General features: G+C 37.5%; 1 protein-coding gene and 1 long non-coding RNA gene across 2 annotated transcripts; both read right to left on the bottom strand.

Moving 5' to 3' along the window:
• Positions 1-25,885: 25,885 nt before the first annotated feature.
• LOC138708296 (uncharacterized) lies at positions 25,886-51,346 on the bottom strand. The gene is made up of 2 exons (XR_011334705.1): positions 51,250-51,346; positions 25,886-27,429 (listed from the first exon to the last, which is right to left on the bottom strand). It is a non-coding gene; the product is annotated as an uncharacterized lncRNA (long non-coding RNA).
• On the bottom strand, positions 32,266-49,654 carry LOC138708265 (uncharacterized). Its single transcript, XM_069838617.1, has 4 exons — positions 48,648-49,654; positions 48,461-48,565; positions 48,035-48,380; positions 32,266-47,959 (listed from the first exon to the last, which is right to left on the bottom strand). Exons 3-4 carry the CDS (start codon positions 48,062-48,064, stop codon positions 46,958-46,960), a joined length of 1,032 nt encoding a protein of 343 aa, XP_069694718.1. The 5' UTR covers positions 48,065-48,380; positions 48,461-48,565; positions 48,648-49,654; the 3' UTR covers positions 32,266-46,957.
• Positions 51,347-72,089: the final 20,743 nt, after the last annotated feature.

Below are 72,089 nucleotides of genomic sequence, written 5' to 3' on the forward strand. Positions count from 1 at the left end.
AGATTATGGCGCTGGAATGTTCTAGCAATGCACTTGGGTATGAGAATATTTGTCAAAATTTTAACTCAATTGATTTCATTTGTACATTTTTTGTAACATTGGTACATGTTACATCAACAGCATTAAGGGGACACAATGGTTAAAAAATGACATTTTAAGGCAATTTTTTTAAGCATAAATGTAATCTTTAATATGTTTTGTTCAAATTCTTATTATACAAGATGGCGCACATAAAGAGTTACAAGCTAATATCTAATATTTTACGTGCCTTCTTGTTTAAAAATATTGTATTATATAGCTCATTGTATTCATTCTAAATAATATTGTTTTTAAGAAAGATTCAACATGTAATATTACAACAAATGTAATGGGACATACTGTCAAATAAATGAATTAAATACAAAAGCTAATATCTCTTAAATGGATCAATATAACTAAATGCTGACTTTTCCTACAGTTTATGATAGTTTCATGGACAACATTTCTTAAACCTACTACTTCCACCTGCAGTTTTTCAAAATTACAGCAGCATGCTCAACAGGGCTATAAAAGAAATTAGTACAGCATCGATGATGAATGCTGCTAAAGAAACTGTGGAAATTCATGGTTCCACAGACATTGCTGTTGCTGTTGATGGTACCCGGCAACGAAGAGGACGTACATCACTTAGTGGTGTAGTGACAGCCACATCAGTAGCCACAGGTATAGTAATAGATGTCGAATGCCTCACCAAATATTGCTCCAAGTGTAAATTGAAAGTAGGTGCCCATAAATGCCATGCTAACTATGCTGGCCCTAGTGGAGGGATGGAAGCTAAGGGAGCAGTAGAGATATTAAGCAGATCTGAGCATGCACGTAGTCCACGATATGTTGAATTCCTAAGGGATGGTGACTCCAAGGTTCACCTTGTTATGAATGAAGCCAAGCCCTATGGTGATATAAAAATAGAGAAGGCAGAATGTATACGGCATATGCAAAAGAGAATGGGAGCAAGACTACGGAGGCTTGTGAACGAATCGAAAGGAAAGAAGCTCTCAGATGGCAAGGTGCTGTCAGGGAAAGGTCGACTGACAGGCACTGAAATTGATAACATCCAGCGACATTATGGACTGGCAATCCATAATAATTGTCATGAATAGGGACCGAATTTTTATGTAATTACATATTATATTCCTTTCAACCTAACCGTATATAAATAACAAATCTTTGCGAATCTTGTAATTACCATTAATATATTAAAATTTGATACTATATATTTTTACATATTTACCCCACAATACATATTATGGCTTGATATTACATAAATCTACATATTTAGGGTTTTATTCATTTTTACTTCTCTAAAAGGAAAAAAAAAAAAAAACTTCCGTTAGGGAAGTTTACAATTTGAAATACACTACTTTAAAAAGCCTTTTTACCTACCCAAGAAAAAATATATTTCGGCACGAAACATAACGTCTTTAGTTCCAGGCAAACAACAGTTTGTAAATGCCTATAGTTTGAGGTTTTGGTAGATACTTTGTTTCTTACAGGGAGCAGCTAAAATGCATGTGTCCCACATCTCCTCTTATTTTCTCCTAATCCAGTAAAGCGAAAGTGTTTGCAGTACTGTTGTGTCATTCATTTCACTCAGTTCTCTAGTTTTAGTACTTACAGTATAAAGTGCAAGTGAGTTTATCTACTGCTTTAACTAACTAAAAAGGCCCCTGTATCTTCAATCCTAACAACAAAAATAAAATCATGGATTGGGATGGACGAAGGTTTCACTACAGATGGAAAAATTGCAATGTGTCAGGTATGCGGTAAAAAAGTCGGATGCTCTATGAAATCACAACTGGAGAGTCTTACCTATCCTATACCTGCCAGATATTGATATTAAATATTTTCAAGATTTTACATATTTTGGTACATATTCAGCTTATTTTTCTTACATAAATATGTACATATTTCAAACTTTGATATTACATAAAAATCCGGTCCCTAGTCATGACCTTAGTTCCATGAGGAAAGCAGTGTGGGCCACCTACTTTCACAAGCTCTCCTCAGATGAAACACCACAACATGGTCTGTGTCCAGCGGGTGCTGATTCATGGTGCAGATATCGAAGAGCCGAAGTGTCTGGGAGATTTATGAACATAAGCACTCTCTACCACAAACTGTAATAAATCTGATGAAACCCATTTTTAGAGACTTGAGTAATAAAAACTTTCCCAAGAAGTGTTTGCATGGGCGCATGCGGAATGCAAATGAGAGTTTTAATAATTTAATTTGGACCCGTGTGCCTAAAACAGCTTTTTTTGTGAGATTAGATACCTTGAAGATTGCAGTAAGAGATGCTGTGCTGTCATACAATAAGGGGCAATAAGCAGAGTGAATGAGTTATGTATCCCGACCCCAGTGGTCGAGCTACGAGCCCCAGAGGCCCAAAACCTAGGGTTCTAATAATTTAATATTAATATCATTATAATACACGAGTAAGAATCATTCTGGCCAGACATATAGTCTGGGATTTATCACTAAGAAAATAACTCATGACTTTTAAGTCATGCATCTTATCGCCTCACGAGGGTACGAGTCACAGTTCACCCTAGCTGGACTCATATAGGATGATACCACATCACGGGGCCATGACTGTCAATATGCAACGTCATTCTGTCAGACCACGTAAGTATGACACCAGAATTGACACGTGACCCAAGCCTGGAAGAATTCAATAAAACTGAGGTTTTCAGCCACTCACTCTCTTTCGTTTAGCTGTCGTCGAAGTTATAATAACTGACCAGCAGGCTTCACGTCTCAAGTCTTGGGTTCAAACCCTGACTAAGCACTTAGCTGACAGTCTAAGGGAATTGTACATTTTAGAACCGGCTATTCAGGATTGAAAATAAACCAAGTATCATAAAAACTGGCTTCTCATTTCGGATGAATAAGATATCACACAGCGCGAAGTGAACGAACGGAACCGTGACTTCAAGTTCGCGATATACAAATATTTGTTAAGCTGCAAAACTTGATGTACTAGAAAATATCGACGTTGGATCTGGGAGGAACATGAGGACAGCATTGTTGAAGATCGACATCAGCGTGTCCAGAAAGCGGAGGTCGAAGCAAGTAACATCACAAAAGAAGCCAGACTGAAGAAGAGGTGTCGTGGTATTAGCGTACTTGGGCCACTTCTTCCTCTAAAGTGACTTATGTCCGTTATGTATTGAAGCCTGTTACTCACCAAAGTATGACACCTACACACTCCTTTTCTCTAAACCTTTCCTTATAGCTTCCTTCTGAGATAGATAGATAGTGAAATTTGAAGGGCGCGTCAGCATCAATGGCTATTTGCACCCATGCCTATTGTTTTTCTTTTTGTGTGGTGAAATTACATTATTGTATAACTAAAATTCACACTGACTAAAAACTTTGACACATTAAAACACACTAATATTGGACGGACAAGGTGACTCCTGATATAAAATAACATTAAGACAAACTCGTAGTAGTCCCAAGATAATGTGAGACAATCATAAAATATAAAACAAACACTGCTACAAGAAATATGTGGCAATCTTTTATAACAACAATCGTTAAAAATCGGATGTATAAGGTCCGAGTAATAAGGTGTATTAAAAGAAATGTAACTAAAATAATCTCCAGATGTAAAGGGTCTGCAGAAGAGATAACAATGGGCTAAAAGGACATTAAAAATTTAGATCACCTTGTCGAGTTCCGTGTTACGTAAATATCTCAACACTGCGTTGACACAATTAAAATCATTGCCAAGAGCGTCACGTAACATTGGACGTATTGCATACTGGCGTCGAGGCAAATCATATTTGCGACAGTGGAGTAAAAAATGTTCCACCGTAATTCCTTCTGAGAAAATATACAGAGCAAAATGGTACAGATTACGTAATCCACTAAGTGACCCATCACCCAGTGTATCAATCGACACGTAACCTCTGATGACACATGATCATTGTTAATGGACCTCGTATGACTTTTCATTGGCTATTCATGATGTAGCTAGGCGGAGCCTGTGCTCCATATTTCCAATATATACCGATGTATTAATGTGTTTTGTGTTCGTTTCTATTTGTTTCACCGACAAGTCCACATCACTGTGGTATTGTATTCTCATCTACTATATTAATAAAGTATTACAATTCGAACTTCGACTACTCTTCATTTCTGGACTTAGTCTCAGGACGGTCAAGAAGCCCACGACTTCATTGGTTAACATACTAATAACCTGGTGGCAGCCTACCATCCACAACCGCTCCGGCCATTACACTACAGAGGAACGAAAAAAGGAAGTGAGAAGAAGAAACAGAGGAGGGGCAGAATCACTATGCTACTATGCTTCAGGAATGTTTTAAGGTACACAAAATGCTGCAAACTAGGTTTTCTTGTAATAATTGTTTTTAAATTAATTTTTCTGAAAACTACTTCTTTTTTTTCACATTTATGAACGAATTTCTCAGAAACTACTCAACCAAAATTATTGAAACTATGCACACACATTTATCTTCATATATTACAGAAATTGACGAAGCATTACATATGCGGGACTGTTGACTGCATAACAGTGCACTGAAAAAAAGTATGAAATTTGGAGTATTAAATTCTTCTAAGCTGCAAAAATTTTTTTTTATTGGTATGAGAGTTCTATAATTCTTGTCTGTTTGTTAATTTCCTTGTCATAAATCATTTTAGGAGTGTGCAAAGTTTGAATCAATGTTCTATGATATTTCCTGAGAAAATGGTGCGTAAAAATTACTATATTTTTAGGATAAATTATTTTTAATTACAAAATGAAAATTTCAACATCATCGAAACTATCCAATCTGCATCATATTTACACAGTGTATGTACACATATGTCTAGAATATCTCTGCAAAATTTGGTTACAGTGGCTCAAGTCTGTTCTAAATTATTGAAGTTTCAATGTAAATGTGAAAATTATACCCCTTAAGTCTTTAATCTCCCCTTAATAGAAAACTTAACTGAACACAGTCTCATTGCTCAAAGAATTGAAAATGCAATAAGGTTCTACGAAAACATCGAAAAGATTCCTATCACCCATACAATGCTAACACATGTAAAAGCTTGCATAATAGTGACAGATGACCATTTCCAATATGACTCTGAAGGGTTTCTCAGGTTATTGTAGCTAGGAAGAACCAAGTAGCTTTTAATATCCTTCAAAATATGCTAGAAGGAAAACATATAAACATGCATACGTGAAGTGGGGTGACTCTAAATGCCGAGGTGACACCGAACAATAATTTACTGCCTTTCTAAATTAAATGCTGCACCCTATTGCGTAAAAAATGAACTAGTTCCACAAACATTAGAAGTCGCAAAATATCAATACTTTCAATAATAAAATTCATACATGAAAATCGAAATAATTTTGAATTGTGTTCTCATAGTTATGAAACAAGAGGTATGAATTCTTTAAGATTGCTTGAACCAAAATGCAACACTGTTACAGTATTTAATCATAGTAGTAGTAGTAGTAGTAGTAGTAGTAGTAGTAGTAATAGTAGGGTTTAAGAAGGGTGCGTCAGCTACTATGGCTATTTGCGCCCTTATCTAAAATTCTTAATATAACAAAGACATACATAATATAATAATCAGAGTGCTAAAAAACTAAAAAGCGTTGTCACGGTAAAACGAGGCACACAAATGCAGTATACATAAGGTGATTTCTACAGAATCATAAAAGTGAGCAATTCTACCACACTAGGTGGTATTCAAGACGAACAAATAAAACAATAAAACTAAGGCCACCAGAGATAACTTGTGAATCATATTTTAAAACCATAAAATTTTATAAAATATTCGGATGTATAAAGTCCGAAATGTCAACAATGTAATCATAGTAGTAATTTAGGCCCAAGAATATAAAAGAAATTTAAATTTAAATATCCTAATCTTGTCAATTCTAATAGTTCTAGTATTAAATTTAAAAAGTTATGTATGGATTTTATAAAAATTGAAAAATTGTGAATTTAAATTAATATACTATAATTGCTTAGTAGACATGAAATGTTAATTTTTCTTAACCTCAAAAACATTTGCACTATATAAGAAGCAGTTTAGGTAAAAAAAATTGCGCTATACTGGAGAATTAGCACGGTCACTTTGAACCGTGCCGTTACGTTTAGCACCAAATTTAAGTAAATACACAATGTCACCAACATAAGAACATGACGTTGGTGTGTGGCGTAGTTGGCGGGAGAAATTTTTTCTCTCTCTGTCTACCTCCTTCGTTCTGAACATTATTGAGAGATAGCACCACTGTTAGCGACAATGTGTATTTGCGTAAATATTGCGAGTAAATTATGACGAGTGCCTTAGATGAGAGGCTCGGGACAGAAACAGTTTTGCTGTAGCGCATGCGCGGACCTCTCATGCAGTGGGAGCGTGATCCTTACTTGAATTTATTTTTGCGTGTACTTGCAGATTAAATGATTGAGATCCCTTCTTGCTCCGGTTACAGGCCTTGCATTTACGAAGGTTATGTTATGTTATGTTATGTTATGTTAGCTTAGCTTAGATTAGGTTAGGTTAGCTTAGGTTAGGTTAAATTAGCTTTGGTTAGGTTAGATTAGTTTTGGTTAGGTTAGCTTAGCTTTGGTTAGGTTAGGTTAGCTTTGGTTAGGTTAGCTTAGGTTAGGTTAAATTAGCTTTGGTTAGGTTAGATTAGTTTTGGTTAGGTTAGCTTAGCTTTGGTTAGGTTAGGTTAGGTTAGCTTTGGTTAGGTTAGGTTAGGTTAGCTTGATTTGGTTCGTCCATGTAGTAGTTAAAATTATATAATATGACAGTTTTTGATTCGTAATATTGTTAAAAAATAATAGGCCTATAATGAAAGCGGTGAATAATTTCATGGTCCTTAAATTTTTTTTTCGTAAAAGGCTAGGTATTTTTCTATAGGCCAGAAATAAAACAGCAACGCCGTCATAATTACGTACCTTACGCTTTGGCGAACATTAACCGGAAATTTACTTTCCGTCATTTTAATTGTATTCCGTGAAACACATCTTTTTTCCTGTTAATTTCCTTGTGATAACCTAGTTTATTATCTTATTACATCTTCATTTTCATTCAATGCATTCAAAAAACCGCCGTTGTACTACATAAAACCTTGAACTTGACTAATGGAGTGAATTATTTAAGAATATAGTCGCGAATTTGACTACCACCATTTCGATTATATTTTGTTTGATACGGCTCGGTACGGCCCGGTGACTAGTGGCCAGCGAGTAGAGTCGACTATCGATATTGGTCTGCCGTGCGTATTATCCAGTTGTTCCAAAAATTGTAATTGAGTGTTGCTAAATTTATTCATCAAGACATAATTAAATAAAATGTGAGGGCTTGTTATTCAAGAGCCAGCTTTGAACACTGGGTGTGGCTGCCATGATAGATCAGCTGATCAGTGATGGTGAATTATTGCGTGTTTTGAGAAACTGAAGTGCATTTATTTGATTTGTAAACTTACTAGGTATGTATATTTAATACCAATTCAATGTATTTACTAATATTTTATTATAAAATGGCATTATTTAATACATTAGGTCCAAATTAACATTGCTTTGTTTTCATTTATCGGTCTACTAAGTACAAAGCAGAACCTGATTTTTGGAACTACAGGAACTACTCAGAAAATACTGTTGAGGAATCTTATAACTGCCAATTATGAAGCCTACATTATTTATCCTGGGCAAGAACAAACTGCAGCCATTACATCCAAATGGAAATGGGGTGGACATGTGGCCAGGCTACCAGGCGACAGATGGACATACCAAGCTACCATGTGGGACCCCCGTATAGGAAGGAGACTTCAAGGCAGATCTCGGCACAGATAGGCAGACTTCTTCAAAGAACAGGCAGGTCAACAATGGTCCAGAGAGGCAAGAGACAGAAGAAAGTGGAAACTACTCGAGAGACATTTGTGCATAGACAGGAAGTTGTGAAAGGCAGTGAGAGAATCATTGTTAAAGAAATTCAAGTTCCTAGACTTAAATATCACGTCTAACGTGAACTAGCTCACCACGTTAGGCAAGTAGAGCTTTCCCTTATTTAAGGAGGCCTTTGCTCTTCATGGGACACAATAGTCTTTATCTAAGAACAAACTTGTTTTTCTTGTGGTAGTTCTAGTCATCTTCGGCATACATGTCCCAATAGAAGTGTGAAAACACTGGTAAACTATGTACCTCATACGCGATTGACTTACTCCAGCCACATATAAATGCAAATACTGACGTGACTGCAGATGTCATCTCATCCAAAACATATGGGCCATCTGACATAGCTATAAGTGAATGCTGATACTGAAAATAAACCAGTGAAGTCAACTATCGACAATGAATTGCATACAGTCATAGCAAAACCTGTAGGTAAAGGTGTTAAAAAACATAGTCCTCACAATAACAGACATGGATGAATCGCAGACAGTTCCTAGAAAGGTACCACACTCCATACCTGATTCAGACACTGACTGCATGGAAAGCAGAAGACAGATAATGACACAAGAGGACCAGGAATGCAAATGGAAACCCAGTTGAATAACTCGGACACAGAGAATATGGCTACAAAGATACAAGACATCAGTGCTTCTGCATCTAATAACATGGAAGAGTCTGGCGACCTAACCAATTCCCCTGTTAATGTCCAAAACATCTGAAGAAAAAAAAAAGTTTATTTTTTATTTGCTTAAAAAAATAGTATAAACTTTTCTGATTATTTTGATATATAATTTATAAGACTTATCCCATAAATACCCTAAAATATTGAACAAGAAAGTGTAGCCTGCAACATCCTGTGGGAAAGGTTGGAAATATGTTTGATATGTAATCTAAAAATATGTTTGCTTTTGAATTTGCCGCTTGAAGAAGAAGCTCATACAGTGTAGGAACATTTTGTTTGTTAGCTACCCTGTTTTAAGGTGTGTGGTAGTCCTGTAAAAACAGAATTACCAAACTTATTTTGGCTTACATGTAAGTTGCTGTTACTTTCTGTTATGTCTTATGTTTACACGTGTATTGTACACTAAAAATGGGCAGAAATCCTGGAAAAGTATTAAAAAAAATCGAAAAAATTTTGTAAGAGGAAGGTTCTTATTATCCCTGAGAGTGAAATTCCTCATTCTTCAAGTGATAATGTGCAGTTAGAGCAGATTGAAAATGTGGAGGACGAAGAAGTCTGTTCTTCAGCAAAGAAACTCTGTAACATTGATGATGTCTACAAGAGTGAATTAGAACAGTGTGATACATTAAATGTCAATGAAATTATTAATGTAAAAATGTTAGCAAACTTTTTAGGAAATAATGTTTTATGCAAATAGTGTTCTAGGTTAGGTTTGTGAATGCACATTTTGAAACATTTTGGCCTAGCTACAGAGTTCGAACTTGATGTAAACATTGCAAATTCAGTGCAAAATTCATTAATAGTGAAAAACAACATCTCAATAATGATAGTGACACAACTGTGCATAGTGTTTATCATATAAATGTCAGATTAGTATATGGTCTGAGATCCCTTGGCAAAGGTGTAACAGCTGGTCAGATGTTTTGTGGAGTCATGAATCTGCCTAAACCTCCAAACAAATTTTTAAAATATGTGTGTCTAGGTTCTAGTGTGGAAAATGTAGCACTAGATTCAATGAAGGAGGCAGTAGGTGAAGTTGTGGCAGAAACTGGTAGCCATGTTATCACTATTCCACTGGATGGGTTGTGGCAGAAACACGAGCATACATCTCTGAACGGGGTAGTTACAGCAACCAGTGGAGACATTGCTAAAGTTATTGATTGATGTTGCCATTCTCTCCAAGCATTGTAGATGTAAAGACAAAGCAGGACATAGACCTGACTGTGAGGCAAATTATTCTGGTAGCAGTGGTGGAATGGAGGTAGGAGCTAAACATTTTTTTCAGCGCTCTCTAAATTGTTATGATGTTCGATACCTAAATTATCTTGATGACAATGACTCAATAGCCTCCAAGTCAGTCAACGAGTTTCAACCGTATGGACCTGACGTTTCAATAAATAAACTGGAATGCGTGGGTCATGTCCAGAAGAGGATGGGCTCCAGGTTATGACACCTGAAATCTTCATGTGGTCGCCAACTGTTGTCAGACAAGAAACCAATTGGTGACAGAGGATGTCTGACAGATGAAGCAATAGATAGGCTTCAAAAATATTATGGTATGGCCATCAGACAAAATAGCAACAGCATAGATGCTATGAGAAGAGCCTCTGCCCATCCATTCCTAACACAGGGTGTAAGTTCAATCGTTACAAAGGGACAGACCAGATTTATCACCATGTTCATTCATTATCAGCTGCTGTAATGGAAGAAGTAAAACCCATCTTTAGAGACCTGTCAGATGTTGCCGTCCTACAGAAATGTATGCATGGTAGGAGTCAAACCCCAACAAGAGTGTGAACAATGTCATTTGACCTGTATTCTCAACAAAAAGGTCTATAAGAAATCTAAAAAAATCATATCATCATCAAGAGCATATACGGTTTACAGAATTTACCTGTTCCGAGATCAAATATTTTATGGCTCTTCACACCATCTCTTCATTGGTTGTCTGCTTCTTTCCCCTCGGGGTTGATAACAAATTATGCATTCTTATTGCTATACAGTATTAGTCGATTTTTAATAAATCTTCATGCCATTCATATCTATACTGTTGTGATTTATCAAGTCTTGCTGTAACTAAAAAAAAAAAATGCTACGTGAATTTGAATGAGAATAAATGCGCACAAATGTGCATAAGGTGACTTAATTAGTCTGAGCAAAACTTATTAAGCAATGAACGTCTTTCAGTGCACTTTTCGACATGGTATCGTTCACATAGGTTTTTGCACAATTCGCACACGCAATCTTGGTTCGGCTCATGGAAACTCTTTGTGCTGAAAACCATGGATTGCGTATTGTGTTAGGATGTGCCTCATCTCGTAGTTGGGTTGTGTCCACTCTCTCGTACACATGGCCTATGTTGTGTAGAATTCGCTGCGGATGTCTTTCCTCTTCTCCTGTAGTCTTTGGAGCGTAGTCTCATATGCGCTGGTGCTCGGTAGCAGTAGCTGTCTTCTAATGTCTTCGATGAAGGTCTCTCTCATTAGGGCATATGTCATTCTCGATGGTGCCGTTTTTCCAACTCCTAGCACTCTTTTCATGAAGCGTGCTTTCACTGTTTCTATTTGTTCCATGTCTCTGCTTGTAAGTTTTTCCCAAATTATGTTCATTCCATATGTTGCTATGGGGGTTATGACTGTGTTGAAAAGCGTCATTGCTGTTTCTGTTGATAGTTGCTAGAGGTGGTTGATGCTGTATATTGCTCTAATTGCTGCTGATACTTTTTGTTGTACGTATATTCTGAAGGATTTTATGGTTGTTTGCAGGGTGATGCCTAGGTAGGAGAATTGCGATACGACTTCTAGTGGCTCGCTGAGAAGCGTTAATCTGTCATTTGCGTTGGGAGAGAATTTAAAGAGAAATATCCGCAAAAACCTTGCAGATGAGAGTTTAGAGAATTATAAGACTGGGAGAGGAAAGAAAAACAATAAAAACACAATCAAGGACTCTAAACTTTTAGAAATTATGGGCCATTCTATAAGACCATTGCAAAATTCCTTCGACTATGATAGTGGTTGTCAGGGTGACACTTTTTGTTGTATGTGTATTCTGAAGGATTTTATGGTTGTTTGCAGGATGATGCCTAGGTAGGAGAATAGCGATACGACTTCTAGTGGCTCGCTGAGAAGTGTTAATCTGTCATTTGCATTGGGAGAGAATTTAAAGAGAAGTATCCGCAAAAACCTTGCATATGAGAGTTTAGAGAATTATAAGACTGGGAGAGGAAAGAAAAACAATAAAAACGCAATCAAGGACTCTATAAACTTTTAGAAATTATGGGCCAATCTATAAGACCATTGCAAAATTCCTTCGACTGTGATAGTTGTTATCAGGGTGACTTTTTTAAGGTAGTTTGTCAGTTGTAACTCCAGAGTGTGATGTATCATCGACATCAAATGCGCCTGAAATGGAACCAGTTCACCAGACATCAAGAGCATCACACATAATAAATTTAGACATCAGTCCATGATGTGGTATGACCTATATCTCCAAAGAAAAAGAAGCAGCACAATCCAAGATTCCTGCCAGCTGCAAGCATTAAAAATTGGAATCATCGCCGGATGCATCAGAAACCAAGACCTTCATGTGATGTAACTGAAACATGTACGCCTATAAAAATACCGGAAAATCAGTTTTGAATGATGAGGGAAGAACATCTGTAAGAAATTAGGATATAAAAAAAAAAAAAAAAAAATTCTGCTAATGCATACCACTGTCTCCTCCAGTTTTCAAGTGCCTTGTTAAAAATATGTGTATTACAAATTTCCTAATATGAAGATAAATTAATGTTCATAATTCAAGGAGATGGACTGGTGAATTTTGCCAATTTCCGGTGAAAAAATGTTTTTTTTTTCTATTCATGAAAAATTACTTAACACCCTAATTAGTATGTCCACGAAGTTTTATGACTGTGTGCACTCCTCTGTTTGGCATGTAATAGCTGCACCCATTCTTACATTACTGGTAGCTCAAAATTTCTCTCAATGTTTAGTTTATTACGAGATATCGACTGAACATTCGTGGCTGTTTTGAAATGTAGTACGTATTTTATTCTGTACATGTCATTGTAAGCCAATCTGCAATCTTGTTTACAAAGTAACCAATTGAGAACACTATTTTTTATGTTTCTTAGTTAGCTGCTTCTGCTTTCTTGTTTTGTACACATTGCCATGTGTTTGTGAATGTTTTATTTGTGTGTTTTAGTCAGTTTTATGTAGGAGTTTTCAGTGTTGTGTTTAGTGTGACCGAATTAGATGTTATTTTAGCTGTAAGTAGATAGGTGAACTATAAATATAGATATGTTTAGTCATGGCTAGATCAAAAAGCCACACCCTGGAAGACCAAACCTCCAAGAAAAAGAGTAGGGAAAGTTGTAAAAAAAAGCTCTGCAGGCATGATGGGTAAAAAATGTTACCTCTGAACCTCCTGCACAGGATGTAAATTACCTAATATTAAACACAAACAATATACACATACCAAGTCCATCTAATGGAAACAGAAATTGATGTAAGATTACAAGAGTTAGAGGAAGCTCTGTTTAGTGAGAACATAAATTGTGACCCTAGTAATGAACCTAAGTATGTATTGGTTGATTTAAAATGCTTGGATGGACTAGTAAAAAACTTTGAGTATAATATATGACAGTGAAGTCTAAGTCTTCGATGCCACTGATTTTCAGGGCTATGCTGCTAAATTAGTGTTGAAATGTTGAGTGTGTGGGGTAGAGATGGGTTCAGCAATGAGTTCCCCTAGACACATGACAGAGGGTAATTCTCCACTCTAAAAACGCAATGTGTCCACTTCTATAACCATAGTGGACTGCATCCACATCCTGAACTGCGTCTTAATGGAGTGGAGTTGCAATATACAGACACTGCAAGATTTTTGGGCCTTATCTTTGATTATAAATTAACGTGGGAGGCGCATATACATGATCTGAGAAGGCGTTGCGAAAAAACCTTAAATATTTTACACCTTTTGTCAGGGGTTCACTGGGGTGCAGACCGCATAGTGCTTTTACAACTTTATTGTGCTCTTATCCGGTCAAAGCTGGATTATGGCTGTTTTATTTATGGCTCAGCAAATAAATCTAAGCTACGTCTCTTGGACACTATTCATCTCATGGGATACGACTCGCTACAGGGGCCTTCCGAACTAGTCGGATAGCGATCCTGTATTGTGAAGTGGGAGAACCATCACTGTATCGGCGACGTAATGTCTTGTTGTGTTCATATGCGGTTAAGCTCCGCTCGCAGCCTGAGCACTATTCCTACAACTCCTTTTACCATTCTACTCTTTACGGCCGATACAGTGAAAATCCACGGAGACTTCGCCCAGCAGGTGTGCGGTTTTGGGAAGTGCTGTCTGAGCTCGACGTCCATTTACCATCAGTGTCTAGATCAAGACAATTGTATATCAGAAGCTAAACGACTAATACAACTTCAAAAAGAAAAAACGTAAGATAAAAAGTGGTTTCTTAGTGAAGTGAAAAAAATATACTTGGACTCAAAAAACAAGAACTTTCAAGATTGGGACTACACTCCCGAAGAATTCAACTGTAAGTATGAAAGTAAAAGAATTATGGAAAGATCAAAATCCGAACAAAGAGAATTATCCCCAGATAGAAACTTATGCAGGTTGGACAATACAAATGTATCTGATCAAAACAGACTCGATACGTCAATTCACAAATAACAAAGGGCACCTGAAAAGGTTTCAAAATTTAACCCAAGTATTCTCAGAAGGAATAGAAAACGAACCGCTGAAACAACTCAGAGTCCATCTCTATTGGCTAAAAAAACAACGAAGATCATTATTTCCTATTAACGAACATGAGCAGGAGACAGGGGCGAATCAATCTCCTAGGACTACTACTGGGCATAACACAACAACTATATCTGACAAACATCTGGTTTTGTCAAGGGATGAGCCATTACGATTGGGATCACATGCAAGTAAACTCTCATCAAAAATTTCTCCAAGCAATGTTAGGAAGGAGGGAAGAAAGGGAGGAATTAGCAGCAGAAAATCAAATATATCTCAAAGACCTAGACTTCGAAATACTTTCACAAATAGAAAGAAAACATGTCTCAAATATGATGTTCCCGACGGAATATCAATCAATGAGAGAAGTAGAGAAACAGATCCAAAAGACGAAATCAAAAAACAACAATCAATTGACACTGACACAGACATTTTCGAAACAACCACAGAAGAGGAAATCAATAGAAATGGAGAACCAGATAATAGACATATAATGGTGGTGTCAGAAATCCTGATTAAGTCTGAGTGGGAGTCGAAAGCAGTAGTCATCCGTTCAACAAGTTGTATCACACTGAATCACAATGGACAGAAACAACATCCCAGACTCTGCCAATAAATGAAGATACAAGGACAAAGATCAGTAGGATGGCACTGGTACATTTCTCAAGAAAGTAATACATTTATTCATACTTACTTTTTGCACAGTGCATTATTTCTCCGTGTAATATGAAGTTCTCTCCCAACAAATTATCACTTTTTTGAAGAGGAACAAGTGCTGCAGCTACACTTTCTTCTGCTTTTTTGTTACTTCTTTGTATTTCTTCTAGCAACTCTTCCTACACACTTCATTTTTTCTTCTCTTTCTATTGTTTGTCTGCAGAGAAGGAGATGCGCCAGATGTGGAAGCATCATAGGATTGGGACCCTACTTACTTTAATAAAATAGGTTCTGTGACTGCTGACGAGACAGAATCAGAATGATTAAAGAAATAAATTAATATATTTCATCTCGGGAAGACCCCTCAACTGGACTGAAAAAGGGACTATATAATGTGCTCATGGGGATATCAGTCCTATAAATCTAGGGAATAAACAGCAGAAGTTTCAGAAAAAACCTTCTGCAGAAAATGGCCCCAAGAAAACAAGACTTTGAAGATAATTTACTCCTTATGCTGCAGGAGAACAAAGAAAAGGAAGAACATGAGGATCGTACTTTTCTGATATCAATTTTACCAGCTCTAAAAACCTTTAATCAGGACCAGAAGCTACATTTTCGTGTGGAAGTATTAAACACAACTTTACGCATAAGAAGAATGAACCAATCATCTTTCATGCAAATTGCGTCCTTCTCAGCTACATCATTCACTCAGGCTGTACCTTTGTCATATTCTAGCACTAAAACTTTCAATTTCAACAATATTCAGAAATATTACCACAGCAAAGAATGCAAATATCACTTCACACAGCCAGACTAGAAACATTTCACAAACTGAACAACAGTCTTCCTTGTCACTTCTACTGATATAGACTAACCTGTGGGTATTTAGACTTTTTTTTTTAAACTATTTCCAGTTTTGTGTAACATGCTGTTGAATCACACATCTGTTGCAAGTACCCCCACTATATGGTAACAACAATATCAATAAAACTGCCACTGCTAATATTAATGCAATAATGACAGGCTTAGGTAACTAACAAAACATCAATATTATAATATTATATCAGTGTCAGGGGGACAGTACCATCCATATTAGGCAGAATTAAATCAACATTTTCTAAGGAAGAAGAGCAAGCCCTGGTGATGCACATTAAGATTTTAGACAGTAAATTCTATGGGATAACAAGAAAACAACTTATGACTGTTGTTTTTCAGTATACTACATAAAATATCATTGTTTATCCATTTAATAAAGATAAGAAAATGCCAGTGAGAAATGGATTAGAAAATTCTGTATTACAATAATTGCAGAAGTGCTCATTGGAAAAGCCAATGGGTTCAGTTGACTTCAGTTTGATAGATTGCACGAAAACCTGAACAGGTGTTTGATAGAAACCCAGACTCTCCGAGAGTGATATCTTCAATATGGATGAGTCAAGTCTGCTGTTCCCAATAAGCTTTCAAAAATAATTTCTTCTAGAGCAGAGATACAGTGTTATCAAAAAGGAGTGTGCTATATGGCAGTAAACATTTTTACTAGCCTCCCTATGGATATAAAAATTGAAACTTAAAACATAAGATTATTTAGGGCCAAATTAAAGAAGTAAAAATTTCTCATGCTTTCTATTCTGTAGATGAATTTATGACATTCAACAACACTGCATGAATGTTTCCATCTTATATCAAGTATCTATACTAACCCCTTGTATTGTACTAGTATGTTGTAAAACCCTTCGTTATATATTTCGACTGGACTGACTACGAAGTAACACTTTGCAGTACTATTAATCAGCCCGATCTAGCGCCCTTCATTGCTGATACGCATGAATGTATTCAATTTATATTCGACGAAGGACTGCTTAGAACAAGGATGATGTGCTAGGAGTGTGATGCCCTTCAGCCCATTACTTTCTTGCAGAAGAGACCATGAGCAATTCAGTGAGTCAGTAATAATAACAGGGATGCCGTCACCTTATTTAATTTGATATCTCGGCAAGTAGAACTCGCCAGCACGATACAAACCGATGCCTGGAGAGGGTACAATGGTTTGCTAAATGGCGGGTTGCTGCCCATTTAGTGTGAACCATTCAATAATTTTCGTTGACCCAATGACCCAGACAAACACAAAGTATATACAGTCGCCCTGGTGGGGTCTTCGGCTCAGGTTATGTAAGGGCAGAACCAGACATGATAAAATAGATGTACACTTTGTAGAATATATGTGGCATCAGAACTGCAAAAATCGGTCAGCCGACCATTACAACAACTGATTGAAGACATAAAAACTACCCTGTTGTGTAGTGTTTTTGTTGTCTAATGGGTCCTTTTGGTGAGTCAGTTATAATAACAGGGATGCCTGGAGAGGGTACAATGGTTTGCGAAATGGCGGGTTGCTGCCCATTTAGTGTGAACCATTCAATAGTTTTCGTTGACCCAATGACCCAGACAAACACAAAGAATATAGAGTCGCCCTGGTGGGGTCTTCGGCTCAGGTTATGTAAGGGCAGAACCAGAAGACAGTAAAACTACCCTGTTGTGTAGTGTTTTTGTTGTCTAATGGGTCCTTTCGGTGAGTCAGTTATAACAACAGGGATGCCTGGAGAGGGTACAATGGTTTGCTAAATGGCGGGTTGCTGCCCATTTAGTGTGAACCATTCAATAATTTTCGTGGACCCAATGACCCAGACAAACACAAAGAATATAGAGTCGCCCTGGTGAGGTCTTTGGTTCGGGTTATGTAAGGGCAGTACCAGACATGATAAATAGAATATATGTAGAATATATGTGGCATCAGAAATGCAAAAATCGGTCAGCCGACCCATTACAACTACTGATTGAAGACGTAAAACTACCCTGTTGTGTAGTGTTTTTGTTGTCTAATGGGTCCTTTCGGTGAGTCAGTTATAAAAACAGGGATGCCGTCACCTTATTTAATTTGATATCTCGGCAAGTAGAACTCGCCAGCACGATACAAACTGATGCCTGGAGAGGGTACAATGGTTTGCTAAATGGTGGGTTGCTGCCCATTTAGTGTGAACCATTCAATAATTTTCGTGGACCCAATGACCCAGACAAACACAAAGAATATAGAGTCGCCCTGGTGAGGTCTTCGGTTCAGGTTATGTAAGGGCAGTACCAGACATGATAAATAGAATATATGTAGAATATATGTGGCATCAGAAATGCAAAAATCGGTCAGCCGACCCATTACAACTACTGATTGAAGACGTAAAACTACCCTGTTGTGTAGTGTTTTTGTTGTCTAATGGGTCCTTTCGGTGAGTCAGTTATAAAAACAGGGATGCCGTCACCTTATTTAATTTGATATCTCGGCAAGTAGAACTCGCCAGCACGATACAAACTGATGCCTGGAGAGGGTACAATGGTTTGCTAAATGGTGGGTTGCTGCCCATTTAGTGTGAACCATCCAATAAATTTCGTTGACCCAATGACCCAGACAAACACAAAGAATATAGAGTCACTCTGGAGGGGTATTCGACTCAGGTTATGTAAGGGCAGAACCAGACATGATAAAATAGATGTACACTTTGTAGAATATATGTGGCATCAGAACTGCAAAAATCGGTCATCCGACCATTACAACAACTGATTGAAGACATAAAAACTACCCTGTTGTGTAGTGTTTTTGTTGTCTAATGGGTCCTTTCGGTGAGTCAGTTATAAAAACAGGGATGCCGTCACCTTATTTAATTTGATATCTCGGCAAGTGGAACTCGCCAGCACGATACAAACTGATGCCTGGAGAGGGTACAATGGTTTGCTAAATGGCAGGTTGCTGCCCATTTAGTGTGAACCATTCAATAATTTTCGTTGACCCAATGACCCAGACAAACACAAAGAATATAGAGTCACCCTGGCGGGGTCTTCGACTCAGGTTATGTAAGGGCAGCACCAGACGTGATAAAGTAGATGTACACTTTGTAGAATATATGTGGCATCACAACTGCAAAAATCGGTCAGCCGACCATTACAACAACTGATTGAAGACAGTAAAACTACCCTGTTGTGTAGTGTTTTTCTTGCCTAATGGCTACTTTTCAGTGCCTGCAAGGACCTAAGGGGAAATGATATGACGTTCTTCGAGAACTAAACCGTGATACCAAACATTTCATTTGTCACAGAGAAAGATAGATTATCTACACTTAATTTAAACATGTGATCATAGGTGGCAGAGCATTGTCTAAAGTCTAGCAAAGTATTGAAGGTCGCTGGCAACTGGTTTGCAGTGTAGCCAGTATGTCAGACGTGAGCTTGAACTGACTTCTGTAATGTCCGAGCCCAACAGTAAGAAAAGTAAGTAAATATACAATACCTATTGATAAAACAAATAACTTTTGCATCAGTTCATAGGTTAAAACTGTATTTTATGCGTTGTTAATATTTGTTTGTTTCTGTGTTTAATTACTGAAACAGAAGCTTATAAAAACGGGTTCCTTTCTTATGCATTTGTGTTGATTACAGAAAGACGACGCCAAACCTAAGTAGGCAGATAGAAACAAAGAGATCTCTACGAGAAAACTATTCAAAAGAAGTACTCCAACTTGCTGAACATTGGTGTATATATAAGAGCGCAAAAATGTATTCAATCTCCTGGAGTACACTAAAGGACTATGTAAGCCGCTGTAAAGGTGCAAATAGAAATAAAAAAAAAATAGGAAAACCGTATGCTTTATGTTCAACTGCTGAAGTTGCAGTAGTGAAATTTGTTATTAACATGCAGGAACTTGGATTGGGTTAACGCTCTATCAGATCATACACATTGCTTACTCATTTGCTGAGAAAGAATGTGAATCAAAGAACAAACCATTTCCGTTCAGCGGCGAGAAAAAATGTGACAGTTGGAAGTGGTGGCGTGATTTTCGTCGGAGGTATGATGTGTACCTGAGAACACCCGAAGGTATCAGGCGAACAATTCTAATAGGGAATTACTAACCGAGTTTCACGAAACATTGTCGAGTGTATGAGACATTTCCGAATGGGACTAAACCCAACCAAATCTGAAATTGCGACGAGACAGGACTCAGTTATGTGGTGAAATCTGGGAGAGTTGTGACAAGAATTGGAAAGAGGTACGTCTACAGCCGACAAAACCGACTCACATTCTTCTTTCATGCATAAATGCAGCCAGTGAATTTGGCCCAACTCTGTTAATTTTTAAAGATGCTCGAATGATTGAGGGGTTAAAACTTGGTGCACTTCCTCATGTGAATGTTGCAGTGTTTCATAAGTGGCTGGATGAATTCAGAACTGTTTCTATTGATTGATTGATTGATGGTGTTTAAGGGCGCGTCAGCGTCTATGGCTATTTGCGCCCTTGAACTACATTTTCCCATTACGCGACGGACTTTGTCCCAGACTACCTTAGCTGGGACATTCTTCGTTAAAGATGATACATATTTTGTCCAGGACGCCTTTTTCGCGTCAGAGATAATGCGACGTGCTCGAGCACGGAGACGTTTATACTGGACAAAATTATCTTGGGTTGGATGACGATCGAAGAGGCGAAGGTCACGTTTCCGTTCGCGGATAGCTTCCTTGCACGCTTCTGTCCACCAAGGCACAGGAATGCGTCTTGGTCTACAGGATGACCGGGGGATGTTCAGTTCGGCAGCCTCAATCACCTTCTTTGAGAATTCCTCAACCATGGTATCCAGTGTCATATTCACGTCCAGTGAATCTCAAGGACGTCGAAAATCCAACCCAGTCCGCCTTCTTTATAACCCAGTTAGGAGAACGAGACTCCGCAGGTCGTATTGCGGTGTGATGCTCCAGCCTTCACTTAGTCCGCACGTGTACCTTTTTAATTTTGATGGTATATTTATGTATTGAAATTCCTTTTTGTAAATTATGTTCAAAGAAGTTGTAAATTATGATTAAGACAATTAGGAAGTAATGAGGAGGCTCCATCCTGTTTATTTATCCGGCCTTATGGTGATGTTGTCTCACGACCACAAGATGAGCCAAGCCTTGACTGGAAGCCGTGTCATCCTGACACTTGTGGTATATGAACCTTGACCCATCCTGTTGTCTATTTTTGCAAATATGGTAACGTGTGTTGACTTGCATATTTTATTTGACCAATTGTAAACCCTTTCTTATAAATGTAGACGCTTCCTTCGTAATTTTCCGTCCAATCGGATAGGGGACGCCAGGGCGTTGTTCGGCGGGGTTTTAGTATTTGAAAATCATATAAAAGATGAGCTGATGGGCTTAAGAGACCATTGCAGCGGGGTACGAGCAAGAAGATTGTGATCAAGAGATAGGAGTCAGGAGTAAAGTAGGCGAGGGCGTAATACACTCTCCAGTTCAGTTCTCCAACTTAGTAAATTCACGCATCACAGCGAAACGTCTAAGTGTGGATTTTGCGCTTAGTTTTATTTGGACTTAGAAACTACAAGTATCACAGTTTAAATTTAACTATCACTCGATCGGTATAGGAACTTAAACGTTTTAACTTTTAAAGCGAGGTATTTCTTTGGTTACCCGTGGAAGCGACTTCATCACAACCATCGTTCTTCGTCGTCGCCATGAAGTCTTCACTAATCTGTAAGTGGATAATTGTTTGTTAACTTTAAAACACAGCCAGATCAGAAAGTTTATCATTATTTTGTCGCCTTTAAAGAAGGTATTAGACGACATTATAAGAAAGGGGTAAATGGTTTTATTTTTTTTATATTTCATTTATTTCCAAAGATTAATAAGAAGTTTGAAAAGCTTTATATTTATATTTATTCAGTTTGATTTTAGTTTACAATATATTATATTAATAGTGACCATTTTATTTGTTTGAACCAGTAATCCAGAGATCACCCTATCCTCCTCCTCCAATTATCTAACATTATATCCTGTTCCTCGGGGTCCTTAGTGTTGAGTATAGGATTGATAGGGGGCTAACCCAAGAACCATAGGTCCTCCCTTTCAACCCCTATAATTCCGTCCCTGGGGCACGACAATTCTGGTGGCAGCGTTGTTAGATTTTTGTTGGGGGTTGATTTGTTTATTTGTGTTTAATTTGTTTTCTTTTTTTTTTGTGAGTGTATATATGTGTTATGTATTTTGCTCATATTATTTGTGATTTAATTGTGTATGGCTTGTTTTAATTGTTGTTATTCAAATTCATTAGCAGGGGATAAGGAATTCACAATTTTACATGTACATGTGATAGGGGTTTCCCACCCATTAGCATTGGAAGGATCGAGCAATTAAGCACTGGAAATAGTAGAGAGATTTTTTCGTAAATATACTACTATTAGTTGTAATATTTTTCAGGAACAGAGATTAAAATTTGTAGGGCTGCAAGCAGGGTCAAGACTAGATATTGCTTTTGAGGGCAGACCAAACAAACATTTTAAGGTACCTGCAAGAAAGACTTATAGGTACGAACATTCGCAGGGACAGGAAGTAATTTTTGAAGACGACATAAGACTCGTCAGACGCTTTATTCCCATTGAATTCGACTATCCAACCTTAGAAATTGAGAGGACTGATTACGTTCCACGGTACTGGGGAAGTAGCGACACACTTGGAGGTTCGCGTGTATCTATGGGCAGAGGGGTCGGAGTGGGGCAAATAAATTAATTCACTCTCCACCTCCCAGACCGTCTCACACATAAATACAACTCAGAGACTGGTAGTAGTCGATTACGTCTGACCGGAATCTGAAGGTAGTTGACTTTTTAGAGCAGTAGCACCGAGCTTTGGTGAGACAAGCTGTATTATAGTAACAACCGTACCTAACCCAGCTCGTGAATACCAACCCTAGAAACAGAAAAATGTTGACAGACACAAACGTAGACGATTCTTTATTAGCGAGACCGGCAGGCCCGTCTCTCGCGCAAAAAGATTTAAGCGTTGCAAAAATGATAGACACCTGGAAGGGAGACGCATACGGTCGTCCAGTAACTAGCTTTTTCGACCAAATAGAAAGAGTTGGTCATATGGGAAATTTAAGCGGGGAAGATTTGGTCCAAATAGCAATACTGAAATTAAGAGGACCAGCCCGTGCATATTTTGACACAACCTCTGCATTGCGAGACCCGAAAATAACATTTCAAGTTTTCAAGGACAAATTTATTCAACGTTTTAAAGATAAGAAAAGCATGCAGTATCATTATTCGCGCTTACATAATGCAGTGCAAGAAAAACAAGAGAGTCCGGAAGAATTTTGCGACCGAGTTAAGACGTTTAAGCTTGAAAACCATTGCGCATACATCTGGAGTAACTGCAGACGTATTAAGTGAAGAGGCCGATAGAAGAGCAGTGTCAGCTTTCATTCACGGTTTAAAGGGGAACGTAGGAAAGGAAGTTAGGCTTAGAATGCCAGCTACTTTACACGAGGCGATGAAACTAGCCACTATGTTACATCATAATGAGAAAGACGAGTGTTATGGCTCCTAGGGACTTAAAAGACAAACAAGTTTTCACAATACAGGCTCATAATCAGGCTCAAGGGAGAATGTTGCGTTCATGGAGTAAAAACCGTAACTTTAGTCCGAATGCCGCAAGGGGTTTCGGGCACGGTGCAGGTTTCCGACCTAGGGATACTTCTGATTCGTATGCCGTAAAGGGCTTCGGACACGGTGCAGGATTCCGAGCAAAAGATAGTTATCCTAGGGGGAAAGTTGGAAATAGGGGACGAGGGTTACCCCAAGGGCGTGCAGACGGTACCCGGCCGAGAGTACAATGTTACAAATGTGGGTATTATGGTCAGACTGCCGGAAGGGGTCTGAGGGGCGCAGTACTCACACGGGACCGGGTCAGCGAAAGTCAACCCCGCCGCATGACTCAATAGACAGTCACACGAAGTGTTACTAATGCCTTCCGCCTTGAATGGGGCAGCTAGCGAGCCTCGGGTGGAAATTATTATCGAGGGGAAAAACTGGGATTTTGTTGTGGACACCGGCGCCACTGTATCGCTAATCAAACCCACTATTAGCCAGGCATTTAGTACGGACACTGATGTGGTGATTAGGGGAGCAAACAGGCAAGAATTAGTAATTTATGGGACCCAGACGGTTGATTTCCAATTAGGAAGTGAACAGTTTACACATACTTTTATTGTAAGCGAGATAAATGTCAGCGCCGCAGGGATCCTAGGGATCGACTTTTTACGCTATGTCGGAGCGCGTATTGACGTCCAATCGAACTCTCTAGTGATAGACGGGCAAAGCGTGGCACTGAAGCAACGCGATCACGAATCGTGCGACGTCTTGTCTTTGCCTGGGACATCACATTCTTTGTCTGCTCCGGCCCAACAGTCATTGAATAGTGACCGAGACGATTGGAGCGGTTCAGTCTTGCTAGCAGACTCCGTGGTCATACCTCCGCATACAGTGAAAATAGTTCGGTGTAAGGTTGTGGGACGCCATAACCTAGATAACCTAAAGCCCTCTCAGCTAGTACTGGTCGAGCCATTAAATGACCGTGATGGCATACCAGGAATTCATTTGGCACGCAGTGTAAGCACAATAGGTGAATTTAAGACAATTGTCGGTAGCGCTCAGGGAAATAAATCTCTTGTGAATGAGCACAGGTCAGGGTACACTCAAAATGTCTCCATGAAAAATTTTAAAAGTCAAACTATCCCAGTAGAAAATGTGATGAAAAGTATAAATGTCCCCGAGAAAAGAAATGAAACCTCGATAGAAACTAGAGCCGGACCGAATGAATCCTCCCTGGAGATCAAGTCTGCGAATGGTACAAATTCGATTCTTTCGACGGAGTCGTTGGATGACCGACTAGCGCTGAAAGTGACGAATCCAAGTCCCGTTGGATGTCAAGTTGAAAGTAAAATTGAAAATGAAAATATAAGTATTCCAGAATTGAGTATAGATGAAATAGAAAATGTCTGTTCACAACCATCAAGGGAAGGGTCACAGGATAAAATTGATAGTAATAGTAAAACTGATAAGAATGTTCAAAATATTAAAATTAATGAAAATATTAATTTTGTGATGACAAATTTGAATGATTCGGGACAATTGATTGATAATGTAAGTAGCAAAGTGAACGATGTATCATGTAAAGAAGTAAATGGGAAATTATACGGATACATACCTGTACAGTTGTTAAATGTATCGCCCGAACCTGTACAGCTAATTAAACATAATTCCATTGGGGAAGCAAATATGGTAACCCTGGAATTTTGGGATAAAATAGAGAATAACGCTAGCTATGCGGAAATAAATGTAATTAATGAGGGGACCAGAAGAACAGACAGAGATATGAAAAACAGAGCCAACGCAACCATTAATGTAGACGCACAGGACGCTAAAGATTTTGAGAGTTTCTTAGGCGAGAAACTAAAACATTTACAAGGATCCGACAAAGTTCGAATGGCACAACTATTGAGGAAATATAGGCATTTATTTTATGTTGAAGGTAGTTCGGAAATTGGATGTGTAAGTGAGGTTAAACATAGTATACACACTGGAGATGCGTTACCAGTTAAAAAGAATCCGTATCGTATTCCACACTCATTAAAACCTGTAGTAGAGGAACAAATTGACGATATGCTACAGAAGGGAATCATCGAACCAAGTACCTCACCATGGGCAAGTCCGATAGTATTAGTACCAAAAAAGTCACAAGATGGAACAGTAAAATATAGACTATGTATCGATTATAGAGGGTTAAACGCTGTGACCAAGTCAGACGCGTATCCATTACCTAATATAGTCGAAACATTGGACTCATTAGGAAATTGTAAAGTCTTTTCTGTATTAGATTTGGCCTCGGGATATTTACAGATACCAGTTGATGAAAAAGACAAAGAAAAGACAGCTTTCTCATGTCATATGGGACATTTTCAATATAACAGAATGCCCTTTGGATTGCAGAATGCGCCTAGTACTTTTATGAGATGTGTCGATTTTATGTTGATGGGGTTAAAAGGCTCTATTTCCTTGGCATACTTGGATGATATCATATGCTATTCCAAAGATATACCTACACACGTCCAGAATTTGGAGAAAATCTTTCAAAGACTAGAAAGAACAAATTTTAAAGTCCAGCCGTCAAAGTGCACCTTTGCGACAGACAGTGTAGAATACTTAGGACATATAGTGTCGAAGGAAGGAGTAAAACCTGACCCAAAGAAAATAGAAGCAATCCGAACATATTCGCAACCACAGTCAGTAAGGGATATTCGGTCATTTGTGGGTTTAGCTTCCTACTATCGGAGACACATAGCTAATTTTGCCGAGCTTGCGAAACCACTAACGCGGTTGACTCGCAAGGATGTAGACTTCAAATGGGAAGATGCACAAGAGAATGCATTTCGTACTTTGAAAGCTAAATTAAGTGAGGAACCACCACTTATTTATCCCGACTTTGCACAACCTTTCATTGTAACCACTGATGCATCACAAGAGGCAGTTGGTGCTGTCCTCTCACAAAAATCAAACGGAGTCGAGAAACCGATTGCATATTGCAGTAGGCAACTAAACTCAGCCGAAAGAAATTATAGTTGTACCGAAAGAGAATTGCTAGCTGTTGTATTTGCTACAAAACAGTTTCGATGTTACATATACGGTACAAAATTTACACTTCATACAGATCACGCGGTGTTAAGATGGTTACTCAATCTTAAAGACCCAAGTTCGAGGCTCACTAGATGGAGCTTGCGACTTGCAGAGTTTGACTACGAAGTAGTTCATAAACCAGGTAAGAAGTTACCACACGTAGACGCACTTACTCGACATGTAGGCATAATTACCCAGCAGAATTTTAGTCAAGATTATAATTTAACACAGGAATTGATTTTGGCAGAACAATCATCCGATGATAAATTAAAGTATTTAATTAATTTTGATGATTTCTTTAAAGATGAACAAGGACTACTAAGTCGTAAAGTACCTAATGGCAATCTTCAGACTGTTATACCGAAAAGCTTAACATCATTAGTTATCAAGCATTACCATGACAATGCGTTCATGGCCCACCAAGGCGTAAAGCGTACAGTAGCTGCAATTAAGCTCAAATATTGGTGGATTACTTTAAATAAAGATGTAGTGGAATATATTGAAACATGTGAAAATTGTGCAAAACGAAAGCTTGGTAGATCACTTGTGGCACCATTAGGCGAAGCAGTAGAGGCAAATGAATTTTTAGATACAGTTTCCTTAGATATCGTTGGACCATTGCCAATAAGTGAAGCAGGGAATCGATATTTACTCACCTTTATAGATCACTTTACGAGGTTCTGTGAAGCAATCCCAATACGCGATCAGAGCGCTGAATGTGTAGCGAAGGAATTCGTGACGAAAATCATTGCACAATATGGAACACCGAATCGCCTATTGACGGATCGGGGAACACAATTCGTCTCCAAATTATTTACTGAAAAATGTAAATTATTGCGCATTAAGAAAATTCAGACAACTGCATACCATCCACAGAGTAAAGGAATCTGTGAACGAATGCATAAATTGTTAGTAGACATGCTACCGCATTACGTTAACAAAGATGGAAGAAATTGGGACAAATTTGTGCCTTATGCAATAATGGCGTATCGAGCAACACCGCACACAGTGACAAAATATAGCCCTTATTATTTGGTCTATGGAAGAGATATGAAATTACCCATAGAAGATTGTTTTGTAAATCCAAGAAGGAATCCGGATCAATTATATGAGTTGCATATACAGGAATTAGCAAACCGCATCCGCTTAGCATCGCAGGTGGTAATACAAGAATCTAAGAAAGGTCATGATAAGTCTAAAGAATATTATGACCGTCGAGCTAAACCAAGGGAATTTCAGATTGGGGAATTAGTGTATTTATATGATCCCATAGCAACACGAGGAAAAACCAAGAAATTTGCGTATCATTGGCAGGGACCATTTGCAATAATAAAGAAATTATCACATTTGGTATATTCGGTTAAACTTAATGAAGAAAAATGTATCAATGTGCATATAAACCGTTTGAAAGAATGTAAAACGAGGCATACATCCGATCCCGATTAACTCGTGGAAATTACCTCAGTCAGTAGAAATGGAGAGAGACCTAACGCAAGGAAAGTCAAAAACGTCGACCGTAAGAGAACGAAACAAAGCAAAATTGAAAACAAATAATGCTAAACGATATGAGGACGATGATGATTGGGAACCACCGTCTAATCATGTTACACAAGTCCATGAGAACGGAAGTCCTTATCAATTGCGTAGTAGAGCGAACAGAACGGAAGCCTTGGAAGCAAATGAATCCGAGTTGGTTAGAGAAACTAACGAAATAAATAAAACTGATGAAAATGATGACGTTGACAATGAAATGGTAGAAGAAAATGTAGAATCAAGAGAGCCTAATATTCAAGTTCGTAGCAATGATGATGAAAATAATGGGGAAGCTACGACTTCACTTCAAACTAAAATAGGATGTCGATATCCACTGAGAAATAGGTTACAAAGTATGGATTGTTAGATGGAAACAAATTTTCAAGTTAAATGTGAAAACGATATATAGTGGCACTGAAACTATTATGTTAATGAATATTAAATATGAATTTTAAAAGGAAGTTATGATTTAACTTTATTATGTGTAAGTAGTATACAAAGTGGACTGACGTCAAGGGTTGGAGGGTAGTGAGGGTCGGAGGGGGCGTGGCCCAAGGCGGGGTGGGGAAAGGGGGCTTGGCCAAATGAGGGATAGAGGAAACGGGGTGTGACCAAAAGAGGGATAGGGGGAAAGGGGGTGTGGTCAAAGGAGGGATAAGGGGAGCTGTTTTGTGATTGGTGAATGGGTATTTGCAAGCGAGTGGTGTGGGAAAGCGATTGACGAATGAGCATGGAGAGAATGTTGAAATGGAATGGAGCTGTGAGAGGGAGGAGTTTTGGTTCCATGTGAAAGTGAAAGGTGTGTTACATAAGATCCAAGGCAAACCTCTCGACATGTGTTGAGGTCCGTTGTTTGTAATTCACCTTGAACCAAATGTGAAAGTGGAAGCGCGACGTGTTGACACATGACAAGGTGAACAACACCTCGACACGTGTCGTGTATTCGGCGTACACCGGCTGACCTTCCGCAGCCCAGCCGGTTGAAGAGAAAGTTCAGTTGCAAAAGAGTTTTTTGCTCCATGTCACTGGTATAAAAGCGGAAGAATTCGGGTTGTATATAGTTGTATCATGGATCCATTAGCTACATTATCAAGCATTAGTGTTGGGGAGTACACAAGAATAAGCAATATTGGGACGTTAACTCCCAACAAAGAGTATATTTTGAAAAAGCTAAGAAAATTAAACACTATAAACGGTCCGGTGATAGTGGCAGATTTAGAAGACTTATCTGTTTTCCTCCCCAAACGGTTTACGAACCTATCTGAAGCGGTTCTCAATGAAATAACGTCTGATTCAAAGATATTGTTGGTGTACCGAGGGTTGGTGCCGATTGGCGGAGGGAGTAAAACGATCCATAAAGTGGACTTCAAAAGAAGTGAATAGCGGAGAGGTGAGTAGAAATGAATACGATTATACAAATATGTTAGTATCACCAAGTGTGTTAGAAATATGTACTAGTTTAAGTTAGGTAATAAGTTGTAAATGTTGAGTTGATATGATGAGATATGGATGATGTGTTGAGATAATGCTACATGTCTCGGAACTACGAATCTAATTACTTACAACATAATGGTTAACCCTGACATGGAACAGACACGTGTGGAAATTTAAGTTAGGTGAAAGTCAGGCAATGCGTGAACTCCTGCATCTGCGTGCGTGCGAGAGAGGTGAGAAAAAAGCGAAAGTATTTGGACACGCGTACTAATGTAGTTAGGTAATATGTTGCTTAAGGGGGTTAGACAGGACAGGAGCCCCTTCGCTGTCAGAGGTACAAGATGAATTATTTTAGGAGAAAAAAAAAACAATACCTCTATGGGTGAGAGTTGGGGATTAACCTTGAATGAGCCCCGAAACACGTGGAGGAAACTCGTATAAATAGGATGCTGTACATTTCATAGGAATACAGTGCAAGAATGGATTTTAAAGTTCATTGCAGGTTATATCACAGCGAAATGTGTAACGGTACGATTCACACAATACGATGTATAAATCCAGGAGTGCTGGAACTAGGACTGCAAATTTATGACTGTGCAGCAACTTGCTATGTCTATCGATTACACCAGTTGGAGGCGAATGTAAGTACACTACATATTTTAATCATCGAAGTCTCATATTTATTGCTTCATTAACGTACTTGTATACATGTATCTGCTTACCATACACAGAACCAATATAAGTTCATTGAATAGTTTAATTAATACTTATTTTTGTTTCATTATCTCGTGTATGTTTATTTATATGTTTTTGTGTTGTGATTATCATGATAGCATCATTAATAATGTGATGTATAAATCTAATGCATGATTTTTATCAAAGTGTACATCATTAATTACATTAATCAATGCATCAAATTTATGTTTTTTGTAATCATTTAACTAGATTGTGGGCTTATTTTCATTTAATTGTTGTATTTACATAAGAATTACTCTGACAAACGATGTAAATTCATTCATGTTTTTCTAACTAGATTGTAGACCTCATTTCCGTGTTTGCGTGTTAATCAGCGTTTGCTCATGCTCTAACAAATGTTACTTTACTGTTATTATTTCATTGTTCATGATAGCGTTATTAATAATGTGATGCATAAATCTAACGCATGATTCCTATCAAAGTACACTTATTTTATTTACATAAACAGTGATGCAGAACCGAGAGAGTTTGAGACTTCCATTGAGGAGGTCACGGGTTCAAATTCCATCACCAACCATAAAGACGGCTACCAGTTAACATGCGCTCATTTAATAACTGGGGGGCGTAGCTCAATTGGTAGAGCGTTCGCTTAGAAAGTGTAAGGTTCCGGGATCGATACCTGACACCTCCAAAAGATTTTATTTTATCGATAGAAATACTCCGACGTAGCTCAATTGGTAGAGCATTCGCTCAGAAAGTGTAAGGTTCCGGGATCGATAACCGACACCTCCAAAAGTTTTTATTTTATCGATAGAAATACTCCGATAAATGATATAAATCCATGTATCAAATTTTAACTAGATAGTATTTTCATTTAATTGTTGTGTTAATCACGCTTCAACAAATATTACTTTATGTATTAATTATTTTCACAGATGGCAGCCGGAGCAGAGGCACCTCCAAACAATACACCAGTAGAGATGCCTCGCCATAATCATGTAAGTTCATTGGATATGTTAATCATACTTAAATATGTTAAAGCGGTTGCTCATGCTCTAACAATAAGGTTCCGGGATCGATACCCGACACCTCCAAAAGTTTTTATTTTATCGATAGAAATACTCCGATAAATGATATAAATCCATGTATCAAATTTTAACTAGATAGTATTTTCATTTAATTGTTGTGTGTTAATCACGCTTCAACAAATATTACTTCATGTATTAATTATTTTCACAGATGGCAGCCGTAGCAGAGGCACCTCCAAACAACATACCAGTAGAGATGCCTCGCCATAATCATGTAAGTTCAATGGATATGTTAATCACACTTAAATATTTTTGAGCGGTTGCTCATGCTCTAACAAATGTTACTTTATTGTGGGCTTATTTTCATTTAATTGTTGTAATTACATGACGTTCCTGTGCTCATAATTTACCCATACTACTCGTTTCCCAATGTTTCTTAAACTAATATTTATGTACCTAATTTCATTTTAATTTATTTTATTTACATAAACAATGATGCAGAATCGACAGAGTTTGAGACTCGCATTGAGTAGGTCATGGGTTCAAATTCCGTGGTCGACCATAGAGACAACTGTCAGATTGGAAATTTACATGTCATCACCGCCTCAATTACCAATACGATAAACCACTCCTATCTGATTTTTGTTAATCAAAATTTTACCTGGTTTCATTAATTACGTTCACAGATGTCAACTAATTTATTTTATGTAATGACTTGCTGTTTTCACAGATGCTCCGGCCTGAGACGCCGCACATGGAGATGGATAGAAGGATCGGGGAAGAGGGAAGCGAACAGGCATGCTCCTGTGGTGAATGTAACGCAATTACGATTGAATAAAAAAAACATTGAATATAATGAGTTATTATTTCGAAAGTGAAATCACATTCCTTATCACTGAGCAAGAAACCTGTCCTTATTTCCATCTTGGGGGACTTAGGATCAGGGTAAAAGAAAAGAGTAATAAAAGCAAATAATAGTTATATATTGATTACAATGCAACAAATACAGTTCCAGAAAACAGTACCAAATGAATTGTTTCTTTTCCACAAACACACTCACAATCAGTCATATGTGATATCTCTTAAAAGCACTACATAACCACTAAGCATTGTAATTAACATAACCACTATTCCACATGATGATATGCTGTCAACCAATTCGACGAGTTTGATGGTATGACGTGAGGAGGTGGTTTGAACAGCTGCACATTCCCGGCGAGATGGTGAGTTCCTTTACAGAAACATTATTCGTCCCGGCTTCGTGGAAACCTTGTACATCAATTATCATAATGGACATCCTGAAACAAAATAAGAACAGTGTAGAATGAGAGCTAATGTAAATTGTATAATATTACGGAGAAAAGTAACACATACTTACATTTTTTTGTTACACCACTATTTGCACCAGGTTTGTGAGGGGTGTATAGTTTACGAGGCAATCGTGTAGAATAAGACAATATGCAGCAGTATTTGCTGCTATATTAGCATTTGCCAATATGTCAACACGTATATTTACTGCTCCTAGTTTTACTTCATCGTGTTGTTTAGAGCAATCAATGACGAAAAGTGGCGCTTTTTCGATGAAATCTTTTCTCGATAGCAGTGGATTGTTTGGTTTGTTGTAATATGAATTTTGAAATTTGTTGTATAATTCATATAATAGAGCCACTTTACCATTCTCAATATCCAGATTTAGATTATTGTATGGGTAGAATTCATCATTCAAATATACTCTCACGTCAGTAATATTACAATGATCAAAGACACTGTTATCCTTGTCAATCCCGTTTCTGTTTGTTTGAAATCCAATTATAACATATCTTGGTTTCCGAAGTTTGGTAGTAGTTGTAATATTCCACATAATCTGTTTAGTTGCAGGTAGTGATGGATATTCAAACAACTGCCATGAGCGAAATGGAATGCTAAGCGGTCTATCACTTCTCAGTATCTCTAAAAGTCGAAGTCTTTCAGAATCAGAGACTGTAATTAGAGGCATGTTCCAATGAATTCTTGTTAACGTCACCTTGCAATTCTCACCCATTCGAGCATTAATAGTCTTTTGCTCGTACAAGTATGAGTTCCAATTGTGCGTTTATTATGATATCTTTAAAATCTTCAGCAAATCCGAGAAGAGTTTTCAGAGGGACGCAAACGTTGAATTTAGTATTGGTAACAATATCAACATCCTTAGTGGGATGGATCCAACCGCTGTTTCCAAGCTTGTTAGATTCAAATGTATTCAGAGAAATCAAATTCTTCATCGTTGACGTAATGCCTGCGTTTTTAACGCTGTCAATAAGCTGCCCATTAAGTTCCAATCGTATACTTTCGAACAAAAATGCCATAGCATTGTTAACCAATTTCGCACTAGTTGGCGTACCCTCAGGTTTTGTAATGCTACCTTCAATAACAATACAACTCTCACAAGGAAGCATGTATAAATTTTCACTTTTAATACGAATATTGATTGGGTCATTTTCATTGATGGCTGAAGGATTCTGTGGGAGAAAGGAATGCGTTTCTTTTTTCACTATTCTCTCCTCAAATATTGGCGATTTAGTAACATTTAAGGGATCCATCGTCGCTTTACTTTATATCCGTATTTTGTGAGTAAGTGTACTGAGCGAGATGTCAATCTCTTGGTTTCAGAAGTTGAACTAACGTGTTCAGTTGATGTGTTAGTCCTGATATAGAAGTTTTGAGGGAATTGTAATCCCATCTTTTTCGAAGATGTAATTCTAGAGTAATAGTTTCACCCCTAAAATCAATCAATCTTCCGTCTTGATCCAGTATTCTAATAGTAATATTATCAATATATTTAGTATTTATTTTGAAATATCGAACGTCGAATGGCTTGTCAGACAAGTGAAAACCTGGGTCAACATTTACAATTAAAGAATGAATTGCATGTGTTGATTGACTGTTTAAAAATGAGCTCCCAGTTAAATTATATTCTATTCTTATAAGAGTGACAGGAAATATGTTAGCTGGGTAATCGGATATGTGTTTATGGACAGCTTCAAGTTTTTTCGATTTAAATCCCAGTATTTTACCTATTGAATCGGGAGCGGTGAAATCAATTTCATGTTGACAATAAATTTGTGTGTGTAATGTGTTATTATTTGCTACTAATTCAAAGGCGATCGGTCGTGTGTGATTGTCTTTGATCATCATTGCATGAGATATATATTTATTGATATCATCGATTTCATACGTTCCCGTGGGTAATGTAATTGTTTTACTTTCCTTCGTTGACTTTGTAATATATGTAAATTTGTTATTCCCATCGTTAACATTGGGTATGGTGTTATATGTTGAAAAATTCACGAGGCCAATTTCATACTCTGAATCTTCATCCAATGTGATTGGTGGATGATAGTTACAAGATATCTCTGATGTGTTACCTGTCACTGTGAAAGACATTGTGACAGCATACAAATTGTTACGTTTGCATTTATAGCAAAAATTGAAGAGCTAACTGTCCACATAATTCCGTATTAAACTCTTGATAACGGTTAGTATTATATTTAATTGTTACACCCCGTAAGTAATTAATTATCTCTACAGGTGGGGGGAGGTCTCCAAACGAATCAAAGTAGAATGCTTCATTGTTATTAATTTTATTAAGCGCGACCCAATGCGTTCCGGGTCCCTCATTAGAATCTAAATTAATTACTAATGTTTCTTTATGCCATGGTTTCCTTGGCAAAGCATTTCTCATAAATACACCGCGAAAATTTTGTATCCCAAGAAATCGTGCATAATTAAGAATATCAGCATCACTTAGGGCTTTTTTTTAACCGCATTCCCTTACCGCTCTTGTATTGTCTCACATACAAACCCTTTCCTGCCGATGCTTTCTTTGGTGAAATAACTGTTGCAAGTGTTTGTAAACCAGCCAATATTAAAGGGAGAGGTAGCCCACCACCAGTTTTTTTCCCCATCGCAATAGCCTCCATAGTTTTATTATGCCTCATAGATTCTGAAAGTTGCTTTTTATCACTTTTGGCAGAATTTACAGCTTTCGCTATTTGTGCAGCACCACCGGAGAGAGCTCCTAATGCGCTGAGACCTGCGAATATTGGGAGCAGAGGGAGAATTCCACCTCTTTTGGGCCCCTTTATGACTCGAGGTTTCTTCTTCTTCTTATGCGTATTGTTTTTTTCTTTTCATTGCCGCTTTCAACTTGGAGAGTGTCATGTCTCGCTTTCCAGCACCAAAGAAACGTTTAGCACCCATCACTTTGGAGACAAAAAAAAGCAGCAGCCCTCTCACTCGGTTTGGCGTCAGATGCAGTTACACGTGCTCGGGCTTTGTCTTGTAACACTTTATCAGCTGCGTGTCTTGATGAAAGATCACTGCTTTGTGCATATGCAATATCGTGTTCTCGACACGCCTCGTCTAAAGCATTGACGCCCAGTTGACCTTGAAAAATTCTCTTATGCAATTTCGTGCCAGGTCCGCAAAACTGATAGCCTGGTAGATGCAATTCCACTGGTAGCTTGTTGATAATTGTATTTAAAATACCGCGTCCTCTTACGGTACGTTCCCCACCGTGGACAAGCATACTATAAAATAATTTATAAAAAGGTGTTCCTTATATACATATAATGTATTATTCTATAATGTTATGATCAGGGAAAGGATTTATATGTAAATACATATTTACTTATAAAGCTAATATAATTTATATTTTGCATTATCTTTATGTTTCACAATGTGTAGGGTTGAAAAATCCTACTTTTATTTTCCATATTTTTCCATATTTTAGAGTTTAGTACATATTTTCGTTAATTTCCATATATTTTCCATATTTCATATAAAACAGTCCATATTATATTAGGTTTAACAATAAAACAAAACAAAATTCCATTAACTTTTAAAAATACATTTCAACAATAGAGATTTAAACACATGTTCAGTAATCCCTTTAACATCAGAGTTATTTGAAAATTAGCAGTCCTATCAACAATGGGAAAGTAAGTTACAAAACTGTATTAATTTAATTTAAAATTTTTAACAGACTTCAGTTGTGCAGCTCAACAGTTAAATGCCAGTCAGAGTACACATAGGTTCAGTTTTGTAAATCATACTATAAAGACGGTAAATATGCCAAAAGTACGTCATTCAGTCAATTTAAAATCAAAACTAACAAGTTACATTTCAGAATTTAAAGAAGATGGTTTATCAACTGACAATAAAATATTATTTTGTAATTTGTGTCAGTGTGCAGTATCATCTACACAAAAGTTCCTGGTGCAACAACACATTACAACTAGTAAACATCAGGCCAACAAACAACTAAATTCCAAGCAGAGACAATTGTTTTTAACACAACCAACAACATCGAATGTAAGATCTGAGTTTAACATCGACCTGTGCCGTTCTCTCATCTCTGCTGATATTCCTCTCTACAAACTAAAGAATAAGGTCTTCAGGGAATTCCTTGAAAAATATACTCAACATACAATCCCGGATGAGTCAACACTTAGGAAGACGTATGCTCCATCCATCTACGATGAGACAATACAGAAGATAAGAGATGAAATTAAAGATAGTTCAATTTGGGTTTCCATTGATGAGACTCCCGACAAAGAAGGTAGACTTGTTGGTAATGTAGTTATCGGTTTGTTAAGTGAACAATATTCTGAACGAATTCTTTTACATTGTGATGTTCTAGAAAAGTGCAATAACAAAACTATAGTTAAACTGTTCAACGAAGCTATGGGTATCCTGTGGCCAAAGGGTATTATGTACGATAATGTGTTATTCTTTATTAGCGATGCTGCCCCTTATATGGTCAAAGCTGGACAAGCATTATCTGTTGTATATCCTAAATTGACTCATTTTACTTGTGTGGCGCATGCATTTCATCGTGTGGCAGAAGTGGTCAGAGACAATTTCCCTAAAGTAGATTTGTTGATTTCATCAGTGAAAAAAGTATTTCTCAAAGCTCCCAGTAGAGTTAACGTGTTGAAAGAAATGTACCCTGAAATTCCATTGCCACCAAAGCCAATTTTAACTAGATGGGGTACATGGCTAGAAGCAGTTGAATATTATGCCGAACATATAGACTCTATTAACAATGTTCTCCTTGCATTGGACTCTGAAGATGCAGTCTCAATTGATACTGCGAAAACAGTTACCTGTGACATAAGTGTGAAGAATGACTTAGCTCACATTCAGCATACATTTTCATGCATCATAAAAACGCTCAAAAGTCTCCAAAATAGGCACCTTTCACTATCTGAAAGTTTTGAAATTATAAATAGTACTGTGGAACAACTGAATCGTGGTAGAGGTAAAGTTGCAGATGCAGTAAGAGCTAAGGTGGACACTGTACTTTCAAAAAACCCTGGATAAGAAGAACTACAAAAGGTTGTTGCTGTGATGAGTGGTGAATCAACAGTGAAGATTAACTTGGACTTATCCCCAGCAGACATTGTGAAATTGAATTATGTACCAGTTACTTCTTGTGACGTCGAACGCTCTTTTAGTCAGTATAAATCTATCCTCAGAGACAATAGAAGAAGATTCACTTTTCAGCACTTGAAAGAAATGTTTGTAACCTATTGTTATGGTAACAGACAATAAAAATTGTGTTTTGTTGAAACTACATTGGAAGATAAGGTACGTCCATTATATTTTTTGTTTAGTTTGATTAAAATGTACCAATATTTGACGTACATAGTCATTTTTTTATAATTTTAAGTCCATATTTAATTCCATATTTTGGTAAAAATCCATATTTAATTCCATATTTTGGTAAAAATAACTACATATATATTTACATATTTCATATATTTTTAGTCCATATAAATCCGTTCCCTGGTTATGATATTTGTAAAAACACTTTATACACAATCCAACAAAACATTTTGAACATTGTGTTCGAACAATGCTGTTACACCCTTTTTGCATACATCTCTTTCTCCCTCTAAATGGGATATATTGAACCCAATGATTCATGCAATCATATCGGGATTCTCTGCTATCGTATATAATCGGGGAACACGTTAGTCGCACATCCAGTTTCTTAGCGTTCATAATTGCAACTGATACGAAAATCATATGGTTGTAACATTATATGGTACCTTGTTGCTTTAAAGCAACAAATCTTGTTGTTTTAAAGCAACAAACGGTCGAAAATGATATCTTGTTGTTTTAAAGCAACAAATGGTCGAAAATAATACCTTGTTGTTTTAAAGCAACAAATGGTCGAAAATAATACCTTGTTGTTTTAAAGCAACAAATGGTCGAAAATAACACCTTGTTGTTTTAAAGCAACAAATGGTCATAATACCTTGTTGCTTTAAAGCATCGATATGTTGAAAATGATATCTTGTTGCATATATGTCGAAAATTGTATTCATGTTAAAGTATTTAACAGTTGTAATTACACCTGTTTCTATCACTGCAGTGTTTGGCAACAATCAAACAACATGCAAGTTGTGAAGCAAACACAAACGTTACCAATTGAAGTTATAGGAGAAAGTGGAAACGATACAAATTACGTACGACACAGTGCACTATTTCCCAATCACGTGCGATGTATCATATGTGGTCCAAGCAATGCTGGGAAAACAAACTTGTTGTTAAATTGGATTCTTCATAGCTCTGGATTAAAATTCGAAAATATCTACATATATTCAAAATCCCTATTCCAGCCAAAATACGAATATTTAGCCAAAGTATTGGAAAAAGTGCCAGAAATAGGACTTTTTAGATATAATGCCAGCGAGGATATTGTACCATTTGAAGACATAAAAGCAAACTCCGTGTTTGTCTTTGACGACATAATGACTGATTCACAAAAGACAATATCGAAATTGTTTAGTATGGGAAGACATAAAAACCTCGATTTATTTTATCTCGGACAGACTTATGCAAAGATTCCCAAGCACCTCATTCGAGACAACTGCAATTTAATTGTTCTTTTCAAACAGGACAGTATGAACCTGAAGCATATATTTGACAATTTTGTCAATCCAGACATGACTTTTGATCGATTTCAAGAAATGTGCTCCGAGTGTTGGAATAGTGGTGATCGATGTTTAATCATGAATTTAGAAAGCGAATTACACAAGGGGAGATATCGCAAAGGAATAGATTCCTATATAATATGGAAATGATTACTATTCTCTTTACTTAGTATCGAGACTTTGAGAAAGTATGAGTATTGACAAATTTGGACGGAGTGTCTACAGAAGAAGAGAAAAAATAATTCTTCGAGAAGATTTCCCACGCGATAGTGATAAAAACTATCTTATTGGCGACGTAACACTAAAAGGTGTCAAAGCACCGGATGAGCCGGAGGACGCTGCAAATAAACTATACATGGATAGAGCTATTAAGGAAATTCAACGATATGCCATCGAAAATGATGATAAAATTAAATCGTCTTTGGAAACGTACACGTCAACACTTGTTGACACGACTAGTAGCAATTTTGAAACGCGAATTAAACACTATATTAATGAAACGAATGAACAGACAGTGAAACATGTGCATGAACGTATGCAGCACCAGGAAGCACAATGGGATGCAAAATTACGGAAATATGATGAAGATCGTGCATTATATGCCATTGCTGAAAAAGTGACTCAAGCAAATGAGTTGAAGAAAGAAATTTATGAAATGACAAACAAGTTCAAAGGTGTTACATTTTTTCATATTGCTTCAACTCCAAAACATGATAGTACGAATGTATATAAATTATCCAGTGGACTAAATTACTTTGAAATTCCTATGAATGGTGTAGTAACTGTTACTACAACACCAGCTGATATAATCGTGAAATTAAATGATAAACTATTCAAAAATGGAACGTCTGTTTCCAAACGTGATAAGTTATCGTTTCATATGTCTGGTCGCAAGCAGCAGTTAAATGCAACTATAGAACTTGTGTATAAAATAGTGAATGTAGCATGAATATTCACCATTGCATTGCAAGATGTCAGCTGCTACAGCATCTCGAGACAAACTGAAAAGAAATATCATAAAACATTCTCAAGCTGTAAAACGCAAATTCATAGCCTTGAAGCAGGGACAATTGAGCTCTCAGCATGCACTCGGTGAAGCGTTTCAGCCAATTACCACACCTCTACATATGCTAATAAATGAAATGCAGAATACGAAGAAATATGCAGACGATGGAGGAAAGAAGGTAGATTACATCAAAAAGGATATGAAAGAAGAGGAGGAAGAGGAGGAGGAGGAAGATAATGATGAGAAACACAACCCCATTGTTAGCATGCATATACACAATCTCTCAAAGCGAACAAAACATAAAGCATATGATAAGGTATATGGTGTTCAGTTTAGTAATAACAAATTGGTGATTGGAAACACACCCATTACATTTGACAAAGATCATGTAATTGTGAACAATATACGATACAAGGGAACCTCTGGTTTATATAATTTACTGTTTCTCAACAACCCACCGGATGGTAGTTATGATGATCAAGACATATATAAATACAAAGATATTTTAATTTCCACTAACGCACATCGTGTTGATTATGATCCGAAACAGAAGCTAAGGAGAGCAAATACCAAGAAGTATTATGATATTATTGTTCCATTGTTTCAGAAGCGTGGTGGAAGTTGGAAAGTTTCTCTACCAAATCATAAAATAGAATATAAGCATTGGGATGATCCGAATGAATTAGTTGAATGCCTTGACCTTCTCATGTCATCACGCTACGCTGGAAATACCGGTGTGGATAACGAAATCTATGCTATAGAAGAGGAATTGCGTGAAGGTGGATACATAGAATGAGCAAACAGGGGATTGCACAAGAACTTCATAAACCAGCTCGGAAAAATTTTCAAAGACGTCATGTCATCACTAAAGGTTTATTTGACCTCTTTCAAAGCGATCTCATTGAACTCATTCCCTATGCTAAGCAAAATAAAGGATTTAAATATATACTGGTAGTAATAGATGTGTATTCCAAATATGCTTGGGCGAAAGAACTTAAAAATAAAACCGGTAAAGAAGTGACAACTGCCATGCACTCATTGCTAAGCGGAATGGCAAAGGCTCCGAAAAATTTGCAAACAGACTGGGGAAAAGAGTACTACAATAAACATTTTAAATTGCTAATGGAAAATTACAACATCAATCACTACTCGGTGTTTTCTACAACAAAAGCATGTATCGCCGAGAGATTCATCAGGACACTCAAGTCACACATGTTTCGAGAGTTTACGGCGCGTGGATCCTACAGATGGTTGGAACTATTGCCACAGCTGATTGAGAAGTACAATGCCACCGTACATTCAACTACAAAGATGAGACCCATGGATGTTACTAACAATCAACTCCTTCATACAGTGTACGAGCAACAACCAGTGCGACGAGGAAGACAAAAATTTCGAGTGGGTGATTTAGTGAGAATATCAAAGTACAAGAAGCTGTTTACCAAGGGCTACCTACCATCGTGGAGTACTGAAATATTTGAAGTGAAAAAAGTGCAACAGACTCAGCCAACGACTTACATACTTCATGATCTAGAAGGTGCACCCATTTTAGGAGCGTTCTACACCGAGGAACTTCAAAAGACAAACTTTCCAGATGTTTATTTGGTTGAAAAAATTTTGAGGAGGAAGGCTGGGAAGGTGTATGTGAAGTGGTATGGGTTTCCTAACTCAAAGAACAGTTGGATTGATGAGGGTGATGTATTGAAATAAAAACAAGTTTCTGCACAAGCATTGTAAATTTATTATGAGTTAATAAAATGTATATAAAATACAATATTCTTATTATTTAAACACACTCTTGCACACGTCTTCTTTTACATGGAGGTTCATCATATCCATGTGGCAGTGTATTAACACCATCTTGTAATATTACTCTTTTGTCGTCAAAAGAATTTAAAGTCACTTTATTTACACACATTGTAAACACATTATGAAAATATGATCTAATAGAATTGTTTCTTGAGTAAGTAGGAATACTGGATTCACGACATGACGCATAATCTGCAAACGTGATTTTATTCCTAATTACACTTTTCTTAATACCCTTCAGTTTTTTTATTTCAAAATTGGAACACTTCAAGGCGTACACTTTAGCCTTCAAACCTACAAACTCATCAATATGTGAATTTGGAATTTCATCCTTGAACTTCCCAAGCACACCTTTATTTTGTAGTGAATATAAAATATGATTTGGTGAATACACACTAGTATCCAAATGATCCTGTACATTTTGCAGATCATGGTACAAATCATCTGTTTGAGCAAGATATATAAAACTGTCTGTGTCCATGTAACACAACTTAAATTTGTCACCAAACTGTTCTTTCATAATGCGATGGTGAAAATTGTACATGTGCACTTTTGAAAGTTCTAAAATACACATACCTACATACAATGCTTTATCAAACAAAATTTGAGTTTGTCTTAAATGAATACCCACCAGGTTTTCAGCATAAATTACTCGGTCAAGAAAGTATGGTTTTGAAATGAGTTTTTTCAGTTTCTCATCATTTGAAACTAATCTGAAATGTGTTCTTTTCCGAACATTTTCCATTGTCTTTCCAAATACTGCATTATTCATAAGTTTGAAAAAATCTTTTTCAAAATCATTGTTTGCATTTCTACGCATTTCAGTATTCAAATCAATGTATTGTTTTAACCAATGTGATTGCTTGAATTTTATAACACGATGTATTTTTACAATTTGCAAGCCATGATCCACTGCCTGCTGCAAAAGTTTGTAGTGTGCCACATAGTTTTTTTTTGGAATGCAGTGTTGTCAACAATTTTTTATGCTTTCCACCTGGTGGTTTTGCATATTCCGCACAAAATGGTAACTCTTTATGTTTTTCAAACAGATGATTTGGATAATCTATATCCACCTCTAGAACATAACCTATTTCACTATCATCATTTACTGCTTGAAGATCAAAATGACGTATTTCCTCATCTGTTAGCCATGCAAATCCTCCGTATGGTAATTTTTTAGACATGGCGAATCCATACAAATTATTCGCATCCACGTAGTAAATTGCAGAAGGGGGTTTAGAATCATCGAAAATGTCGCTTTTAGGATCGTTCGCAACTGCATGACGAGTCACACATTGACAGATGCCGCCACGTATTCCTTGTTCGAAAAGTAATAGCATAGTCATATCCTTAATCAATTGCAATTCAACACCTGTTAATTTCAACATTGCTGAATAGGCAAGTCCTGGCACTGTATAGTAATACATACAATCTAAATCGTATGCTTTGAGACACATTTCGCGAAAATTTTCAAACACATCCGTTAAGATGAGGGTGTCGGATTTTAAGTACAAATCTGAATACTCCCCCACCGTCTGAATATTGAATGTCTCCCAAACTGATTTTGCATGATTATAGTCCTCTTCGGTAATATGCTCATTAGTTAATTTGCTGAAAAAGTTCTCCTTTGGTGGCAGACAATTGTCCTCTAATCTATCTGACGTTGTTAAATAGTCATAGGGAAAAACACCCTTACGACAAACAAGATCAAATTTATCTTTGAAGTTTTTTTTTGTTTCCGAAAACTTATCTTTGGGCAAGTTGTCTGCTAATTGTGCTAAACTGGATGGCATAAACCGAAAAGAATCAAGAAATCGCATTTGCATATAACGCTTTCTTCTGTACATGCAAGGAACATTTTTGACAAAACTGATGTACTTTTCCTGCGTGTTTGGTAAAACTTGAATGAGGTTGTCATCATAACCCAATTCCTTCACAATAAAATGTCCATCATATGATGACAAATTATGCAGTACTATTGGAATAAAGTGCTGATGCTGATACCTCAAATTACACTCATTGTGAGCAGCACCGCGAAATTTCCCCGTCAAATGATCATGATCACGAACTTTATAATTATCACCTATAAAATCACCCTTTTTACAAATGTGGCATATATTTGCTTTCAAATATGCATCATTTTCTTCACTGGTTAGTGGAATCATTTCTTTAATATCCTGAAATAGTATTTGTTCAATTTTTTTCGTTTCCATCACCATGTCTTGTACGAAATGCTTTGCTGCATCACACCCCCTGTACAATTTCATGTCTGTGTATGTATCCTGACTATCCTTAAGGACATAACAATAACTAAACGGTGTATGTTTCTGGATTCCCATGACTAAACGGTGTATGTTTCTGGATTCCCATGACAATTTTCAATGGGCTCTAGCAAACACTCAAAATCCGCATAGATCACAAATCTCACCTTCTGCGAAAACTCGGGACGATCAAAAGGCAGATAATCTTTATACGGAAATACTGATCTAACAGCGCTAAATTGTGAGCATACGCTCTCATGATCTTTCAATCGTTCTGCACATGATCTAACCTCATTATGTCGAAAATATGCAAAACACCGTTTACAAACAGCAATTTGATTTTTGGAAGGTGTCAGTTGAGGCCGTACGAGTGCGCTGAAATTTGTTATGCAACAGTAATGTGATGTGATTTCATTACTAATGTACAGGGAAAGGATTTATATGTAAATACATATTTACTTATAAAGCTAATATAATTTATATTTTGCATTATCTTTATGTTTCACAATGTGTAGGGTTGAAAAATCCTACTTTTATTTTCCATATTTTTCCATATTTTAGAGTTTAGTACATATTTTCGTTAATTTCCATATATTTTCCATATTTCATATAAAACAGTCCATATTATATTAGGTTTAACAATAAAACAAAACAAAATTCCATTAACTTTTAAAAATACATTTCAACAATAGAGATTTAAACACATGTTCAGTAATCCCTTTAACATCAGAGTTATTTGAAAATTAGCAGTCCTATCAACAATGGGAAAGTAAGTTACAAAACTGTATTAATTTAATTTAAAATTTTTAACAGACTTCAGTTGTGCAGCTCAACAGTTAAATGCCAGTCAGAGTACACATAGGTTCAGTTTTGTAAATCATACTATAAAGACGGTAAATATGCCAAAAGTACGTCATTCAGTCAATTTAAAATCAAAACTAACAAGTTACATTTCAGAATTTAAAGAAGATGGTTTATCAACTGACAATAAAATATTATTTTGTAATTTGTGTCAGTGTGCAGTATCATCTACACAAAAGTTCCTGGTGCAACAACACATTACAACTAGTAAACATCAGGCCAACAAACAACTAAATTCCAAGCAGAGACAATTGTTTTTAACACAACCAACAACATCGAATGTAAGATCTGAGTTTAACATCGACCTGTGCCGTTCTCTCATCTCTGCTGATATTCCTCTCTACAAACTAAAGAATAAGGTCTTCAGGGAATTCCTTGAAAAATATACTCAACATACAATCCCGGATGAGTCAACACTTAGGAAGACGTATGCTCCATCCATCTACGATGAGACAATACAGAAGATAAGAGATGAAATTAAAGATAGTTCAATTTGGGTTTCCATTGATGAGACTCCCGACAAAGAAGGTAGACTTGTTGGTAATGTAGTTATCGGTTTGTTAAGTGAACAATATTCTGAACGAATTCTTTTACATTGTGATGTTCTAGAAAAGTGCAATAACAAAACTATAGTTAAACTGTTCAACGAAGCTATGGGTATCCTGTGGCCAAAGGGTATTATGTACGATAATGTGTTATTCTTTATTAGCGATGCTGCCCCTTATATGGTCAAAGCTGGACAAGCATTATCTGTTGTATATCCTAAATTGACTCATTTTACTTGTGTGGCGCATGCATTTCATCGTGTGGCAGAAGTGGTCAGAGACAATTTCCCTAAAGTAGATTTGTTGATTTCATCAGTGAAAAAAGTATTTCTCAAAGCTCCCAGTAGAGTTAACGTGTTGAAAGAAATGTACCCTGAAATTCCATTGCCACCAAAGCCAATTTTAACTAGATGGGGTACATGGCTAGAAGCAGTTGAATATTATGCCGAACATATAGACTCTATTAACAATGTTCTCCTTGCATTGGACTCTGAAGATGCAGTCTCAATTGATACTGCGAAAACAGTTACCTGTGACATAAGTGTGAAGAATGACTTAGCTCACATTCAGCATACATTTTCATGCATCATAAAAACGCTCAAAAGTCTCCAAAATAGGCACCTTTCACTATCTGAAAGTTTTGAAATTATAAATAGTACTGTGGAACAACTGAATCGTGGTAGAGGTAAAGTTGCAGATGCAGTAAGAGCTAAGGTGGACACTGTACTTTCAAAAAACCCTGGATATGAAGAACTACAAAAGGTTGTTGCTGTGATGAGTGGTGAATCAACAGTGAAGATTAACTTGGACTTATCCCCAGCAGACATTGTGAAATTGAATTATGTACCAGTTACTTCTTGTGACGTCGAACGCTCTTTTAGTCAGTATAAATCTATCCTCAGAGACAATAGAAGAAGATTCACTTTTCAGCACTTGAAAGAAATGTTTGTAACCTATTGTTATGGTAACAGACAATAAAAATTGTGTTTTGTTGAAACTACATTGGAAGATAAGGTACGTCCATTATATTTTTTGTTTAGTTTGATTAAAATGTACCAATATTTAACGTACATAGTCATTTTTTTATAATTTTAAGTCCATATTTAATTCCATATTTTGGTAAAAATCCATATTTAATTCCATATTTTGGTAAAAATAACTACATATATATTTACATATTTCATATATTTTTAGTCCATATAAATCCGTTCCCTGCTAATGTATAACAAATCCCTATGATCTGGTAATTCCTTTTCACACATTCTAAGAGGAAATACATCATCATTCTCATCAAGTGCAAACACATTTATTGAAATATCATTGCGTTTTTCAAATTTTGCAATGTCGTTAATTCCCACGGGGAAGTCGATACACCAATCATATTTACATTCCAAATCTGGTCTATTCTCATAACTAAACATGAGGTCCTTGTCTCTATCAACATATTTCGAAAGCATGCAATACTTAAAACAATAAATATCATTATTAGCAATGTTTACTAGAGATTTTGAACTCGCATACCTTCGAGGAAGTTCTATGTATGCACTTCCACCCATCAATGGCGTATATTTATTTACTCGCAATTCTAACTTATGTAATTTGACATAAAATAAGCCCGAACCTTTCATACTGCATTCTTCAAACTCTTTCAGAATCTTTTCCTTTTGTTTGTTGATAAATTCCCTGATATTCGAATACTGATATAACACATCATTTTTACTTTTAAAATTATGAAATATTGTCTCGCTGTGAACACTGGCAAACATACATTCAACAAATATGTTAAATTTTAAAGCAGAGTACTCGCTTAAATGTCTCTTTAAGATGTCTTGCATTTCATTAGTGACACATTCTAAAATATCTTTCAATTCACTCTCATGATTTGTCAGATTTAGAGCAATATAAGTCTTCAAACGATTTTTGAAAGCTCTATCCGATAACGCAAACACAGATCCAGAACATACTTGACTGGATGTTGAAGCCACCATTGGGACAGCATCCGCTCCAGAGGTCGGTTGTGGAACCATCCCAGATGTTGATGTTGGGATAGCAACCGCTCCCGAGAAAGGTGACGTAACCATCTCGGATGCAGAGGTAGATGGCGGCATAACATCAACCCGTGCGGTGTTCATCACAGGTGCAGCGTTTTCATCTCCACTCACTTTCTCATAAGTCCCTTTGACATCTGTAACCTAATATGCAATTAATCATTAATATTGTCATAAGTATTAAACAAACTTAGTATGTGTTTATATTTACATACTTACCATATTATGGTTTTTCACATGCTGGACCATATGTCTTTCAAGTTTGACAACTGTGCCACATAGTTTACACTTGAACCTGGATGTGCTGTGATATTCTTTTTTGTGTCGCGCTTAACTGTCTTTTGATGAACAGTCTTTTGAACAAATATCGCATTTGTACCCTATTGCACTATGTTTGTCCTTCACATGTGCTGTTAATCTCCATTTATGTGAAAATGTTTTGCCACAAATGTCGCATTTGTTCTCCATTTTTTCTTCTCTATGCGGTCAATTGCTGAATAATGTCTTCCACATCCGTCATCTCCTTCAATGTTTCACGTTTCCTCTTCTCTCCTCTTTTACTTTTCTGCTGAAAATAATAATGTAAGTTAGTCACACATACACACATACATTATTTGGTGAAAGAATAACAAAAAATACACTCACCGCTTTGTGGTTAGGGCATGTTTCAATACAATTCTCCCGCCAAAATCTATTTTTCCTGTTGGCTTTTTTCTCCTCATCAACGACCACTTTCACAATTTCAGGTTTCTGTTAAACAAAACAATAACAAATATAATCATTATGCATCACAAATACAGTTGTACTTCATATAAAAAAGAAATACACTTACTGGTTTATAGTTGGGGCACGTGTCTTCACATCTCTCCCGATAAAATCTTTTTCTTGGCGCTTTCACAACCACATCTACACTTTCTGGTTTCTGCACGAAAACAAAATAAGAAATATAACCATTATGTATATCATATCAGAATTAGTTAAAGAAATAACCACACTGTACTCACCTCTTTGTAAGTGAGACAGCTAGGATCGCACAGTTCCCGCCAGATGCGTAAATGTGACTCACAAGGATCCCTGCACTCAATCAGGTGCTCGCCATTACCTAAGCAGGTATTGCTGTGGTGGGTATCCTCATGTGTTGAAATTGAATTTAAAAAAAGAATTTCCGTATTACCACATGGTAACACTAATGAGTAATCAGTATGTAACTGATTTTCTCCATGTATTATTCTCTTCACCTCCGTATATATGTTATTAGAGTTGTTTATATAGTACTTGCGAACGATTTGGTTCGGCTCATCCAACCATTCATCTCTCATACCAGTTGGATATGAATATGTTACCTCAAATGGTACTTTGAAATGTTCTTCTTTTGTTATTAGTGGAATGTTCTTCAAAGCGTTACTGTCCATGACTCCTCATCACGCCCTAATACTTCCGCTTTTATACCAGTGACATGAAGCAAAAAACTCTTTCACAACTGAACTTTCTCCTTCAACCGGCTGGGCTGCGGAAGGTCAGCCGGTGTACGCTGAACACACGACACGTGTCGAAGTGTTGTTCACCTTGTCATGTGTCACATGTCGAGGTCAACACGTTACGCTTCCACTTTCACATTTGGTTCAAGGTGAATTACAAACAACGGACTTCAACACATGTCGAGAGGTTTGCCTTGGATCTTATGTAACACAGCATTCACTTTCACATGGAACCAAAACTCCTCCTTCTCACAGCTCCACTCCATTTCAACATTCTCTCCATGCTCATTCGTCAATCGCTTTCCCACACCGCTCGCTTGCAAATCCCCATTCACCAATCACCTCCTTTAACCATGCCCCCTTTCCCCTATCCCTCTTTTGGCCACACCCCCTTTCCCCTATCCCTCTTTTGGCCACACCCCGTTTCCCCTATCCCTCATTTGGCCACGCCCCCTCCGACCCTCACTACCCTCCAACCCTTGACGTCAGTCCACTTTGTATACTACTTGTGTATATTGCGATTGTATAATTTTGAATTAAGAATATATATATTTTTATAGGATAAGCACTTAGGCCCCTATAAATTTGAAGAGTGACCAAGACACTCGAGTAGGACTTAATGAGTTGTAACTCTTTTGTTTACAGTGATTTCTGTAATTACGAGTACACTAGCAAGGAACCCAGAGACTTCAGTTGCAGACTTGGAACTTAACAAAGGCGCCATCTTTTTGAAAGACCGAGATATTTTGTTGACGGGTGACAAATGGACAATTGTTATTAATATTAATTTGGAAGTTTACTCAAATTTAATTAAACAACTCACAACCATATTAAGTGAGGCAAGAGACAAAATAACTAGAATAGCATTTGGAAGACTAACTGTACTTTGGAATGAACTTGACAGAGTAGAGGATTTAGTAAACAGACTAGCTGATGATTTAAAAGACATACTTATGTTATTACCAGAAGCCCAACCAGACTTTCAAACACATGTGAAACATATGATGTATGACGATGGACAAAATAGGACTAAACGGGGAGTTGTAAACGCAGTAGGCTACGTATTAAAATACTTATTTGGCACCATGGACTCGAGAGACTTACATAATATTAATCAGTTTATTGATCAGCTGCAGGGATTTAAACAACACATGTTACATGTGGAAGAACACCAGTTATCCTGGATTCGAACCCTTGATGCTGAAACACACACTAATGCACAAAACACCGTGGAATTAGCCAAAATTTTGCGCGATTCTATAACTAATTATACACTGGGATTTACAAGAGTACAAACGGACATACGTGACACACATTTACTGTTGAAGAAACAGACTGAATACAGTTCGTCTATTAGGGAACTTGAACTAGCCGTTCTTGAAATGAAATTTAACCTTACTCAAATTATGACTACTTTAGATATGACTTCACTAGGAAAACTATCAACTTCACTTATCAGACCACATAATTTGTCGGAAATTTTACAACAGGTTTCACTTAAATTACTATCAGGGACGTCTATGATCACTACCACTACAGTGGAAGACATGTACTTATACTACGATGTAGCTAAAGTTCATACAGCCGCTACGTCAAATAGTATTAGACTGTTCGTGGAAATACCTTTGAAAGCAGTAGACAGATATTTTGAGCTTTATAGGGTCCATCCCCTACCTTTTTTCCACAAGTCACTAAATAAGCATATGGTTGTTGATGTTGAAGATTCATATCTGGTGGTGTCTGGAGACAGACAATTTTTCACCATTTTGTATGAGGAACATTTGTCTAAATGTATACAGAGTTATTATACTATTTGTCCTTCTGATTTTACCCTATACCGACAAAGTCAACCAAGTTGTGTTATAGCACTGTTTTTGGGAAAAGCTGAGGCCATCGTCAAGCACTGTTCAAGATTGATACTCAACGAGCCGTTTCCACCGATGTGGATTCGCTCACCTGACAACCAGTTCTGGGTGTATAGTCTGCCACGACCTACGGAGGTAACTCTTCGATGCCTTACCACTGGCTTCGAGAATGATGACTCTGAAAATAAGGTAACAACTTTACAGTTGGAGGACACTGGGATCGTCAGGGAGAGTTCAAATTGTTACATCTATTCTGACTCATTTAAACTCTTTCCGCATTCTATGGGAAGAACTGAATTATCTTTTAAAAGCAATCCTGATATTGTTTTACCTCAAATTAAAGATTTATTACAATTTGAAGAAGCGCAGATGTTAGCTGCAAAATTGCCAGAAATTTCTTCACCAGAAGCTATGATGTCATTGAACAGTGTGATCGCAAAGAGCGAGGCAGTTCAGACCAGACGCTCGTTCGATGTAACAGGGCTGGCCTCAGAGTTAAGAATGAATAATGTAAATAACAATGGAACTAACTATAGCTTTGTATATACCACAATTATTGTAATAGTGTTAGCTGTAATAGCATTGCTTGTATTCAGACAAAATGTCCGAGGATGTTTGCAGAAAGTACGAGGCAGGTATGTTGGTTCATACAAACCGCAAGTAGTACCGAGGACTCGTAGGTGTAACCCACCAGCGGACATCCAGGTGCATCCCGACGAGGAGACCGAGCTGGAAGACATCGAGGTATCACCGGCGAAACCGCCTAGCAGTATTCCAGAGGACCTCAAACAGACGGCCACCACAGTTTTCGTGCGCCACTGAGTGCTACATTGTTACTCAGCCACGTACGAGCTAGTTGTGCGAAACCAAATCCACCGTGCAGAACTTGCAGGCAGTGAAGTGAGTGCGAGTTATCAAACTTAGTGCAATGGAAGCGAGGGGAGATATCAAAAGTGTGTATCCGGCCTTCCCACAATGAACTGAAATTCGCAAGTGGAATGCTAAATCAAAACTTATAAAGACACTATGCCACTGTTTTAATACAAGCAATTGCCAGTAACAAGTTAAATTGAAACTTACAAAGATTTTTACATATGTTTTATTTTGTATGAGTAACCCATTAGTATTGTATTCTATGATACATATTTAACTGTATTAACTGTATCAACTTAAAATGTTTGTTTAGGTATGTCAAACATTTTTAAAAGGTGAGAGCTGTGTGATGCTCCAGCCTTCCCTTAGTCCGCACGTGTACCTTTTTAATTTTGATGGCATATTTATGTATTGAAATTCCTTTTTGCAAACTATGTTTAAAGAAGTTGTAAATTATGATTAAGACAATTAGGAAGTAATGAGGAGGCTCCATCCTGTTTATTTATCCGGCCTTGTGGTGATGTTGTCTCACGATCACAAGATGAGCCAAGCCTTGACCGGAAGCCGTGTCATCCTGACACTTGTGGTATATGAACCTTGACCCTTCCTGTTGTCTATTTTTGCAAATATGGTAACGTGTGTTGACTTGCATATTTTATTTGACCAATTGTAAACCCTTTCTTATAAATGTAGACGCTTCCTTCGTAATTTTCCGTCCAATCGGATAGGGGACGCCAGGGCGTTGTTCGGCGGGGTTTTAGTATTTGAAAATCATATAAAAGATGAGCTGATGGGCTTAGAGCTCCTTCAGGGGAGCAGCGTAACCCGGAGTGAGACTAGTGGCCAACAGGCTTGGAGCTCACATATTTAGTTTTGTACAGCCCCCAACCCCTTGCAAGGACGCGTTTTGCGTACCTTTTAAATTTTCCTCCCAATTCTCCTTCGATTTTTCGTTTCGTTTCTTAAGAGGCCATTGCAGCGGGGTACGAGCAAGAAGATTGTGATCAAGAGATAGGAGTCAGGAGTAAAGTAGGCGAGGGCGTAATACACTCTCCAGTTCAGTTCTCCAACTTAGTAAATTCACGCATCACAGCGAAACGTCTAAGTGTGGATTTTGCGCTTAGTTTTATTTGGACTTAGAAACTACAAGTATCACAGTTTACATTTAACTATCACTCGATCGGTATAGGAACTTAAACTTTTTAACTTTTAAAGCGAGGTATTTCTTTGGTTACCCGTGGAAGCGACTTCATCACAACCATCGTTCTTCGTCGTCGCCATGAAGTCTTCACTAATCTGTAAGTGGATAATTGTTTGTTAACTTTAAAACACAGCCAGATCAGAAAGTTTATCATTATTTTGTCGCCTTTAAAGAAGGTATTGACGACATTATAAGAAAGGGGTAAATGGTTTTATTTTTTTATATTTCATTTATTTCCAAAGATTAACAAGAAGTTTGAAAAGCTTTACATTTATATTTATTCAGTTTGATTTTAGTTTACAATATATTATATTAATAGTGACCATTTTATTTGTTTGAACCAGTAATCCAGAGATCACCCTATCCTCCTCCTGCAATTATCTGACATAATATCCTGTTCCTCGGGGTCCTTAGTGTTGAGTATAGGATTGATAGGGGGCTAACCCAAGAACCATAGGTCCTCCCTTTCATCCCCTATAATTCCGTCCCTGGGGCACGACAATGAAAATGGAATAATGAAATTCAACTATAGACTACGACTTGACACTGAAATACAATACACATTATTACCACTACCTAGTGCAAAAGATGACCAAACTGTATGGCGAACAGTTACACCATTATTACCAAAAGCAAAGATGAATGCAAGTACAATACCTGGGACAGAAGCTACATATGAAGTATATTGTACAGTGTAAGGTAGGATAGATGTATGGATAATCCTGCAGTTCTATCAAAACCTCCAATAACTACATTAATACTCATATAAGTGGATTAGGCCTACTGGGGATACCACTATAAATAAAACGATGCATATGACTACCACCCATTATGGCTCTGGTGCATTGGAAATGTCATAACACCCAAATATCCATATATCCTATCCATAAAACCATCTACCGTTGTCTGCTATCCATAGTGCCGCCGACTCATGAATACTATGTGAAACCGACCATGAATACTGTATACTGCCATATGCTGTGGTGGTGACTGTCGCGTGGTTTCATACTATGAAACCCACAAATGTAGTACAGTACTTTGAAAGTCCGAAACAGGTACGTCATGTACTTGTACTCATCTGCTCAAACAATTACATTCTGAGAGGAGAGGTGTGGGATGTACGTATCCAACGATACAATTGGAAAGAATGTATTTTACTAACAACGCCGATGAAGTAACTGCTACTAACAACGTATTTCCAATATTGTACAAACAATTTAACCAGACGAGTACAACTACCTCAAAGCATCAGTGTATTCGGAAACTACATCAATTATGAACTCAGCGTCAAATATTTAGGTATTCATTTAGATAGAAGGCTCAAGTTTAAACAGCATATAGACGCGCATGTTAAACTTTTGAGAATTTATCCACTATACCGTAGCTCTAAACTTTCACTCAAAATAAAGAAAGTCTTTTACTACTCACTCATCAGATCCGCCATCTTGTACGCCTGCGAAGCTTGGGGTTTTGCTGCCAAGACTCATCTATTAAAAATCCAACGAGTGCATAACAGAGCAGCAAGAATGATTACCAATTCACCACGTGGACTTCGCATCGCCCAACTTCATGAGGACCTCGGTCTCGAAACCACCCAGAGCATCATAATCCGACGCATCACTCATCTCTAGGGCAGATATCTACAAATCCACTTCTCAATGCTCTTGGAAATTATAACATCATAGGCCCACACAGACGTCCAAAAGCTTTACTAGCCAATTGATCGAATAATTTTTGTTGTGTATATGTAACTTTTTTTGTTCAAATGATTTTGTATTATTGGAGGCTGGCCTCCTCATGTTTCTTGTGAAATCCAGACAAGGCAAACACCTAAAGAAGGTGTGTTACTTGAAACAAATTGCATAACTAAAGTCATGTGATTGGTTGGTTGGTTGCATACGATTGGTTCAAAGAACATGGATGTGGAATTTCAGGAGAGATTGAGGATTTCTTTGCAATAAAAACATATATATTGTATTCATGTATTTTATTCAGAATCACCTTCTGTCTCCTCTTCCTCTTCCTGTACAATATGAAAATCATGTTCAGGATCCACCTGATCCATTCCTAATATTTCGGAAGGACGATATACCTTCTGGATGGACTTCTTACTCTTTTCAAATGGTCCTCCCATCTGCCACAAGATTTTACCCTATTTCTTAGGTAATTTATATACTATAGCCCAATTTTCTGCATTGGGATCAGTGCAAACGCTTGTATTTCCCTATTTTGACTATGCTGACATTTTACTGACTGACCTTTCCAGCGACAACAAAACGAAACTTCAACGTGCTCATAATTTGTGTGTACGTTTTGTAAGCAATGTTCGTAAATATGATCATATTACCCCATCCCTGGAAACAATAGGTTGGCTTAAACTAGATAAGAAAAGAAATTTACATTCACTTCTCCTTCTCTTCGAAATCTTGAACTCTTCTATTCCTTCGTACCTGTCGTCTCGCTTCACTTACCTTTCTTCCCACCATAATCTGAACACATGCTCTCGCCATGAAACAATACTAACAATACCATCCCATCGCACCTCCTCATACTCATCCTCTTTCACAATACCCTGCCAAGACTCTGGAATTCGTTACCTGCTAGCATCAGGGACTGTCCAAATAAAATTGAATTCAAACCCAAACTTACTAGGCACTTGGTCAGTAATTGAGACTCGTTCAGACATGGTTTCTTGTAAATAGTTCTCTTAATCTATCACAAAATATTTCATTATCCGGTAATTTCATTACTATAGATTTTTGTTATTGCGGGTTTAATTTGTAATTCAGTAAATACAAAAATATTCTTTGTTCTTAACTTCTATGATAAAATGTCTAGCTTTCATTAATCAGGCAATCTTGTCGTACTTTAATTTTAATTGTAATTGTAATTGTAAATTTAATGTTAATTGTAATTTTATTGTTCATATTATAGTTGTAATCCCCCGGTAGAGGGGCAGAGAAGGCCTGATGGCCTTATCTCTACCAGGTTAAATAAATAAATACTAAATACTAATACTCTTTTCCACAAATGGAGAATCATACATGCACATCCAATAATTAGGAATACAAGGCAATTTTAAAAATGGAACATATGAATCCAATTAAACAACAAGTTTAATTTTTAACAATCCAATCAACATGAGACATGATGTATGAATTATCAGCTGTAGGATTAGCTGCATTCACAGGATTACTCCCAAATGTTAAAATGGGTGGAACATCAGTATGTCGATCAAGGTGTGGCATATTTACCGAAAAAGTATTTTGTTGTTTTTCAATCATTTGATTCCATGAAAAAAATTCAGTATCTTTCAAAGTTGTTTTATAACCACCGACTTACCCGCTTTCATAAATTCTGTTTTAAAATCAACAAGACCATTATCTTGTTCGGGTTTTCCTTGCAGCCATTGCAAGATTTTGGATGTCAATGGGGATGCATGTCATGAGCAAGTCAACTTACAATTCACATTTACAAGATAGGGCAGATGACAAAATATTGCGCCATAATGTTTTAGATATGGCACATAATGCTGTTCGAAAAGCATATACAGGTCTGAATCAAGATCAGGGGCCTGAAAATGTTGTAGACATAACGGTGTCTTATGATGGAAGCTGGCACAAAAGAGGCCACGTCACACTATGGCGTAGGCATAGTTATTGATGTACTGACTGGTCTTGTCATAGATTGTGAGATACTTTCCACATATTGTGCCACATGCAGTAACAAGGTAAAAACTCTCAATAAAGACAGTGAGGCATATAAAGAATGGATGCAAAACCATAAAGAAAGTGGTGAGTGTGAGTCTAAGTGGGACAGCAGGTCGATGGAGGTAGCAATAGCTTAAGTTCTGTGGAAACGTTCAATAAATGTATGTCTCATGAGATACGAGGCATGTTCTTAAAGTAAGTTCCATTTTCAATTATAGCTGTCGCATCGCTGCAATCGTTATTTTGCGCATGCGTGTTTTCTTCTTCAGTCCTCAGGCAAACTGTGCATGCAGTTTGAGAGCTTCAGTCCGTGTGTGTGGTTAGTTGTGATCAGTTGAAATGTTTAAAGTGGTCGAGCACCCCACCGACTGTGAGATGCGGTCTGTTATCCGTTTTTTGAATGCGAGAAACATCAAACCAGCTGACATTCATCATCAACTTTGTGAGGTGTATGGTGATGATGCCATTAGTGATGGAATGGTCAGGAGATGGGTTAGAAAGTTCAACGAGGGCCGCATCTCTGTGCATGACGAGCAGCATACCGGTCGGCCATCTTTGATCAATGACGATTTGGTGTGTGCTGTCGATGAAAAAATTCATGAGGACAGGAGGTTCACAATTCCTTCGCTTTCCTTGAATTTTCCACAAATGTTGCGGAGTGGTTCGCAGGCGGGTGAATTCTACAATGAGGGGATAGAAAGACTTATGCCACGACTCGATAAATGCCTCAATAATGGTGGAGATTATGGTGAGAAGTAATTGAAGTGTGGTGAATACAATGCTACAAAAATGGTTTGTAAATATTTTCCCGTTTACTTTCTACACCCTTTTGGAACTTACTTTAAGAACACGCCTCGTATGTTACTATGTTCTCCGATGGTAACTCTAAAGCCTTCCACTATCTAGAGTCCTTAAAGGTGTATGGAAACGAAGTGAAGTTACAGGAAGCTGAATGTATCAATCATGTATCTAAAAGACTGGTGACAGGATTGAACAATACAGTGAGTGGAGAGCAAAGGGCGTCACAATCGGTGGAACTGAAACACAGACTGACAAAGGAAACAATCCTAAAGTCGCAGCTCTATTATCGACAAGCAATTAATAACAATATCCCAAATGTGCAACACATGAAGACTGAACTCTGCACCATGCAATGTCTACAGATGAAAAGTCTCAACACTTCCAGTGTCCTGGCGTGCTATAGCCAGAGATGAAATACCACAAACTTAAATAATAACTGCCTCCCATTGGAGGTAGCCCAGAAGGACTCAGTATACTCTCCTACATGAATTTTACAATTTTTAAATGTTTACATAAATTTTGTAGAAAGAAAAATAAAATAAACATATATGAATATAAAGTGAATAAAAAAAAATTAAACAGAGTGAATATGATGACTCAGAATTTGGCAAGAGCGTTTCAAAACTGAAGTTATGATGTCAGCAGTAAGTGTCTGTGGTAGTTCAAAAGTCTTCCTGAAGCTTTCAAAGAACTTCGGAATCACACCACGAGCTCCAATAAGAAGACCAATCACCTCAATGTCTTCAAGCTGGTATTTTGCTTTGAAGTAATTAACTGTTGGCAGATAAATGTTGATCTTTTCTTTATTGACATCCTCCAGCTGGCTACTCCCCGTTTCAGTCCTTATGGTAGGATCAATTATATATCCTTTCTTGGTAGTCTGGGAATACGCTATACAATACAGTACTGGAGAGATAGATGTAGATAGTGAAATTTGAAGGGCGCGTCAGCATCAATGGCTATTTGCACCCATGCCTATTGTTTTTCTTTTTGTGTGGTGAAATTACATTATTGTATAACTAAAATTCACACTGACTAAAAACTTTCACACATTAAAACACACTAATATTGGACGGACAAGGTGACTCCTGATATAAAATAACATTAAAACGAACACGTAGTAGTCCCAAGATAATGTGAGACAATCATAAAATATAAAACAAACACTGCTACAAGAAATATGTGGCAATGTTTTATAACAACAATCGTTAAAAATCGGATGTATAAGGTCCGAGTAATAAGGTGTATTAAAAGAATTGTAACTAAAATAATCTCCAGTTGTAAAGGGTCTGGAAAAGAAATAACAATGGGCTAAAAGGACATTAAAACTTAGATCACCTTGTCGAGTTCCGTGTTACGTAAATACCTCAACACTGTGTTGACACAATTAAAATCATTGCCAAGAGCGTCACGTAACGTTGGACGTATTGCATACTGGCGTCGAGGCAAATCATATTTGCGACAGTGGAGTAAAAAATGTTCCACCGTAAGAAGGGCATGATAAGTGTCACATTCCGGTGGAGGTTCGCCAGACAATAGGTGACCATGTGTCAAACGACAGTGACCAATCCTCAAGCGAGTAAGTATAACTTCATCTCGCCGTGACGCTCTTGATGACTAATCCCATTCTCAAACTGTATTTTTAATTGGTCGTAGTTTGTTACCCGCTTGTGCAGACCATTTTTCTTCCCAATCTCTCCGAATACAGTTCCTTATGTAAGTCACTACATCTTGCCACCTCTCTCGCCAGTATACCAGTGTGCCATTAAGAGCAGCGTCTCTGGCTCCAGCGTCTGCTGTCTCATTACCAGGAATTCCAACATGGCCTGGGACCCACACCACTCCAACATCGGAGCCCGACGATAGGAGTGAGTGGAAGAGAACCTGGGTTTGTACAATGAGAGAATCATCGCAATAATATGATTGCAGAGACTGGATTGCACTCAAAGAGTCGGTCACCGGGACGCCTAAATCGCCCCGGGCCCCCTGGGGGGGCTCTACGTGAGTGTACTTGACCTCTGGTCCGGGTTCGGCACCTAAACGTGCATATAGGGGCAGTATGAAGGGTCCACTATTGCTTCGTTGCTGGGCGCCCTGTCGGGCCACACAAGTTGGAAGTCGCGCTCGAAACCGTGGGACAGGACCACGGAGATACTAAAGATCCCTGCTGATGAGACGGGAGTTATAAACCTAAGAACCTTAATCTAATAATGAATATAATGAACTAGAAGAGGAAGAATAATGTAGCGGCCGGCGGAGAGAAATAGAGTGATCAAAAAGACGAGAGAGCGAAAAGGTTTGGTTGGTGATAACACGAAAAATGATCGAAAAGAAGAGCACGAGGGCCACCATTGCACCCCCCGGTCACCAACTTGGAGGAACCCACCTCGACCGGAATATGCCTAGAAGAAAGAGTTTTAATAAAGGGAAAAAACGTAAGTTCCGTGGCAATCAATATACAAATACAAACAGTGTTAGTTGTACCCCCAGCATTGAGGTTAGGGCAGAGAAAAACAAATGAACCTACACCTAGCTCATCCAAGAAAAAACTTGTTTATTTGGAGAATGAGAATATAACAGGTACTGAAGGTCAAAATGTGTCATCATCTAGTAATAATAATATTATTATAGATTTAGGTATACTATCTGACTTCATAAAACAGCATGTGAAATGCAAATACTGCAATAGTGAAGACTGTGTGGAAATGTTTGAAAACATTAGTTCCAGGAAGGGATTGGCAACAAAAATAAATTTACATTGCAGTAATTGTGAAAGTGTAAAGTCCACAATGACATCTGCAATGAACAGAAATAGGCTGTACAATGTAAATACAAGACTTGTGTATGGTATGCGAAGCATTGGTAAGGGCAGACACGCTGCACAAACATTTTGTGCTATTATGAATCTTCCTCCTCCACCTGCTAGGTTTGACAGAGAAGTTTTCTTTATAAATGAATCCCTCTCTGAAATTGCAGAAGCCTCAATGAGAAAAGCTGCAATGGAAACTGTGGAGTTGAATGGTAACAACAGAGACATATGTGGGGCTTTCGATGGCAGTTGGCAAAAGCGGGGGCATACGTCACTAAATGGTGTTGTCACTGCAACATCATTACTCACGGGCAAGGTGTTGGCAGTGGAAATATTGACTAAATATTGTCAGACATGTTCACAGGGAAAGGGAACTGTACATAAATGTACAAAAAACTATAAAGGTTATAGTGGAGGAATGGAGGTGCAAGGTGCAGTGAACATTTTCAGGCAGTCTGAGGATTCTCTGAATATTCGGTATGTGCAATATCTTGGTGATGGTGACAGCAAGGGTTTCAAAAAGGTACAAGAAGACAAACCCTATGGGGAGGGGGTAGAAATTGAAAAACTTGAATGCATAGGCCACGTTCACAAGAGAATGGGAGCACGACTGGGAAGACTCAAGGAGGAGCTAAAGGGGATAAAATTGGATGATGGCAAGACACTCGCTGGAGCGGGTCGTTTGACCAATACAGAAATTGATCTCTTTCAGACCTACTATGGCTTAGCCATTAGAAGGAACACAGGGAATGTGGAAGAAATGAGGAAGAGTGTATGGGCTACATACTTCCATAAAATTTCAACCAACGAGAAACCATACCATCAACTCTGTCCCAAAGGTCTGGATTCGTGGTGCGGTTATAATAAGGCACAAGCTCAAAATAAAGTATATGATCACAGACATTCCCTACCAGAAGCTGTCATGTTGAAGGTAAAGCCAATATTCAGAGATCTTGCTGACAAGAAGCTGTTAGAGAAATGTACACACGGCTGCACCCAAAACCCCAATGAAAGTTTCAACAACTGCATATGGGAAAGATTGCCAAAGACAGTGTTTGTGGGCCTGAATGTCCTCAAGACTGGTGTCCTGGATGCTGTTATCACTTTCAATGATGGCAGTAGCAGCAGAAAGAAAGTTCTGGAGTTGATGGGCATAAAACCAGGATTGAATATGGAACGTGCGCTATGTGCCATCGATGTCCGAAGAGTAAAAGAAGCTGAGAAAGCGATGCAAACCCAGTCAAAAGAGCATAGGACTGCAAAGAGGAACCAGAAAAGAAGACGAGAAGAGGAAGAAAAGGAGAAGGAAGATGATTACAATCCAGGGATGCATTGAAACTACAGTAATTGTAAGTTTGAACTTTATCCACTGTTTTCTCAAAACTACATTTTTTATACTTTAGGTACACTTTTCTAAAAAACTATTGCAGCTATCAGTCTGAAATTTGGAACAGTGCTTTATTATTGTATTAGTAACTGTTTGCTACCACAATTACTGTTCTAACATTATTAGTTCCATTACCAGTCACACAGGATTGATTGTTTTTCTATGTAAATTAATTATAAAAAATGAAATTGATTTAAATAATGTTAGAAATAAGTCAGCATTCTAGCAGAGGTAGTAAATTATAGCCAAAAGCATTATTACTAGGCCTCCAAAGTTTCAAGTCTCTAGGCTTAATACATTCTTTGAAAAGTGTACCTATCAAATTGATTATGTATAATTAATTAGCATAATTTACATCTGAATTATTCCAAAACTACTATGTCGATTTATATGCAATTATAAATTATGTTTTCTCCTACTTTTAAGAACGAGTGTTCAAAATTTTATCTCATTATATGCAAAAACAGCCTAGTTACTTAAAAATATGTAAATGCATGAAAATCTAAAATTTTAACATACGGGTTCCCTTAAGTAAATATAGTAGATCTATCTTTCTTTTTACAGTGTTTGCCGTTTGTTTTACAAATATACTTGTGAAGGACTCAAGACGACCAGACGCAGACTAGGCCTTAGACAAGGGAGCAGTCTTTTTGAAAGATCGAGACCTCCTGACGGGCGACAAGTGGACAATAGTCGTAAATATTAACTTAGAGGTATATCGTAATTTAATTACACGAATACGGAAAATATTAGATGAAGCTAGACAAGAGATTCCTAGAATAATGTTTGGACGATTGAATGTGTTATGGACCGAAACAGATAGAGTTGATGACCTAGTAGACAACTTAGCAGATGATTTGCTAGATATAACAAAGCTTTTACCAGAACCAGATACGAGTTTTCAATTACATGTATCCTCAATACAAGACCAAAATCGTACACGACGAGGACTTGTAGATGTGGTAGGCTACATGTTAAAATATTTATTTGGAACTATAGATTCTCGGGATTTACATAATATTAACCATGTGATAGACCAATTGCAAGGATTCCAACAGAAAATAATGCATGTGGAGGAACACCAGTTAACATGGATTAAAACGTTGAACCAAGAGACCCATTTGAATGAACAAAACACTATTAAACTAGCAGAAGTACTGAGAGACTCGATTTCAAACTTTTCAATAGGATTAACTAAAGTACAGACGGATGTACGAGACATTCAGCAATTAATTAAAAAGCAGACTACTTATAGTGCTATGATTCGAGAAGTAGAAATGGCAGTATTTGAGATAAAAACTTGCCTTGCACAGACATTAACCGCGTTGGACATGACATCTTTAGGCAAATTATCCACGTCATTAATCCGACCACATAATTTGTCAGATATTTTACAACAAGTTTAATTAAAATTGACCTCAGAGACATCTATGATAACCACTACTACCGTTGAGGATATGTATATTTATTATGATTTAGCTACAGTACATGCAGCAGCCACATCAGATAGTATTAGATTATTTATTGACATCCCTTTAAAAGCAGCGGATCGTTATTTCGAATTGTACCGACTACAACCCTTGCCCTTTTTCCATAAATCCCTTCAAAAACATATGGTTGTTGACATACAAGAGACATATCTGGCTGTATCAGAGGACCGACAATTTTTCACAACTTTTTCTGATGTTATGAAGGGGAGACTGTACTGAATTTTGGTGAAAATTTCGAAAATGAGATTTTAGCTCTATTAAATACTTTAATATGTTAAGAATATAAATATGTAAAAATAAAACCTAATTTTTGGCTGTAAGTGTCCCTTTTTTAGGATTTTTGACAGCTGTGCATAGGTCGAGCCACTCCCACTTTCGTTTCTTCTCTGCTGTCACTGATATAATGCGATATATCTTTGGAACTATGGGGAAAGAATTTATGAACGTACTCCAGTCGTGTAGGGAATTGAATATTTGTGCTATTGGCGACTCTGCTGACTTCGTGCCTAACTTCAGATCAAAATAACACATGGTTATTTGTTTGAATGCAACATGGGTCGTCTGAAAAAGTTTGGGAAGAGAAAATTTCTTGGAAACCAATGGAGAAATAAAGATGGTAGTGTAAATACAAAGTGAGTGAGTCCGTGAACAGTGTAAATATTAGTGTAGAAACTGTAAATACTAGTGTAGAAAATGTAAATAGTAGTGTAAGTGCAACACCACGTGTAGATAGTAGGCCTAAGGATTGTGAAACAACACTAGCTAGTGCTTCTAATATAAAACTTGCTTCATCGAAGAAACTGTTTGATGATCTGTGTAAAGATGAGTCTGACAATAGTTTCGTGGCAGGCAAACAAAAAACTGGTTACCTTCTTGTTGATATTGAACTTCTGTCTGAAGCTATATCTGGTTTTGTACAGTGTAAATATTGTAGCAGCACAAACTGTATTTCAGTTTTAGAAAATAGTAATTCTCGTAGGGGTTTAGCTTGTAGATTAGTGCTAGTGTGCAAAAACTGTGGAGAAGAACATACGTTTCCTTCCTCTAAATATACAAACAACGGGTATGAGGTGAATTTGAGATTTGTATATAGTATGCGTTGCATAGGAAAGGGAAGTGCTGCTAGTAAAGTTTTGTGCTCTGTATTGAATCTTCCCAAACCACCTACAAGATTCCAGAAAGTAACTGAAGTTATAGAAAGGTCTCTTGGAGAAGTGGCAACAGAGTGCATGGTTGAGGCAGCAAAGGAAGCAGTTCAAGAAAATGCTGGTTCAACAGATATTGCTATTGCTATAGATGGGAGCTGGCAAAAGCGTGGCCACACTTCACTGAACGGTGTGGTCACAGCAACTAGCATAGACAATGGTAAGGTTGTAGATGTGGTATGCCTAACTAAATATTGTCATGGCTGTGTAGTGACAAAGAACAAAGTTGATCACACTAGCAACTGTGTTAAAAACTTTGATGGAGCAAGTGGAACGATGGAAGTTGAAGGAGCGGTGCAGATTTTCAAGAGATCTATAGAAGAAAGGGGTGTGAGGTATTCCACTTACCTCAGAGATGGAGACAGTAGAGGTTTCCAACAAGTTGTGAATGAGAAACCATATGGGGAACATTTTAAAATTGAAAAATGGGAATGTTTAGGACATGTACAGAAGAGGATGGGCAATCGACTGAGAAAATTAGTGAAATATATGAAAGGGCAAAAACTAGCTGATGGTAAGATCATTGGGGGTAGAAATAGATTGACAAAAGACGCAATTGATTTATTGCAGCTGTATTATGGCAATGCTATCAGAAATAATATAGATGATATAAATAAAATGAAGCGGGCTGTGTGGGCAACATATTTCCACAAGTTGTCAACCGACGAGCAACCTCACCACCAGCTGTGCCCTAAGGGACCAGACTCTTGGTGTAAATACAATGTGGATCGATCAACATATAAACATCATGGATTACCAGTAGAAGTGATGACAAAATTGAAGCCAATATACAGAGACCTTGCTCATCCAGACCTCCTGAAGAAGTGTGTACACGGATTGACACAAAATCCAAATGAATCCTTCAACAATTTGGTGTGGTTGAGGGTTCCAAAAACTACATTTGTGGGCTTGAAAACTTTGAAAGCAGGAGTCTATGACGCAGTAATCAGTTTTAATGTAGGCAACATAGGACGAGCTAAAGTGTTACAAAATTTAGGTATAGCACCGGGTTATAATACATTGACATTTCTCAGAGAGTTGGATGATATTCGAGTGGCAAAGGCAGATCAGGCAGTTGAATTGATGTCCAAGGCAGCAAGACAGAAGAAGAGAAACCTCAAAAGAAGAAGAGAAGATGAGGAGGCCAACAATCCAGATTATGGAGCTGGAAAATTTTGAAAGGTATATGGGGTAAACTTTAAATGCAATTTTCTCATTTTTAATTTTTTCAATGTGTAAGTCCACTTTACTAAGAAACTACTAAAGTTAGAAAGCTGAAATTTTGTATGCTCCTTCCCTAGACAGAGCTCTTCAATCGCAAGCAAAAATTTTTGTGTATAGTTTCAAAATTTTTTCTTGGCGAAAAATTTTCTGTTGAAAATTTCATATAAAATTTAAAGTTTAAAAAAAAATAACATTAATTCAAAATAAATTAAGTAAATGTGTAAAAAGTTATTTTACCATCTGCCCTTCCGATTATACGTTGTATAGGCAAAACCAGCCCAGTTGTGCTATAGCATTATTTCTTGGTAAAGCACAAGCCCAGCTGTGTGGATACGTTCACCAGATCACCGGTTCTGGGTCTGTAGTCTGTATCAACTCACGGAGGTAACACTACGCTGTTATACCCCTGGCTTTGACTACACAGCTTCTGAAAATAAAATTATAAACCTAAAATTGGAGAACACCACCATAATTGGTAACAGCTCCACCTGCTACATTCATTCTGAGTCATTCAAATTATTCCCGCATTCTTCAGGTAGGAGTGAATTTAATTTACACAATAATCTACATATAGTATTACCAGATATTAAAGACTTGTTAAATAGTGATGAGGAACACGTATTGACTAATCAATTACCACAAGTTTTGTCAGACGAGGCAATATTAACACTGAATACAGTAATAGCAAAAAGTGAGGCTGTCCAATCGAGACAAAATTTCGACGTATCAGGTCTTACTTCAGAATTAAAAAGTAAGCCCAATAGCTCTGAAAAGGCACGAGTAAACGTGTTCTTAATTACTGTTGTGGTTTTAATGGCATTGACATTACTGTTTGTAGTATTCAGAAGGAAGTTATTAAGTTGCTTGCAGCACACACGGCAGCGTTATTCAGTTCTCGCAGATCCAAGGCCGACACCACGTGCTCGATGGTAGGCGCAATGAAACGAGGTAGCAATGAACCTCGACGAGCTAGACGAAGAGGGAGCAACATCATCGAACTCAGATCCAAAGGAGCAACAGGCCGCTTCGAACGGGGGATCCGCCCATCTGTTTGTACGCCACTAGCTTCCGTCGTCAAGTGCAAGATAAAGAAAACAGATATGAGAAGCAAGTTGCCGTCAAAGGAGACAGGGAGGAGACGGGTGAAAATTTCGTAATTTTTGGTGAAAAATTGAATTTTTCGTTTTTTGTAGAAAATGAAGTAATGAAGCCTACTTTACACTTTGGCAGAGTTTTAGAACCCTACGGCGGTTGTAAGTGTCATTAATTTCGCCATCTTTAAAAGGCTGCGCTCTTTAAATACCCCCGTGAAGGCGTGGCCCGCACTGAACTTGTAGCTCCCTTTTATTATCACGGATTTTGCATCTGAGAATGCAGATTAATTGTTCTAGTTCGCTCTCTGAGTCATTGTGACTGGTTTAGGAATTACTATAGATGCACCAATAGATGGCAGAGCGATGTAAGTTCAAAAACTTATGTCTGTATACCTTATAACTTCCAAGTGAATGTTTGTATACAAAGAAATTGTGTTGTGTTGCTAGAAAAGTTTGAGTTTTAATTGAACATTTAAAATAGTTTTGTAAATATATTTATTTCGTTAGTTTTCTTACAGTAGTATAGTGTACTATAGTAGCGTATAGTGTACATGTAAGATATATTTATTTGTGTAAATAGTATTTTATCGCCGTGTGAAGTGTAGTCACGTGTACTTTTAGGTTATAAGCTATTACAAATTCAACATGCCTAGAAGTAAGAAAGTGAGACAACGTCGTCTGAACATGGTAAAGAAAAGGCGACAAAAAGAAAAAAACTCGAGTTGTAAATAGTAGTGGTAATAATTATGATAGTTGTAGGCCTCATGTAGGACATAATACTAGTAGTGTAGAAACCATTTCGAGTAGGCCTAGTGTAGACAACAATAGTGCAGAAAGGAATCTGAGACAAAACCAACTAGAAATTAGTTGTCAGAATGTATATAGTGTTAATAATGAACAGTGTAAATATTTATTGGTAGATAGTAGTTTGTTGTCAGGCCTAGTCTCGGACTTGAAATGTAGTGACTGTAATTGTAAGTCTTTGTACATAGTACTTTGTGATGAAAAACATGGGTTCTGCGACAAGTTAGATTTAGTGTGTAGGGTTTGTGAAGAGACAAAGTCTTCAATTTATTCCTCGAGGTGTCGTGAGGATAAATCCAGGAGACCAGGCTTCAACATGACCCAGAGGATTGTCCAGTCCTTCGTGAATGTAGGTCAGGAGTACTCTGAATTAGAACAGATTACCATAGTCATGAATATGTCTGTGATGAACAAATCCACATTCAATGACCATGCAGCTGTAATGAAGAAGGCCTCTGAATGTGTTGCTGACAGTGTTCTCCATGATGCTAGACTTGAGGTAAGGAAAGCTTATAGCGACCTCATTGTAGATACAGCTGTACCTGAAATATCAGATATTTCAGTCAGTTTTGATGGGACATGGCTCACACGTGGACATAGTTCCACGTATGGTGTAGGCAGTGTAATTGACTTGCTAACAGGGTTTGTTCTTGATTACACTGTCATGAGCAAACACTGTTACAGGTGCATGATCGCCAAGAGACGCATGCCCATCACAGATTTTAGGGTCTGGTATGCTGTCCATGCCCCTGAATGTGATATAAATCACGAGGGGTCATCAGGAGCTATGGAAGCAGAAGCAGCCTTAATCCTATGGAAAAGGTCAGAGCAGTATGGCCTTAGATACACAACAATCCTTTCCGATGGAGATGCCTCTAAATACAAGAGACTCTCTGACGAAAAGCCATACGGGGCCTCGGTTGCTATCAAGAAGAGTGTATCAACCACAGAGGAAAAAGGCTGGGCACTGCCCTCAGGAAAGCTGTGAGTGAATGGAGAACTCGTGGATGTAAATTAGGTGGTCGGGGACATGGTACGCTGAAAGCGATGACTATTGCCAAACTTCAGAAGTATTACCAAAAGGCAATCCTCGACAACCGTGGTAATCTACTGGCCATGAAGAGTGCAATATATGCCACTTTGTTTCACAGCATTTCCACTGATGAGAAGCCCCAGCATGGCAATTGCCCTGTTGGAACAGAAAGTTGGTGCTTCTATCAGAGGGCAGTCGCACAGGGTAAGCAACCGGACCCTCATAAAGACAACGTTGGTACACCTCTCAAAGAAGTTGTACTTGCAAAGATGATGCCTGTGTATCAAAGGCTGGCATCAAATACACTGCTTGAGGTGTTTAAAGTGTCTAACACAAAATGCCAACGAAAGTCTGCACAGTGTCATATGGAGACACTGTCCGAAGGACTCCTTTGGTTCGAAGAGGGGAGTGGACCTAGCAATGGACCTGGCAGTATGCAAATTCAATGCTGGCTGCACAAAAACTGTTCTCAGTCTCCAAGAAGCTGCTGGATTGCCTGCTGGAGATAAAACAGTAGCTCTAGGAGTTCGCCGTGACCAAGGACGTGTAGTAAAACCGAAGCTTCGAGCTACAAAAAAAGTTCCAGCACTACCGTCAGGCGATCAAATCTGCCAAACGACGACTTCTAGAAGCTGCTAAGAGGACAGAGGGCACTACCTACAAAGCTGGACACTTTTAACAAGACCTGTATATTTTCTTTTAAGTTTGAAATGCATGCAAACTTTTAAACTAGTTTTTCCACACTTTTTATTTTAGCTCATTTCTCTGCATTCACATTGCTAAGGCTTCCACAAATGTTATGCTAAGAAGTTGAAATTTTTGCTACAAGTGCTCTAAAGTATACTTAACAAACGTATGTTGCCACTTTTTCAAAAAAGTAAATAATTTGTGAATAAAAAAATAAAATGTGTGCATGTATTCTGTAAATTTTAAAAAATTTGAATATGAATAGGATAATTTTTTTTTCCTCTTTTCACAAGGTAAAACTAAAAAATGTGAGAACAGAAACTTTCTGAAGAGATCAAAGCTGTTGTAAAAAAAAATTCAGACCTGGTTCTTCAATTTTGGAGGAGAAGTAGCATTTTGAAAATATGCAATTTTTTTTTTTCAAAAAATTTAAATAACTTTTAAACTACTGATCCTATTAACACAAAACTTAAACACATCACTACTGATATCAATGGGAGTATGTATACAAAAAATCAAGTCTCTAGCTAACGAAATATAGAAAATAGATATTTCACCCATCGCCTCCCTTAAGATGACTAAGCCCAAAGACATTTAAAAAACGTAAGAACAAAGGTAACCGGTATTACAGAACATATCCTGTGAAGGAATGTAACCTGGAAACTAATGCAGAAAGTGATAATTTGCCTAGTTCAACCCCTCCAAGTAGCTCTAAGAAAAAGTTAGGCAATTCTAAAGTTAACTATAATAGTTTTAGTGATAGTGAAGTTATTGTAAATATAATTATCGATTTAGGTATATTAAGTAGTGTTTTATCGGAGTGTTTATCTTGTAATTTATGTTGTGGACAAATCACACTCACTGAAAATGTTGCTAGAAGAAATGGTGTAGTGTCTTCACTGATTATTCAATGTTAAAATTGTAATATGTGCAAAGAATTCTGGACCTCCAACAAGTGTAAAAATAGTGATTTATTTGAGACCAATGCGAGATACTTTTGTGGACTTAGGTGTATAGGTAAGGGATTTTCATCAGGGAAAGTGTTGTCAGGACTTTCAACGACTGTTTTGCAGGAACACTTCCCAGGTCGCCTCATCTCCTTGAGGGGCGATCTGCAATGGTCAGCACGGTCGCATGATTTAGCTCTCTGCGACTTTTTTTATGGGGCTATGTAAAATCACTTGCTTACAACGATCGTACTTGGACCCTGGCTCACCTGAAGAACAACATTCGTCAAGCTGTTGCCAACATAACCATCGATATGCTGGAAAGAGTTGAAAGAAACTTCCGAGTTCAATTAACGCAGTGTATTGAGAATAATGGAAGCCATATGCCTGATATCTTTAAAACTGTGTAAACATAAAATGTATATGATGTACTTGATGCTGTTCAAAGAAATATATATCTCCATTACTTTTGTTCTAATTGAATTTCTAAATAAGCAAGTTGCTCTGTCCTAACCTGTATAACAGCATTTACCTTCATAATTTTCAAGGGTGGGATATTACCCCAAATGCTGAATGTGATAGGCAAATGATCCAGGAAGGTGAACCGTCCTGTTCAAGTCAGCTGAAGTCACATTCTGAGCTCAAAGTATATACTGTCTATTTAAAATTCTTTGTGTAGGAACAGGATAAGAAAGTATTATTATTACAAGTTCAACGAGCTTGTTTGGCTTGAGATAAGCCTGTTGAAGAGAATAAAGCTCTCACAGGCAGAAAACGAAAATGCAGTAGGAGAGGGCAGTTTTTTTAAGTAATTATTTGATAATTAGTTACTAATAATCAGTCTGATGATTACAATGTTGATATTTATGTGATGTAAATGGACATCAGTTTAGCTCACTTTTATCATAAAATTCAAGATGATAGAATTTTGATCCTAATGCTTAATGTATGTGATACAATAATAAAAAATTAACGCCCATGTTACATACATATATACAGTTTGTTCCAGAAGTCCCCATTCCCCTTTGTTATACAGAGAACAGTGTTACATTTGGTTCTACAGTGTTATTTCGGTTGTCATACTGGTATACGGAGACCAGTCAGCAGTTCAGTTGTGATATGGGGCATCGAGTTGCAGCATGCCCTGCTTTGGTGGCCCAATTTCCAAATGTCTTGTCCCACAAGAGTGTTATTTTCCGATGAATGTGCGATATATCGCAGTTCACATAGCAAGAAATGTAGTCTTCTGGTCTAAGTAAAATCCTGTGCGAGAGAGTTGGAAAAGAACCTGCCTCATGTCATATGGGTCGGGACGACACCACGAGAGCTTTTCGGACCATATTTTTTAAAGGGAGGCAGGATGTGTGGGCAATTTTTTTCCATAAAGTGTCGACCGATGAGGATCCTCAACATGGACTCTGTCCAAAAGGTAAAGACTCTTGGTGTAGATTTAATAGAGCAGTAGCAACTGGTGAATTGTATTCACATAAAAATTCACTGCCTTATTATGTAGGTGAGGCAATAAAGCCTACATTTAGAAATTTAGCAGATCCAGAACTACTGAGTAAGTGCCTGCACGGAAAAACTCAGAACCCAAACGAGTCATTGAACAGTGTTGTGTGGTGTAGAGTGCCAAAAACTGTGCATGTTGGATATGACACTTTAC

Source organism: Periplaneta americana, chromosome 1 (genome assembly GCF_040183065.1).
Source record: "Periplaneta americana isolate PAMFEO1 chromosome 1, P.americana_PAMFEO1_priV1, whole genome shotgun sequence".
Taxonomy (NCBI): domain Eukaryota; kingdom Metazoa; phylum Arthropoda; class Insecta; order Blattodea; family Blattidae; genus Periplaneta; species Periplaneta americana.

Excerpts from the sequence above, each read along its gene's own strand:
- LOC138708265 (XM_069838617.1), bottom strand. The coding sequence starts at position 48,064 with ATGGTCCAGCATGTGAAAAACCATAATATG. Across the intron at positions 47,960-48,034 it reads ATGTGAAAAACCATAATATG|GTTACAGATGTCAAAGGGAC; the intron begins GTAAGTATGTAA and ends ATTGCATATTAG.